This window comes from Elephantulus edwardii, unplaced genomic scaffold, assembly GCF_000299155.1.
Source record: "Elephantulus edwardii isolate Elephantulus edwardi_28Jun2011 unplaced genomic scaffold, EleEdw1.0 scaffold00071, whole genome shotgun sequence".
Taxonomy (NCBI): Eukaryota; Metazoa; Chordata; class Mammalia; order Macroscelidea; family Macroscelididae; genus Elephantulus; species Elephantulus edwardii.
The window spans coordinates 1,565,737-1,637,825 of NW_006399821.1; the positions used below are offsets into that span (position 1 = coordinate 1,565,737).

General features: G+C 41.6%; 1 protein-coding gene and 1 pseudogene across 1 annotated transcript; one reads left to right on the top strand and one right to left on the bottom strand.

Annotated features, from left to right (window-relative positions):
- The first annotated feature begins 15,820 nt into the window (after positions 1-15,820).
- Positions 15,821-33,053, top strand: IRF4 (interferon regulatory factor 4). Its single transcript, XM_006888700.1, has 8 exons — positions 15,821-16,033; positions 17,011-17,197; positions 19,875-19,963; positions 20,824-20,965; positions 22,596-22,703; positions 26,583-26,936; positions 30,088-30,200; positions 32,910-33,053. Exons 1-8 carry the CDS (start codon positions 15,821-15,823, stop codon positions 33,051-33,053), a joined length of 1,350 nt encoding a protein of 449 aa, XP_006888762.1.
- LOC102859702 lies at positions 18,233-19,412 on the bottom strand (annotated as a pseudogene).
- Positions 33,054-72,089: the final 39,036 nt, after the last annotated feature.

Genomic DNA, 72,089 nt, shown 5'->3' on the forward strand with positions numbered 1-72,089 from the left:
TCTCTGCCAATTTGTGTGCCTCTTATTTCATTCTCTTGTCATATAGCCCTAGTAAGCAAGCACTTCCAATGTTGAAGAGGAGTGGTAAAAGCAGGCATCCTTGCCTGGTCTCTGTTCACAAGGTACTTCCATTTTTTCCATAGAGAATGGTATTGGTTCTTGATTTTGTGAATATCTTTTCACTGTGGGTAGGAAACGCCCCTCTATCCCTATTTTGTTGAGTGTTTTAATAAGGAAGGGGTGTTGGACTTCGTCAAAGGCTTTTTTGCATTAATTGATAGGATCATGTGGTTCTTGTTTGTTTTGTTAATGTGATGAATTATATTGTTTTTCTTATGTTTAACCATCCTTGAATACCTTTTATAAATCTCACTTGATCATGATGATTTATTTTTTACTTTGATGTTGTGTTGGATTCCATTAGCTAGAATTTTACTAAGTATATTTGCCTCTGTATTCATGAGAGATATTTGTCTGTAGTTTTCTTTTCTTTTTTTTTTTTTTGGCAGGGGGTGGGGGCAAGTAAAGTCTTTGCCTGGTTTTGGTCTTGCTTCATTGAATGACTCTGGGAGTGTTTATACTTTTTCAGTTTTTTAAAAATAATTTAGGGGTATTTGGTGATACACCTTCTCTGAATGTCTGGTAGAATTCAACTGTCAAGCCATCTGGCTGGATGAGGACTTTTTTGGGGGGAGGATTCTTTTTATGACCTGCTCAATTTCTTCTTCTGTGCTGATTTTGCTGAAGTATTCTACATCTACATCTGTTCATGTCAATCTGGGTAGGGTGTGAGATTCAAGGAACTTGTCCATTTCCTCTAGGTTCTCAAATTTATTGGCACATAGCTTTTCATGATATTATTAATTTGATTTCATCTGGTTCTGTTGTGATGTCACCTCTTTCATTTCCTATTAGAGTTATTTATATCTTCTTTTCCTTTTCTGTTGTTTAGTTTGCCAACGATTTATCTGTTTTATTGAACTTTTAAAGCACCATCTCCTGGACTTATTCGTGGTTTAAACTGCTTTTATGTTTTCTATCTCATTGGTTTCAGTTCTTGTCCTTGTTATTTCCTTTCTTTTTTTTTGGGGGGGGGGGCAAACAACTGTACATGGTTTGTTAGGAACACCCGTACACAGTGGGAAGGAAGGATGCCCTGTACCGCATCATGGCTACCACTGACTGGGAGCTGGGCCAGAGAGCCCTGGCAGAGCTGGGGGCTGAGATTCCCATGGCTCACTGATCATATCAAAAAGTAGGAGGAGCAAGAGAGCCAAGCCCAAGATAAGCCTGGTATCTATCTGGTACCATGCTGCATGTTGAGGATTGATTGGCCCTTGCCTTTCATAAACAGAAGGTTAGAGGAGGGTACAACTAGGAAAAATAGAAATTCCAAGGTTGAAAAAAAAAATGTCCTCCTGTACACAGCAAGACAGCATCTGCTCTCCATTCACCGCAAGACAGCATCTGCTCTCCAGTTATTTCCTTTCATCTAGAGTCCAGGGGGTATTATTGTTCTTTTTCTATTTGATAGAAGTGTTGAGTAAGGTCATTAATGTTGCTTCTTTTTTCCTCTTTTTTTTTAATATTTGCCTATTTCTATGAATTGTCCCCTGATGACTGCCTTAGCTGTATCCCAGAATATGTTGGTATGTTGTATTTTTAGTATTAAAAATGGAACTTTTTAATTTCACTTTTTATTTCTTATAAACCAAAACATGTTTAGTTGTTTTGATGTTGTGTGTACTACTGAGTTGGAACCACCTCATATCTGATCCTCCAGCAGGTTTTCAGAGGCAGTTTATCACATAAAAGGAGACCTGTGGAGCAGCTGGTGAATTTGAATCATGTGCCTTTGGGATTGCAGTGCAATTTCTTACCACTGGTCTACCAGAGCTTCCTAATAGAATTCTTCTTATTGTGTATCATCAAGCTGGAACCAATTCATAGATGACCTTCTGGTGGGTTTTCAGGGGCAGCTAATTGCATGGAAGGAAATTGTCCATCTTTCTTCCACAGAGCAGTGGGTGGATTTGAACCACATGCTTTTGGGATTGCAGTCCAGCTTCTTGTCACTTATTTAACTTTATGTGGATAGTTTTATAAGCTTTACCCTCTTGTCATTAATTTCTAATTTGATGTCATTGTATCCTGAAATACTTTGTATTACTTCAATGTTTGTTGTGGGTGGTTTTTTCCCCCCAATTTGTTGAGACTTGCTTTATGTTTTAATAAATTATAAATAATGAAGTATGTGCCATGTGCACTTGGGAAGAAAGTTGTTGTTGTTGTTATGTACGGTCAAGTCACCTGCTCTATCCTGAGCCACCCTTATTGTCTCCAACACATCTATGCCTATTACCCCAGTTACTGTATCAATCCATTTCATAGAGGGTCTTCCTCTCTTGCACTCTCCCTCCACCCTCCCAAGCATGATGTCCCTCTCCAAGGGCGGATCCTTCTTACAGTATGCCCAAAATACGTCATACAGAGCTTCAGAATCCTTGCCTCCAAGGAGCAGCCTGGTTTCACCCTCTCTAAAACAAACCTGTTTGTTCTCCTAGCAGTCTGTGGTATATTCAATATTCTTCTCCAGCACCACAGCTCAAAGGCATCAATTCTTTCTGTTATCCCTAGTCACTGTCCAGCTATATGATGCCTAGCAGGTAACTGGAAGACTATGGCTTGGATCAGATACACCTTGGTCTCCAGACTGACATCGTTGCTCTTCAGTACTCTGGAAAGGTCCCTGACAGCAGACTTTCCCAATACAATTAATCTTTTGGTTTCTTGGCTGCTGATATCAAGAGTGTTGATTGTGGATCCAAGCAAACTAAAGCTGTTAACAATATCAATCTTTACCGTCTATCATGATGCTGCAAATCGGCCCAGTAGTGAAAATCTGTTTTCTTTCTATTCTTTTTTTATGTATTGCATCACCTATTTTATTTTTTATATTAGTATTTACAAAATTTGAATATGTTATTTTTGAGACCAGATTCTTCCAATTTTCCCTCACCCTACCCCCATCCATCAAATTATACAACTCCATGTTTAATCCCCTCTCCTCCTGCACATCCTCATTCCTCTGCTTCTACCCTCCCCCAACCCCTTTGGATCCTTAAAGTCATTCTACAATCTTGGTTTTATACACTATTTGTTCTTGTGGAACTGAGTTAGTTCACTCAGCATAATGCTCTCCAGTTCCTCCCAAGTTAAGTAATAAATTATAAAATAATTGCTCCTTTTCTTGATGTTGACCTTCAATCAATATTGAAGACTGCAGATCTTGACCTTCTTGCAGCAAGTGCTTCAGATCCTCTTCAGTTTCAGCAAGCAAGGTTGTATCATCTGCACTACCTTTTAGTCGGGTGCAGTACCCTGAATACATTCACAAGGTTGAGTAGGGTTGAGTAGCTGATTGTATAGGTTAGGTCTTCTACATCTTTGTTAAGTTTCTTTCAAGTTGACCTATCCTTTGGTGAGAGTGATGTGTTAAAACTTCCTACTACTATTGTGGTCCACTTTAGATTTTTCTTCTAGTCTGTTAACTATTGTTTTATGTATTTTGCAGGCCTATCATTTGGTGCATAGATGTTGACCAAGGTTATGTCTTCTTGATCTATTATGCATTTAATCATTATATAATGCCCTCCTTATATGGTGGTTTTCATTCTGAAGTAAATTTTATCAGAAGTCAGTTTTTCCACCCTGCTTTTTTTTGGTAAGTGCCATTTGCTTGGTACATAGTCTTCCTCTCCTGCACTGTCTCTCCACTCTCCCAAACAAGATGCCCCTCTCCAAGGACTGATTCCTCCTTGCAACATGCCCAAGTATGTCAGATGAAGCTTCAGAATCCTTGCCTCCAAGGAGCAGCCCAATTTCACTCTCTCCAGTACAAATCTATTTGTTCACCTAGCAGTTCATGGTATATTCAACACTCTTCTCCAGCATCACAACTCAAAGGCATCAATTATCTTTCTATCATCCCTAGTCACTGTTCAGCTCTCCGACTCATAGCATGCATTGAAAGCTGTGGTCCTTGACCTTCTGCAGCAAGTGCTTCAGGTCCTCCTCAGTTTCAGCATACAGGGTTGTGTCATATGCATAACACAGGTTGTTAATGAATCTTCCACCAATCCTGATGCCACATTCCCCTTTGTACAGCCCAGTGTCTGGATGATCTGTTCTGCATACAGACTGAAAAGGTATGGAGACAGAATACATCCCTGGTGGACACCATTCCCAATTTTGAACCATACAGTCTCTCCTTGCTCTGTGCTGACGACTGCCTCTTGGTTCAAGTATAGGTTTCTCATAGGCACAGTCAAATGTTCTGGAATTTCCATTCTTCTCAGAGTCAGCCACAGCTTGTTGTGATCCACACAGTCAAAAGTCTTTGTATAGTCAATGAAGCACAGGTAGACATTCCTCAGGTACTCTCTGCTTTCTGCCAAGACCCATCTAATGTTAGCTATAATATCCCTAGTATCACGGCTTCTTCCAAATGCAGTCTGCACATCTGGCAGTTCTCTGATGCTCCAGTCATTTCTGGATAATTTCCAGCAGAATCTTGCTTGCATGTGATAACAATGATGTTGTTCAATAATTTCCACACTCTGTCAGGTCACCTTTCTTTGGAATGGGAACAAATATTGATCTCTTACAGTCAGTTGGCCAGGTGGTTGTTCTACAAATTTCTTGGCACAACTTAGTGAGCACATCCAGAGCAGTGTCTGTTTGTTGAAACATGTAAGTTGGTATGCCGTCAACTCCTGGAGCCTTGCTTTTCGCCAATGCCTTCAGAGCAATTTGAACTTCCTCCTTCATCACCATAGGCTCTTGCTCTTACGTTATTTTACGAAATTATTCTGTGTCAGCCAATTCTTTCTGGTACAGTGACTCTGTATACTCCTTCCATCTTCTTTTAATGCTTCTTGGATAATTTAACACTCTGCCCAAAGCATCCTTAAGTATTACCACTCATGGCTTGAATTTGTTTTTTTAATTCCTTCAGCTTAAGAAATGCTGAGTGAGTTCAGCCCTTTTGATTTTCTGACTCCAGCTCTTTGCACATTTCATTATAGTATCTTATTTGTCATCCCAATATGCCCTTTGAAATTTTTTGTTCAGCTCTTTAGTTTCTTGATTTCTTTCTTTAGCTTTGGCTTCTTGGTGCTCTAATGCAATATTCAGTCTCATCTGACATCCATCATGGTCATTTGATATCCTCCCACAGCTCATTTGCTCAGTGGTGTTCAAAGTCTCAAACCTGTTCCTGAAATGGTTTTGAAATTTGAGTGGGATAGACTTAAGGTCAAATTTTGGTTTCTGTGGATTTGATTTTATTTTCTTCAACTTCAGCTTGAACTTGCACATAAGTAGTTGGTGGTCTGTTCCACAATCACCACCTGATAGTTATACTTAGAGACTCTTAAATTGAAGAGATACTAGCCATACCATAAGAGACTGGCAGCAACATGAGGTATTCAGAATCACAGAAATCCTGACAGCTTGAGCCTTAAGCCATCATATCAAGGGTTGGTTAAGGGGAGAGAGGTATTGAATGGTGAAGGCAGAATTAGGAAGGGATGGTGGTGGAGTAGGGAAAGGGGTGGGTCAAAATACACATGGTAAAGGTGGGTAACAACATTGAATCTATCGATCATTTTTCTAATTAGGTAAAAGTCTTTCATCTGTTCTGTAAAATCTTGTCTGTCAGATACTATTATAAAAAATATATATATAACAGACTATAAAGAGGAATTGGCCATCCACTTCTGGAATAACAGGCCTTCAAAAACCCTATGTACAATACAGCACACTTAGACTAGCAGACATGGCAATTGATGCTGAGATCTCAGGTATGGAAATACAAAGAAGGAGGAACAGCTGAAAGCAGATACTAGTGATTGGAATGTGGAATGTGAGAAGCATGAATGTAGGAAAATTGGATGTTGTTAAGAAATAAATGGAATGTATAAATATTGACATTCTAGGTTTTGACAAAGTGAGATAGCTTGGCATGGACATTTTGAATCAAATGATCATATGATCCACTATGCCAGGATTAAAAGGTGAGAAAAAAATGGGGTTAAAAAAATTAAAAAATTCATTTCTAGATCCACCATAAAATACAATGTGGTGAGTGACAGGATAATATCCATATGCATACAAGGAAGTCCAGTGAATACCACTGTCATTCAAATGTATTCACCAACAACTAGAGCCAAAGAGGCGGACATAGACTTCTACAAGCTTTTGCAGTCAGAAATTGATAAAACATGCAATCAAGAGGCATTGATAATAATGGGCAACTGGAACACAAAAGTCGGAAACAAGGAAGAAGGATCAGTAGCTGGAAAACACAGACTTGGTAACAAAAAATGAGGCTGGAGATAGAATTCTGCACATTCAATAATTTATTCATTGCAAATACTCCATCTATAGACCTGTGAAATCTGCTTCCAAAGTATAATTGTGGGGAAAGTTAGCCTTTTTCATCACAGCTGAAAGAAATTTGAAGACAAGAAAGAAAAACATGCACCAGGCAAGTCCAAAAACCCAGCAGAAAAGTTTACATTTGCTCTCAAGGTTTGAAATTGATCCACTGCTCTCTGAGATGGTCTGGGCAAGCTCTGCTCCTTGACTTTGAAATGCCTGTAAGATTACAAGAGGCCAGTAGTTCTTTCTCTAGCCCTTCAGTCTAAGCTTAAGACATTTCTGCTGGGGTTGTTAGTGAAGTCTATCAGTCACAGGTTTAATCTTTTTCAATTGTCATGTAAGGATACCTTAGGGAACATTTTAGGATGTTTGCCCTCAGTCTATACAACAGAATTTCCCAAATCTTTGTTTTGTTTTCACTTTTCATGGTTCATTTCTAAGTCCATATGTTTCCTCTCATGTTTTACTATGAGCCACAGGAAACACCGTGCAGTTTCTTTAGGACTTTGCTTAGAAATGTTTTCAGTCAGATATAAATGCATCAGTTACAAGTTTTACTTTCCACTAAACATTTGAGTATAATTCAAAAGTTATTTTAAATAATTTGAAACAAGCATCTGAAATAAAAATTTAGAGAGAAAGTAAACTTCTTAGAGAATTGGCAAGCATTGAGTTCTTTGCCAACTCTTGAAAAGTTTTGTCCTTCCTTCATTATCAACCAAATGTGAAGTGTCTTTTTGTGACTCACCAGAAGCACATTTAATGTTCACCTTTCTAGCAAAATGTTTCTAGTTCTATATATATTCTCTAAGACAACAGATCTTCTGTATAGTTCTCTCACTTCCTTCCATCACATCCATAATTCTACCAACGGACTCCTGCATGCAATGAAGGCTTTTACGATTAGCCTCTACCAATTACCCAATTTCAAAACCACTTTCACATTTTAGGTATCTGTTAGAGTATCACCTTACTCTTCTGATACCAATTTTTCTTCCTTGGTTATTGAGTGCTAATCTACCAGGAATAATACCAGGAGAGGATGTCTTTAACAAACAGAAGTTTATTTTCTCACAGTTTAAGAGGCTGGGTATCTGTATTCAGAGTGCTGGCTCTCGGGGCAGACTTTCTTGCTCTGTCAGACCTGGAAGAAGGTCCTTGTCTCTGAACTTCTGCTCCAGGCTAGGGTGATCTTTACCAAAATGGCCTTTCTTTACCACCCCCACCCCCACCCTCGCCCCATCCTTGCTTCCTTCCATTGCTTGTTTTGTCTCTAAAGAGATCAATTTAAGATCTGGTCTCATTAGTATAACAAAGACAGGCATAGAGATTAGGATTCATAATGTTTTGGGGTTTGTTTTTTTAAAACAATTAACTCTTTATTGATTTAATAACGAAGGAAACATGCAGTAAAATACAAAGTCCAGAAAGGGAAGAGAAAACATTTTCTTCATAATCTATTATATATCTTAAGGGAGACCTTCTATTTATTGATACACCATTATTTTATCCTCCAGATGATTATTAAATAGTATCAGCTGGTTCAAGGATTTGGTTTAGAACTCAAAGCAAATACCGAAACAAATCCACTAGTCATTTAGAAACACCACATATTTCACAAACAGTACTGGCACACTTTACCGTGTGCTTGAGTTAGAATGGATCCTGAGGACTTAGAGACAGAGGTACACACTGGACCTTTACTCCTGGACAGGGTTGGGGATGTTCATCATATATCTCCTGTCCCACCTGGGCAGTTTCTGTTCACTAACTTTCTCAGTACCGTTGCCCAAGCTAGCAAAGGGAGATTACTATGTCATGTAGAAGAGAAAGAACATTGTCCTGGCCTTGCTGTCTCTCCTAATGCTCAGTAAGGCAAAGAAAGAACGGAAAAGAAAAGGCCTACCTCAGTGCAGTTCAAAGATAAAGGCCAGGGCTGAAGAGAATGACAGCGTAGATAGCCTGCTGCTTGTTGCTCAGTCTGGATGCCAGACTACTTCCAAACAGACAGCTAAGCTGGAGCAAGGCTGCCAACAGTTGGTTTCATGCCTAAGCAGATGATACACAAAAATCAGTGAGATTGATTCCCCCGCACACACACACACACACACTTCCTTCACAGTCAGCATTTGGTTATCTACTAATACAAGTTTTGTGTATGAACAGGGTGGGTACTCAATCAGGCCACAAGAAGACACAGATGGCTTTGACCCCATGGGAAAGAAGAGTTGCTCCTGAAGAGTCTCTTGAGCCCTGTGTGGCATTTGTGATCTAATGAACCAAGTTGCTTTAACTAGTTTTACCCTGGAGCATCTCTAAAAGCTTTCAATGTATCTGTCACGCGTTTTGTTTCATTCTGAGCCTGTAGTTTTCACCCTGGACTTGTTCTGTCTGTTCCAGAGCGAAGACATCTTAAGAAGGGGTTGATGTTGGGGAGGAAGACAAGAAATAGATTTGGGATGGATGGTTGGGAGGAGAGTAGATAAGAAGGCCAAACACAAACACCAAGGTCGTCGCAGAATTCTTGAAAGGAGAATCTGCTCACCTGGGAGAGAGATAAGAAGATTCATAATAAGTTGCTGGAAAATACCTTATTTTTATTTTCTTCTGGGAGTGTTGGTGAGAGTACAGGAAAGTGCGGCGGGAAGGACGTGTAGAACAGAGGTGTGTCCTTTTTGGCTTAATCTTGGAATGCGCTTTTTTGGTAATGTATATTTTTGGAGCATATAATTCAATATATAACAGATAACAAGTCTGTTTCCCTATGACCCTAAAAGTGTGTTATCTCCTGGGCCTGAGGTAAAGACATGACTATTATTAGCTCTATGGCCTAAAAGAGTTTGAATACTGGTCCTGAATGGACTGTATTTTGGAAATACTTAATACTCTATGTAAAGTTCCTTAAGAAACTCAACACTTTGCACATTAAATCTTCACAAATTCATTGCTGTCAAGGTGGAATCAACTCATAGCTGACCTGGCAGCAGATTTTCAGAGGCTATAAATTTTCTACCTCAAAGCAGCGGGTGAATTTGAACCTTATACCTTTGGGTGGGCGGCACAAATCTTTACCAATGGGCCATTAGAGCTCCCACAAATTAAATTAGGAAAGTTTGTATACCATCTTAATATTAGCAAAATATTCATCATTTATAATTGCCTATTAACAGAGAAAGTTGAACTGAATTCCTGACAGTGGGTGTTCAGGAGAGCATTTAAAGTATCGTTTCATTTCCAAAGTACTTGATCCCAAGCTCTCCTCTTCTTGTTAAGGAGCTCACAAAGTTAGACAATTTTTGAAGCAATAAAATATTTGAGAAGAGTGAGAAGTAGCAGACAATTTCCTCAAAACGACTATAGCTTTGTGCAAAAGAATGAAGTGAAGATCAGTGGTTAGGTTAATGGTTTTTACAAAAATGTGTCTTTTCTTGCTCTGAATTTATGGTAACCATAAAAGCCACTGAGATGCCATTAAAAATTTCAAGTTAGAGCTGAAAGGAGAAAATATAATTGTTTAGGGTCAGAGGCTCCCAATCTTCACTTGTGCATGAGAAAAATGACATCAGGCAAGATTGAGTCCGATACCAAGTTGACTTCAATGCACCAGATTTGTATCTAAAATGCCATCTCCCAACTGCCAGTCCTGCACAATTCGTTATTAAATGCTCATAGTCAGTGTCTGTATACAAAGACAAGAGAAAGATGGGTAATTTCCTCCTGTGCAATTTACAGCCTCCAAGATGCTGCTAAAGGCTCAATCTAAGCTAGGTTGGACTTGATGGCGATTAATTCAGTTGTTGAGTTTGTATATAAAGAGGGGAAAATATGCATAACCTCCATCAATATTTATGACTTTCCCTCTGTCACTTTATCTGGACAATTGGGCAAGATTTGGTTTGTGACTCAAAAAGAGATTGTGTCTGCTGTTATCACTGAAGTGCAATCTAAGTGACAAGATTCTTGGTTTGAGACACTCTCTGTGTGTGCCTGAGAGCCTAATGGTGAAGTGTGTCATGTGTTGGGTTGGTAATCTAAAGGTCAGAAGTTCAAATCTACTAACTGCAATGAGAAAGAAAGATAAGCAGTCCCCCTCTGTAAAGATTTACAGGCTTGGAAACTGGATGGAGGGAGAGCCAATATGAGGGAGAATTGATTCAAGAGCAGTGAGGTTTGGATTTGCTAGTCATTGCAAGTCATTGAAGTGTCACTTCATTAGCACACCATTAAGGTGAGCAGGGACACATCACCAACCTTTCTGAGCAAAGAAGGTAAAAACCTTGGTTCTATAACTCACTCTGGGTCCCACAAATCTAACCCCAAGCTAATACTAAAATGTTTTATTTTAAGTGTAATTTTAACAAAAGTTTGCCAAAAAAACTGGATTTGCATTCATTCATTGTTGCACATTTTTCCTCCCTCCTCCTCTACTCCCCCTCCCCCAGTCCACTTTCCTTTTCTTTTTTAAAAATATTCATTCAATTTCCTCTCTCTCCATTCTTTCCTACTCCCCCGGTCCTCTTTACGATGTACCTTTTATTCTGGACTCTTGTTTTACATTTAATGACTAATCATATATTCCTTTTAAACAGTTCTTTCCTTCATCTATTCCAATAACTAAGTGTTCATTTTCTATTTGTTCTGCATTTCATTACTAACAAAAGCACTTCCCTGCCATACAAACATGTTCTGATCAATGGTGGTAATTAGCATTGTATACACATATAGCCAGAGTATCAGATTACATATTCACACTATACAAACTACATGATAACAACAAAATGTTAGCATTTTTCTAATGTAAGTGAATAAAACACTTTCATCTTTTTCAACAATATCATTTTAACACTTTTAACAAATTTCAGTTCTTTTCCCTTTTCAAGACTGAATTAATGAGGCATTTTCTTGATGTTAAGATGGAACCCTTGTTGAAGGTTGTAGTCTTTTATCTTCTGCAGTAAGGGTTTCAGGGATTCTTCACTTTCTGCAAACAAGGCTGAGTAATCTACATAACACAGGTTGTTGTTGAGTCTTCTTATCATGCTGCCACATTCTTCTTCATATAGACCTTCAATGAGATGAACTGACATAGTGACTACCAAGCAAGAGCAAAGCAGAACAGAAAAGAGGGTTGCTGAGTACCGATTCCATCAATAGACTTGATGATATCTAACAACAAAAAAGCTGTTCTAGGGAGCTTTAGTGACCTAGTGGTAATAAGCTTCACTGCCTTCACTATGGCAAATGGTTTGAATCCATCAGCTGCTCCACGGGAGAAAGATGCACAATCTACTCACCTGGAATTTACTACCTCTGAATAATTGATGGAGAGCTAGCCATGGGTCACAAAAAGAAAACAATAAGCAACAATAAAGGAAGCTCTGAAGGGTTACTCGTAATGAATTGTGCTGCCAGCACAAAGCTCTAAGGTTCTATTCCACCAACTGTTTCATGGGAGAAAGATGGACAGTCTTCTTCCTTGTGATTAAACTGCCTCTGAAATCCCATTTGAGGGTCAGTTACAACTTGATGATACTCAACAAAAAGTTGAGAAATTAATACTATTTTCATTCATAAGAACGTATGCTGTTGATAGGTGCCACAGAGTTGACCACAACTCATAGTGACCCTGTGAACAACAGATCTGATCTTTGCTCTAACCTGAGCCATCCTCAGGAGACCACTGTCAGAGTTTGAAAACATAGTCTATGTGTTTCCTACTGCCAAAGGGGCCCTTTAGAATAGTGAGAGAAGATCTTCACCCTGAAACCCACAGCGTCCCTTTTCAGCAGGAAGTAGCTAAGAGAATACGCCATCCCCTTTTCCTTATGAATCAGGGTGAAGTCTCTCTCAGGGAGCAGTGATAGGGAATGGCAAAGGACACACCGACAAAGGAGATTAATCAGAACTGACTTTGACAAGCACTGTGGCAATTGGACAATTAAAACAGACATTCAGATGGCGGGGAAGAAGAACAAACTGGGGAGGAGGGTGGAGAGAATGGTGCGGCAATGAAGGAGTGAAAGCCCGGAATCCCTGTGAGTGCTCATTGAAACTAATAAAATTTAGTAGTAATAAAAAAAAAAAGGGGAAAAAAAAGATTGATTTTAGGTCAATTCACCTTTTTTTTTTGGTTGTTAGTCTGTTTATGACAAATGTGAACTGGAAATGGAAATTCTCTGTTCAGATGGGGCTCCACCGCCAGACAGCTGCACTGTCTGGGCGGGTCACTGGAAGATCCTCCTGCTTGTGTTCGGAGGACACACACAATGGGCAGATCTCCCATTTTCACTCTCCAGTAAGTTATACCATATGAAGAGAAATATATGCATAGTCGTTCATTGAGGAATATGTGGACTTTATCAAGTCTGGATGTGTGTCTGAAGGCAGTTGCAGCTTTTCTTTCTCTCTCTCTCTTTAGTTTCTGATTTAAATGTGCTTTGATGAGCAATTGGTATTATCTACCTGATCACTTCTTTCCCGCCCCCTGTCTCCCGCCCCCCACTTCAGGGGTATGAAGCCACCAAAAGGGGTTTTTTAGTGGTTACAGTGTTTTATTGTTTATAGCTCCTAATATAAAAGATTAAAAAAATGATTCCTTCTGAATCCACATGACAAGTGAGTGAACCAGAAGATGGCGTTGAAGATTAGCAATACAACGTAGGCAGACACGTGCAGTCTCCATTCCTTCTGATGACTGGTGGGCTCAGGGGTGTGGATGAGTGGCAAGATGTGAAAGATGACACACTTTGTGTCGAGCACATATATGAGCGAAGGAGGCTCTAATGTGCTGCCTTGTAGCTTAGCAGTTCCCTTCTGTCTGAGATGTTTACAAACGTTTTGTAAAAGAGCAATTCCTTTTTAAGTCAGGAACCTCTCTGCCCCAAGTTCCTAGCACACTTCCTGACCAGTAGTTGAAGGTGCTCAACAAGTGTTGTGGAAGGAATGAATCCTCAGAAGGAAAAGAAAGAAAAACAGGTTGTGGCTACAATTTTCTTTGAACAACACTGTGTTATTTACTGCATAGTCTCTGATAGTGGAAAATTTACTTGGGTGAAATACAAATACAGCATCCTGTTGACTTCTGAGAAAGTCCATTCGTTTTAGGAAAAGCCCTCTTTCTCTGTCTCCTGCCTTTTTTCTTTCATAAACCAGGTTCTTGGGGAAGAAATACAGACTCCACTTTAAAAGATATTAAAAAAAAAAGATAGAAAGAAACATAGGGAAATAAAGGAATTCAAAAGCTTTTCAAAAGTTGTTGACCTGGAGTGCTGGAGGGGTCTAAAATCTTGTGGGAACCCATGATCTGACAAGTTTACTTGAAAATTCTAAGTAAACACACTCAGCTATCCAAGATCTGCTTGCACGACCGACCCTTGAATGAGTAACATAAGGTGAAAGTTCACCTGGCCATGATGGGGAGTTAATTTTTTATTAAGAGTATTTTAGGAAACGAAATATTCGTACTATACTTGACATTTTCCTCCAATAACAAACTGCTTTCTGTCGCGTTAAGGTGAACTGAAGTTGGCGGAGCCCATTGAGCGCATGGATGAACATCTGGGGACTTCTCCCAGCTCTTCCTTGGGTCCATAATTGAATTTTGGGGAAAGGAGGAGCTAAGCTTTGCCAGACTCACTTCAATTGACCAGTTTAAGCTGCAAAAGAAAGTAGAGCATTTCTAAACATGTCTGCACTGCATTTGCGCCACAGTTTACAAGATCAAGGGACTTGGGCCATCTCCTTTTGCTTTTCAAAGAGTGTGATGTGGCTCTGAGGGGACTAGAGTGCGCTAAGTGTCCCCCAGTCTTGCCCACTCACACACCCACACACACACACACACACACACACTCACACACACACACACACGGACACGCGAGCTCTCTCTCTCTCTCTCTCTCCTCTCTCTCTTGCATAGGAGCATTTCTTGTCCCCCCTGACGGTACTCAGCAGAAGCAGTTTGCAAACTCCAGCCCCTGGGAGAAACATTTCCGCTCCTGCACCCCGCCCCCCACTTCCCGCCCTGGGCACGCGGCTCACTACTCTTGGCCTTGATTAAACTTAAGCGCCTTCCGGGTAGTTTCTGGGCAGAGATCAGCTCGCCGCTTGTCCCGTCTCTGTAAAGGCGCCTCGGCCGCCGTCCCCAACGGAAGGAGGGTCCCAGCCGTCTCCAGAGCGGGCGGCTGCGCCTCATCGCTAGCCAGTCCGGCCCCCACTGCGCCTCCGGGCGGAGCCAGGCCGCCCCGCCCCCAGCACCCCCCTCCCCTCCTTCAAACTATAAAGTTCCCCTTTCGAATCCGACCTCGGAATCTCACCACTTGAACTCAGCACCACGCGCCACCCTCAGCGGGGAGTGAGGTAAGGTCCCGCATCTGGGAGGGATGCGAGGCTGGCTCCTGCTGGGTCCGAGAGCAGGCCTCGAACTCCGTTCTGTAGGAAGGGCAAGGACCCCCCCCCGCAGGACCCCAAGTCCTAGACAACGACCCCAACTTCCCCCGCCCTCGGTCTACAGAAGGCCGGAGAGCGTGAGGGGCCCCAACGGCACGTGCGGAGCACCCGACCGGGCCGCCAGCCCCGGCAGTGGAGACGCAGGTGCTGCGCACGGGACACTGGAATCAGGAGCAGCACATGACGGCTGTCAGTGGACCAAGGCGCAGCGGCGCTCTCTCATGGGACCCTGCTAGTCAGCTCCCCCAAGAGGGACCCCAAGTTCACTCTTCTGCGCCCCTCTTTTCCGGGGCTCAGATTCGCCGCCGTAACTGGCGCACGGTCCCGGGGTATGGCAGAGGGGCTGGCTTCTCGGGAGCCCTTGTTTTGCTGCCTGCTTCTTCCCCGGCTCAGATGCTGGCGCAGCGGGGCTCTACTGTCCCTGAAGCCTCTAGATAGGCCTGCTTGGTTCCCCACCCCCTACTCCCCCGGAGCTGGCGAGGGTCTGCGCTCTCTTGGGCCAGAGGTCTGGAGAAGTCTGTGAAGGTCGCGTCCCAGGATATCTAGCTGAGGATAAAGTCCCGCGCACGCCAGATCCCCAAGGAACTGGCAGCGGGCTGGAGTGAGGGGCTGGGACGGAGGGGACTGTGGCTCCCCAGAGCCCTGGGAGAGGGCACAACAAACTGGGACAACGTGTGTGGCGCGGTTGGAGGTCATAGTCTCGGTGTCCACAGCAAGTGGGGGCGCGGTGCCTCTGTGGACCGACGGCACGTCGGAGTGGCCGGCTGCGCTTGGGGTGCGCACTATCCGCTAAGGGACTTTCCTGCCAGTTCTGAGCATAATGGGGTGCGCCGAGCTCCGCTGCGCGGTGGTGGTCGCGGTGGCATCTCTAGGCCGGCGCGGCTGACCTGCGCGCCCCTCTGGCCCACAGCGTCCGGAGCGCGCGCGGGGCATGAACCTGGAGGGCGGCGGCCGCGGGGAGTTCGGCATGAGTTCCGTGAGCTGTGGCAACGGGAAACTCCGCCAGTGGCTAATCGACCAGATCGACAGCGGCAAGTACCCGGGCCTCGTGTGGGAGAACGAGGACAAGAGCATCTTCCGCATCCCCTGGAAGCACGCGGGCAAGCAGGACTACAACCGCGAAGAAGATGCGGCGCTCTTCAAGGTCACGCCGGATGGGGTGGTGTGGGGATACCACTTGGGGTGGGACCGTCCCGCAGGTGTCTGCGCCCACAGGGACCTTGGAGAGGGGAGGAGCGAGGCTGCAAGCTCTCGGGCCAGGGGTCTCCTGGGAGTCAGGGATCTCTGGAGCTTGCCTCGGGGGAATGGTCAGGGAACTGAGCCTGAGGATGCAGAGAGAGTTCTCAGTGCGTCCCCATTTTCCAGCCCCGAGTTTCACTAACTCTCTTCTTTCCACCTAAGACTTTCTGCGTCTTTGAGTGCGCACCGCTCGCCTTTGAGTCTTCATCCCCTTCTCTAGAGCTCTAACGGCTGTGCTCTGCTTTACCCCCTCTCTTCCTAGTTCCTTTTCGCTCTTTTTGTGTCCTTGCGTCTCTTTCTTTCTCCTGGTTTCCTCTTCCGAGTTTTTCTCTGGGTCTACCCACCTCTCTTTCATTTGGGGTCACTCTCTGCATCGTTCCCCCTTTCTGGGAATGTCTTTTTCTCCCCTAGCTATTTGCCTAGTGAAGTGTGCGTTAGGCCCCGCCTCCTGTGGGCTGAATGGGAAAGGGGACTTCCTTTGGGCTTTTGCCTGCAGAGGCCTCAGAACCTCTGACCATCTGCAGTGTAGTGGGGAGTTCCTCCCACCCTCACAACACCCCATCCCTAGTTACAATCACATTTGGAACATTATGTGGGTAGAACGCATCCCAGGGTTCTCAGCAACCGGTCCTGCTTTTTGTCAGATCCCTTTTTCATGCCCAAGGACGTTCAAATCACAAGGGAGTCTTCACTCAACCATGTTAGGCTGCAAATGAAATGCCATAGCTTAGGAGCCACCTGCTGTCTTTCTGTCCCAACTTCTGCATAACTATTATATCTACAGCATGTAAATCTAAGTACTGTTATTAAAGTAGAATTCCCAGATTATTCCTTTAAAGACCTGTGTTTTAACTTTATTCCCTCTACATTATTCCCCACTAGGCTTGGGCACTGTTTAAAGGAAAGTTCAGAGAAGGCATTGATAAACCAGACCCTCCCACCTGGAAGACACGCTTGCGATGTGCTTTGAACAAGAGTAATGATTTTGAGGAATTGGTTGAGAGGAGCCAGCTGGATATCTCAGATCCATACAAAGTGTACAGGATTGTTCCTGAGGGAGCCAAAAAAGGTAGGGCAGCCTGATGGCCTGAATTTGAGTCTCAGCATATGTGACTTGCCCTGTAGAAAAGCTGCGTTTTATCCTGGGCAACACTTCTCTCATTTCCATGTATTTATGTTTTTATTTGGTCTGCTTGCCTCCTGATGCATGGATAGACCTTGCAGGCACATTACCTATTTTCTCTGGTTCATAAGTTAAACTTCTTGTGATATCCATCTGAGATAACTCCTAAGAATCCAGTATCTCTTGGCCTCCGTGTGTGTGTGTGTGTGTGTGTGTGTGTGTGTGTGTGTGTGTGGGGGGCTAAATTACTAAAAAAAAAAAAAAAGGAAAAATGCTTTAGAAGCTCCACTTATCCACTTATCTATCAGTCTTTCGTCATTAATCAATGTGTAGGTTACTATTACAATCCCTATGTTGTTCCTATTTACAGTAATAAAAGATACTTTTTTTCTAAGTGAATATATAATTTATTTAACATTCAAACTTCATTAAGGCATGTGTAATATGGAAATTTTACTGGCGGTTTAACCCTACCTAGGATATAATTGCTTGCTAGGGCTTAGCAACAGGGGCAAGTTCACAGTTAATACTTATTAAATACTTTATTTAATAAATACCGAACAAAATGCACTCAGGTGCTTTCTAAAAAAATGGAAACAACACTGTCTTATGCTAGTTTAACATAATTGGCTGATTTAATACAGTACTTAAACCTTTAGTTCACAAATACATTATTAAATGATAGAGCATATCTAATACAACCATTTCTACATGACTAGGAAATAAGTTTCTAAGAAAGATTTAGCAGACCCCATCTTTTATACCCACCCCAACAGTCTAACTCTAAAGAGGATAAAGCAGGTGACTTTCCTCACAAGAGCTCATGACTAAAGTCATGTTGCTATCAACATCTGTATTTCTGATCCATTATGAACATTGAGGCAAGATTAAAATTTTCCCAAAGAAAGAAGCACAGTGCACTTTGTGATCACCTGTTCAGCAGCAGCAAGCACAACATTCAGAACTATCTCATCCCAGGAATTAAATACGGTCAGCCACATTCACTGGCATTTCTTCCACTGTAGTATTATAGAAAGTCTCAAGGTCACAAAAAATTCTCTTGTCTTCTTCAGTAACAAAGTTTATAGCCACATTTTCCCTCCCAAATCGACCCCCTCTGCCAATTGTGTGCATATAATTTTCATTATTTGGTAACCAAAGATACTTATTGAACATTAATCCCACATGCCAACAAGTCAGTGGTAATCAGAACTCTGCTTGACCCTGATGGAAATGCCTTTATGATCACATCTCTCTCCTTCTGGTCCATGTCACTATGCTGTGCAGAAACTAAAGTCTCTAGCATACATTTCCTCAGTCAGCTAGTCCACTTTGTGCCTTGTGTTGAGAAAGGTATCAGCAACCTGTGTAATCATCTGTGTCTCATACAAGTCACAAAGTGTCTCCAACTTCTTTTCCTCTCTTTCAACATTACTATAAAACGGTTTGATTCCTTCAAGGATCAATTCTTTTTCCTCCAGAATTTTAATTGGATCACTCATGAACTTTTTAGTCACTTCTAACAAATCAGATGACATTGTAGAGAATACTTGGATTCAATTTTTTTTAAATCCCATAGGTTTGATCCTTAAACCCTCCATTCAACATTTCATCTGCTTCATCCAAAACAAACATTTTGATCTATTTGGGAGAAAGATATCTCCCGCTTAACATATCAAATGCTCTCCTTGGAGTACCAACAACAATATGTAGTGCTTCAGTAGTTTTGCATTTCCTGTCAAACATTGGCTCCACCAACACAGGCGTGACAAGTTGCTCCCATATATTCTCCAAATGTCATAATTACCTTTTGGTCTGTTGAGCCAATTCTCTGGTAGAGGCCAATACTAGTGCTTGAGTTTCCTTGAACTCAATCTCCAACTGTTTCAGGATGGAACTATCAAATGTGGCTCTCTTGCCAGTACCTGAATGAGCTTGAGCAAGCACATCATACTCTTTAATGCAAGGAATAATCACTCTCTGCTAAATAGCTGAAGGCTTCTCAAAACCATAACATAGACACCCCAGAAAAAGGATTCCTTTCAATTCATATCATCAAAGTTATCAACAATTTCTTTTCAGTTGCTCTCGATGGCACCATTGGGGTCCATTCCCTCAGTGCCACCATGTTCTCTTTGTAATCAGTGGAGGTACCAGACATGTTCAAACAAACCACTCAGCACTCAACTGAAAAGAAAGGTCCTATTTTAGAGAGGAAAGAATTGCTGAAGGTTCATTAAAACTCCAATTCCTAGATCCTTCAGCTCCAGATCATGACTGTACGTGAGAGTGACGTCCTCACTCCTTGTTCCTAGCACCCTGCACAGATAGCTGTACTCCTCACTCCTCTTGGGAAATCGTTGCTCTGCACTCCCAGGGCTGGTGTCCCACAGGTCACAGAGGGAGTCCACACATTCTGTGTCCACTCTGCTCTATAGAATCATTGCTCAAAGACATAGAGTAATAGCAGAGCAAAGCTTTGCCTGAGTCAACTTCTGAAAATGGTATTTGTCAACAGTTTGTATTCTAGGAATTACATTCTCAGGTTTGTCTTTCTCCAAGACTTGGCGTTTGATTGTTCCTTTTTTCATACTATGTCATCTCCCTTTTTTCAACCTCTTAGGAGCAAAGCAGCTCACCCTGGAGGACCCCCAGATGGCCATGAGCCACCCGTATACCATGGCGACTCCTTACCCTTCACTGCCTTCTCAGGTACAGACAGGGACACAAAGCTTCGGGGGTGGGGGCAGGGGAGAGTGCATGGTGAGGATGAACAAGCGCACAATCCAGTGACACAGTGTTTTTGTTATGACGTAACCTCATTCAACTCATTGGCATAGAGTCAGAACTGACTCATAGCTGACCAGCCCTGCAGTGGGTTTTCACGGGCTGTACATCTCCTAGGAGAATATTGCCTGTCCTCTCCCCTCAGAGCAGCTGGTAGATTTGAACTGCCAGAGAGACTCTGCCTTTGGGTTGGCAGCTCAACTCCCTACTCCTACCTAGGCCGCCAGAGCTGTAGTAAAACAGACAAAAACCTCTCTTGGTCACTGAGCGAATATCTCACTTTCCAAGTAGTTCCACTTAGGGGACAATTGGAGGTGGCTGTCTAATAAACACATTCCTCCTGTCCCCAGAATCTGCTGGGAAACGGACGTTCTGTTAAAGTGAGAAAGTTTGGAAGCAGCGCTGTCATGTGAAACCACAGGGCAGCTGACCTCCTCAGCATGGCCTAAGTGAATTACATCTCTGTCTCATTCACTTTGGTGGGTGAAAGGAGGGCGTTTTTACTGCGTGTTTCTGGTGCCAGATGTAACCATATGACAACGCTTTACATGAATCACTGCTTGGCAACAGTGTGTTGATTGTGTTTTTGATATGCCATGGCTCATTTCCACCTACCGCGATGAGCGGCTCGCTCTAGTGTCTTTTGGGATGATAAATTTCTTTTATTGGCAGCAGAATACCAGACCCCTCGAGGACTCTGGCAGGCTATGAAAGCCTTCCTCCAGTGGCTGTCTGCAGAGTGGGTTGCTCTTCACCTTAGCTCAGGCCTCATGTTCTCTTCACAGGTCCATAACTACATGATGCCGCCCCATGACCGAAGCTGGAGAGACTATGTTCCCGAGCAGCCACACCCAGAAATCCCCTACCAGTGCCCTGTCACTTTTGGGCCCCGAAGCCATCACTGGCAGGGCCCCACTTGTGAAAATGGTAAGGATCTTGGAGGCTTAATCTCTGGGGTTTCTCAGTTACCACCATGAGGCTGTGGTCTGTCCTCATTAGTCTGTATAGTTAAAATCCAGCTCACCCGCCTTTGAAGCAGATGGCAAAGGTTTCCATTTTCCTATGTCCAAAGTCAAATCCTCCACTTTACACCAAAGGCATCAATCTAGTGGTTTATTTTTTTTCCATTATCTGATTAATAAGTTAATTTTTTTTCAGCCTGTGTATGAGTCACAAATTTTGTTTTTCATCTTGGGCACTAAGTGATGGATTTGGGCTGGCTTTCCTCCTGGGTTGTCACTTGATACTGAGGACCACACACTCTTTTTCACTGGTTTCCATTTTGCCATCTGTAAAATGGCCATACCACAGCTATGTCCACACCCCATTTCTGAAGGGATGTTAAGATCATTGAGAATATATTATTCTCTTGAGCAAAGATGGCGTGTCCTTTGTGATTGTTCTTGATATCAGAAAGAAACGATAAACACAAGAGAATATGACTTCTGAAGGTGCCCATGGTGCATACTGTTGAGTCCCAAGGAGACTGGGTCCTTCTGATGAGAAGTGGTGGCATATCCTCTGCCTCAGACATTGTATGATATCTCTCCACAAAAGTATAATTTGTTTACGTGTAGAGCAATTTCACAAGGTGCGTCTCACATAGGATAAGCAAACATTTCAGGACACATCAGCACATTGACCCTTCCAGGAGTTCTAGGTATAGTTGTTCCTTTGATCCAGCCCTCTTACTCTGAATGAAGAATATTGAGCGTATTTTGGACTTATCATTTGATAAGTATCATTCTGTTGTTTTATTGTGATGTGTTTACAAAAAGCTCAAAATCAATTGTATTAGCTTTTCAAGAGTGCTTTGCAAGAAGGGCTAATTTCTATATAATAGTAAAGAAATTAGCAAATAGTTAACTCATTTTGAAATACAGACCTAGATCGCACACCATGTTGTTGACCTGCAATAACTTTCATGAAGATGAACAGTTTAGAATTGTCCAAATGGATGGAATGATTAGAAATATATAGGAACATGGCTAGCACCAAATGAAACAGTAGTAAAGTTAGGTCTACTGCATAATCCTTCTCGATTAATGTTGACATTAATGGCTGTTGTGAGCATTTCCTGAAGGCATACACTATACCAGTTGTGGTGCCAGCAAGAACTTTCGTTTTCTCCTGTGCCTGCAAATGGCAAGCAAAGTATATGTGAACAAAAAGTGTTTTTAAACCAAACTTGGTAGTCTGTACTCTGCTGTGCATGAGCTGGGTGGAGTGAGTCTCTCATTCCTTGGAGCCCATGATTCCTCACTTATTCCCCAAGGAGACAGGCTGTAGTTTCTCCAAAGCAGATGTTCTATGAACAGAACAGCTTGCTTCTGCTTCCACCTGCTCTGGCTTCTCCAAACGTAGATGGCACCTGCCCTTACCTCACCCCAGCGTTCTGTACACCATGAAGCCTGGAGTGCGGTGGGCCTGGGCAGGCAAAGTGGGCACGTACAAGTGGATGTGCATTAGGGGTGCTCCTCCTCAGCACAGGGCAAACACTCCCCAATGGTGTGAGCTCTCTGTTAAGATATTATTTGATTTTCATTTGCAAATGCAGGTTGCCAGGTAACAGGAACCTTTTATGCTTGTGCCCCACCTGAGTCCCAGGCCCCTGGAATCCCGATAGAGCCAAGCATAAGGTCTGCTGAAGCCTTGGCGCTCTCAGGTGAGTGCCGCGTCCCAAGATGCACACCCACACGAGCTCCCTGCCCTCCTCCCTGGATGCATCTGCAGGCAGTTGGGGAGAACGTCCCATGAGCACAAGGACCTTAGGCATTGGACACACTTGGCCTGTGGGGTCTTCAGATGTGTTGGATGGGGTGTCCCTGGGCACAGCGACACTGCCTGCTAGCCTGGAGCAGGTGTCCCCATGTCCTAAAGCTCCACAGTATCCTTATTATACATACCTGTCATAAACAGTCTATGATTCTGATGCATTTCCAAACACTAGTTTGTGCTGAGGAAGTTCTGTCTGCCTAGTGCATAAGGAGTTGCATTGCCAACCCAGAGATGGGAAGTTCAAACCAGCCCGCTGCTCTGTGGGAGAAAGATGAGCAGTCTTCTGTGTGATTCACTGTCTCTGAGAACCTGCTAGAGGGTCAGTTCTGAGTCGGTCCCTCCTCAATGATAATGAGAAAATGAGAGTTTGGTTTGAGTCTCTTTCAATTCTCTGTTGGTATTGCTCTCAATGCCCGGTAACAAATCAATAGTACAGTTACGTTTGCTGAAGTTCTTTGATAGTATGGTCAATGGCAAGTTAAAGTTGCTAACCTGAAGGTCAAGCATTTCTAGTGAGTCGAACCCACCAGCTGCTCCTCAGGATAAAATGGGCATTCTCCTCCCATTGCAACTTAACAGTCTTAGAAATCCAAAAGGGGGCGGGGGGGGGATATGGGTGGGAGTAGACTTGACAGCAAGAGTTGGAGTTTGAATTTTGAGTTTCTTTATGCCCAGAAGGGCCCCGCTTCAGTTAGGACACTAACATGAATTTTAATTTCTTACAAAAGCAACTCATCCAACAAATTGTCATCCTTCTGGGTGTAGCTACACGTCGCTGGCCTCTTTCTATTTGTAGCTTTTAAGTGCCTAATGGTAACAGGCAGCAGTCTTCAGTGAACCCTGAGATGTTGTTCAGACAAATATAAATTCAATTTGACTTCTAGTTCTGAAAGAATCCCTGCACTGCAGAGATTGGAACTATTTTGATGAGGTTAATTTCAGATGCTCTGCCAAGGAGGATGCCTCAAGGTACATTAAGCATATTTGCTGTATGAAGTATATTAAAGCATGAAATAGATTATTTTAAAATAGGATTTGTATTCTGTATTATAAAGGAATAGCTGAAGTTCAGAATTCTCCCCTTACCCTGCCCTCATTAAAACCTAGTGATGCTGTTGTTCATTGCCCTTGTGTCAGAACTAACACATTGCTGCCCAGCCAGCAGGTTTTCAGAGACTCTGAATTACAGAGGAAGAGGCTGCCTATCTCTCCTCTGAACAGCAGCTGGTAGATTCATACCCTCGCCTTTGGGGTGACATTACAACTCCTCACCTACTAGGCCACCAGAATTCCCTTATACATGAAATAATCAGCCTGAAGGTTTTAGAGAGACAAGAGCCGTCAGCATTTTGCCTGCCCACGGAAAACCGGAGTTGTATTCTTTCTGTACCAGAGTTGGCTCTTTCTGATTTCAGAGTCCTGACTACGTGACTCTGCTGTCCATGAAGGACTGAGAATGCTGTTGGGGAGGACCGATTTCACAGCAGTAGGCTGGGGCTTGTTTCTAGAAACTTTCAAACCCTTTTCTTGAACACGTAGGGCTTGTGTGGGTGCCTGAAGAATAGGAAATAAACAGCTGTTTCTGTCACTGTGACCTCATGATTTCTGGTGACATTAAGTGAAATGAAACCTGCCCTGAGAGTCACCTCGAATGGCCAACCCCCACTCCTCACCCACGAAACCACCTCAGCCGAATGGAGGCTTGAGACAATGTGGGCTGTGCAAGGCTCAAAACCTGCCACCGAGTACTAAGAGGATTTCATGGATCGCTCTCTTTCTGGTTTTTTGTTTTGTTTTCACTTTTTTTTTGTTGTTTTTCTCATTTGTAATATGGACTAATTACTGTCTTTGAGCATAGAGTACTAGAAAAGTGAGTTTTCCCTTAGCTATTAATTCCCATGCCATTTTGGAGGGTTGGGAAGGATATTTAAGATGCTGGCCATCACATACAGTTTAGAAGATGCCTGTAGGCTTACCTTTATCCCTGAGGACCACTGATAAACTAAATAAGTTTCTTAAATAAGCACAATTTTTAGCAATTAATGCATCCCTTTTAATAGTTTTTAAAACATCATTCTCAGGTTTATTGTCAAACTTAGACACACACTTTGACAAGATTCAACAGACTTTGTATAAAATGTTGATTCCAAGAATTTTTTTTCTCATTGACTCCTTCCTACCCATAAGAATTCATTTAATGAAACAACTAATTTTAATTTTTAAAAAGTCAATAAAAAGTGTTTTTGTTATACCTGAAAAAAAAAGAATTCATTTAATGATGAAAGTAGTTAATATTCAGGGTAGAAAATGGAATTCAAAATGAGGATAACAAAAAACAGAGATCACCACTGTGAAGGTGGTGGTGGTGTTGTTGATTGCCTTTGGGTCGAGCACGACTCATGGCGACCCCATGAATAAAAGGCCTGAAGCCCCTCTACAACTATCGACATTTATCAAAGTTCATAGAGTTTCCAGAGGCATGTTATTTAGGAAGTGGATGCCACTCCTGCTTCCAAGCGGTGTCTGTCCTTTCTAAATTTCACTGTATACGCACTTACATATATACTATTATTTTTTGTCCTAAATGATATTATTATTTTAGGGTGATTTCAGATATGAGGACACACTTATTTTATGAACACTGTTGTACTCATTTTGTTAATAGAAACTAAACTTAGGGTTTACTTCCTTCAAAACTGAAATGTAGTGTCATGTGTAAAAAAGAATTCTTCAGTGCTGTATGTCTTAGCACTAAAGCATTTTAGAAGACTCATGTTGTCAGTAATTTTTTTAGTAAGTTCTTAAGTGACTAAGTGGGTTTATCAGTGCTTATCTCTAATGTAGTTAAATCTTTTACATAGAATATAGTTTAATAAAAGGTATGCTACCTCCCTGAGAGTTCATGGCCATATAAATTAGGAAAATACTGTGCTAGAAAAAGCTAATGAGGTCTATTTTTTGTGTCGACTGTGGTGGCCAGGGAGCTTCTGATTTCTTCACAGAACATTGTGTAATACTTTTGTTGTTGTTAGGTACTGTTGAGTTGACTATAACTCAAAAGCAACATTTATGATCAAGAAGTCAGAATTTTGTCCTATCCCACGCCATCCTCAGCAAGCCCATTGTTTGAGTTACTATGCCAATCCATTTCTCTTTCCCTGACCTTCCACCTTTCCCAGTATGATGTCCCTCTCCAAGAACTGTCCCCTTCTGACAAGTATGTGATAGGAAATGTCCCCGTCCTTCCCTCTAAGGCGCACCTGGTTGACCTTCCTCCATGTAGACTTGTGTGTTCTGGCTGCCCATGGGATAGTCAGGATCCATTAATATTCCACAAGGTGTACTTTTTCTGGTGGTGATGTGTAGGGTGTTCAATATTCACTAATATTTTACAAGGCGTGTTCTGTCTGATGGTGTTTGTCCACAGGGGGTTTGTTATCCACTAGTGTTCTGTGAGGTTTGTGCTGTCTAGTGGTGATCTGTGGGGTGTTCAGTATTCACTAGTGTTCTACGACGTGTGTTCTGTCTGGTGGTGATCTGTGGGGTGTTCAGTAACCATCAGTGTTCTACGAGGTATGCTCTGTCTGGTGGTAATTTGTGGGGTGTTTGGTGTTCACTAGAGTTCTATAAGGTGTTCTCTGGTGTTGTTCTGTGGGGTGTTGGGTACTCACTAATGCTTTACAAGGTGTGCACTGTCTTGGTGGTGATCATTGAAGGAGATGCAGTCCTCTGTCTTTGTCAGCACTAATGTGAGCTCTCTGTCTAGATTGCCGACTTCACATCTGCTTGTACTACCGGGAGATGTTGGTGAAGGAGTTGACCACTACAAGCCCTGAAGGCTGCAGAATCTCGCATGGGCATCCTTTTGACGTCAGCAACATGGACCAGGTTCTCTTCCCCTACCCGGAGGACAGTGGCCAAAGAAAAAATATTGAGAAATTGCTGAGTCACCTGGAGAGGGGTGTGGTCCTCTGGATGGCCCCTGATGGGCTCTATGCCAAGAGACTGTGCCAGAGCAGGATCTACTGGGATGGGCCCCTGGCCCTGTGCAGTGACCGACCCAACAAGCTGGAGAGAGACCAGACCTGCAAGCTTTTCGATACACAGCAGTTCTTGTCAGGTAGAGCGCCTCCCTGCCCCCTTGCTGAGGACCTCAGTACTTGTCTGTCTTGGTTGCTTTGACTCAAAAGCAGCAGTTTTTCTCACATCTTCTCTGACTGGGGCAACCTTACGGATAACAACATAACGTCAACCAGTTATTGTGCTATATTTATGATTGTTGGTGTAGTTGAGTTCATTGTTGTATCAAGTGTTGTTGTGTGCCGTCGAGTTATAATTGACTCATACGTGACTCTCCAGCAGGTTTTCAGACACTGTGAATCTCACAGGAGGTGGACATTGCCTGTTTTTCTCCTGTTGAGCAGCATAGAGTCGAACTGGCTGTCCTTGGGTTGGCAGTTCAGCTCCTTACAGTACCAGGGCTCCCTACTTGTCACTGAAGCTAACTTTTCCCTGATTCTATGTAAGCATACAGGTTTTTGCCCCACTGGTTGATTTGTACTAATCACATGCCCAGAGTAAGCAGACAAAGTCTTCTGGGGAGCATTGTGGTTGCGTTTCTTCAAGTCTTATTTGTTGTGTTCCTTACAGTCCACAGTCTTGTCAGAGTGCATTTCTCAGTGCCATAGTTCAAATGAAATCATCAACTCTTCTGTCTTCCCTTGTTATGGCTCAGCTTTGGCACCTATGTAGGTAGTTGGAAAGCCCGTGGTTTGTGATCCAAGGGAGAATGGAGGTGGGTAAGGCACGAGCCAGCAATCTTTGGTCTATTCCCTTCTGAGCTCTTGAGTCTTTTCTGGTCCATTCCATTCAGCCACCACCTCCTTCTGCTGCCTTCCTCCTGGGAAGAGATGGAAATAGACATCCAGATGAGATCGCTCAGATGAATAGCTTCCTAGGATAGCTTTGTAAATCCCATTTCTCAGCAAATAGGCATTGATTAATAAAGTTCCCTCTTACCAGCAGTGTGACCTCAGAACGTGTTATCTGTTGATGTTTACAGTATTTTAAGATTCCTAAAGAACTGGTAAAAGTCAAAAGTCTATTATTATTCACGTTCTTAGTTATGAGATCTGTCATCCTTTTGCAAAACACCTTACAGCATGTGGAACCAAAGGTGGAGTGTTCTGAACTGATTTTGCAGAGGGAAAATATGAGAATGCTTGAGGCATCTGAATGATATGAAAGTTTCAAATAATTTTCTCAGTACATTCCCCCACCCCCACCCCAGTGTTTATTTTAAAACTATGGCTTTTAGCCCTGGACTGGCTTTTGTGACGACACTGGATGTGGCCTTGTTTGAAGCTTTTTCTGGAGTATTGATCTTGTTGTCTAGCAATCCAAGACTTCCACCAGCACGTTGCCAGGTCTCCTTCCTATTCCTCTTCCTTCACATCTTCTCCAGTGAGTTCTTCCTTTAGGTACACCCAAGGCTTCTCAGGTGCAGCCTCTTTCCCTGACGATGCTGCTGAATCTGCTTCGGAATAAGAACATCAAGCATCAACATTTGCTTTGCTTATTAGGCTTAAGTGTACATTTTCTAAAGCTCATCCGCGTCCTCTGTTGGTGTGCCGAGCACGTGTCCTCAACTAACTGACTTCCTACTCCTGACGAGCAACAGGAGTGCAGCTTTGAGGGATGGTTCTGAGAGCCGCCAGGCACCAGTCAGCAGTGCCTTCTCTATGAACCTGGTGGTGCTGAGGAAAGGCCTTGGGAGGGCCTGCGGAGCACAGGGCACCCAGTCTGGGTTGCACTGACTGGTGGAGCCTGAGTGGTCTCACATCTTGCAGGATAATCCTACAGAGAACAAGCGTCCCCAGAAAGCAAGTCTCTGTGTCTCAGGTCTTCGGGCTTTTGTGGAGACACCCCAGGAATATGACTCTTACTTTCCTGAGATTCTCTCACTATTCACATTTTTAGAATAGGACCATCCTCCCATTCTAACTGTAGCTATCATTTCGAGTCCTAGCCATGGGGCTCCATGGTGCAGGGGACACAGGTGGTGTGGCAGGGTGTTCTTTTCTTCCTCTATAACCTTTGCCTAAAATGTTCACTGAGATTCAGGGAGGACCCTGTGGACTTGGAAATTGCCCCTGGCAGGCCAGCAGCCGGGTGGTGAAGAATTCTCACTGAATTCCTCATTCTCTTGCTTGCCACTCACCTCAGCGTGGTTGGCATGGCCTCAAACCACTGGGGCTGTGGATGATTTTATACATTCTGAAGAAGTGCGTGGTCTGACTTTAATACTGGAAGAACTTAGCAGGAAGTCAGATACTCAAGTGAGTTAGCTAGAAACTTGACTTCAGTTGGGGAGGATAGTGGAAATCTTTGATATCTACCCATTCAGGATTCGCAGACTGCAGGGGACAGCCCCAAAAGGCTTCCCAAGAGAATATGTATCTGATAAAGATGTGTCACACTGCTGTTTTATAGAAACTTGAGCAGCTACTGTGTAAGCTGTTTCTTTGGGGACGTGGCATTTCCTTCTGCAGAAAGAGCCAGAATTGCTCACCTTATGTCTTCTTGAGTGCGGGTTCAGGGACATTGACGTGACTTAGCACTGATCTCCCAGCAATGTCTCAACCTCTGATGGAGGTCCCTAGGATGGGGTGCTGATGGTGAGATGGTCCCTAGGGTGGGGTTCTGGCCGTGGGATGGCACTTCACTGTCCCCATCTCAAACCATCTTCTGTCCTAGAAGATGGGTGAAGAGCCCTGTCATGTGTGCTGCTGGGAGTAACTAACTGTTCGCGAAGTCACTTCAATGAGAACATTCTCTGTGGTGCCCTGATTCTTGAAGTCATCTGGAATCTGGGTTATGTGGGATCAGTGGTTTGGGATGAGGGTTTAAAAATAATCCTGAAACATTCCAGAAAATTCTGATTTTGTTAAATGGATATTTTCTTTTTCTTTGTATACATTGTGCTTTGGCCTCCACATGGCTTTCCTCTCCCTCCTTCACTCCATTCTGCTCCTCTTTTTCATCCTCATCAGTTCAGTGCTCTAAAGCAGTGTTTGTATTTTCTCAGTTCTGTGCCCCTAAGAATTAAATGGAAGTTGGGAACTTATCTGTGCAATTTTGTACCACAGTTTGAGGGGAACAAGAAGTGAAGACCACACTGCCCTCTGGTCTTCAGAGACTGCCCTGAACGGTAACTGGGGTATTTGGTGATGGGTCTCTGACACTGACTCTCCTTCTGTGGGTTTTCTCAGAACTTCAGGCATTTGCGCATCACGGCCGCTCCCTACCACGGTTCCAGGTGACCCTGTGCTTCGGAGAGGAGTTCCCAGACCCACAGAGGCAGAGGAAGCTCATCACTGCCCACGTGAGTGTCCCTTCCATGCCCATTCTGTCTGATGCTCGACTGGACTGTGGGCAGAGGCCCAGTGAGGAAAGTCCTCCTTCAGGATTGAGTGTCAGGTGCCCAGATCTGGCCTCACCCCTGCAGTGTTCAGCACACAGCTCGCTCCCTCCTCCCTACAGAACCTGCTAGGGCAGGGGTCTGAGAATAACTGCTTCCAGGGTCCATCCTTTTGTCCTTTTGATGGACATTCCCATGTACCCATTTTGTAAAGATTTAAAATCATTGCTGCTAAATATGCTTTTTATCAAATTCCCCACATTGAATATCCCTTTTAAAATGTGACCCAGCTGACCTCAGTTTGATGGGGGAGGATAAAAACATTTCGCATTTAGGAAATTGTGTCTTCATTTGTGTATTTTATATCCTCCCATTTCCCTAGTCTGCTTTTCTTTCTGAATTCTCAAAACTCACCTCATCACAACCCTCCCCTGGACTAATGAGACTGTAAATATTTCTGGGAGGAGATGGCTCATCTCCCTTCCTCAGAGTAGCTGGCAAATTCAAACCGATGGCCTCTTTGTTAGCAGTATAACACGCTCTGCTCAATGCCAGCAGGGCTCTTTGTTTAATTGCTAGAAACCAACAGTTTGTCAGCTAGAAGCAGCTCTATCTGTTTAATAGAACTGATGCTTAACTGTAGCAATCTCTGAGACTGTTTAAGATATATTAAACTATGGCAAATAAACTTTTTTTCATTAAAAAAGAAATACTTATAAATAGTTCACCATAGAACATAGTCATGAATACTAAATAATTTTGGATTTCTAAAGTTTGCCTTAATGTGTAAATAATTAATAGGCAATGGGAGCTCTGGTGGCCTAGTGCCAAGAAGCTGCACTTCAATACCAAATGTGCACAGTTCAAATCCACCAGATGCTCCCCTGGAGAAGGAGGGGCAATTTCCTCCTGTGCCAGTCAGATCCAATTTGACGGTACACAACAAGAAAAAAAAAAGAAGAAAATAGAATTACTGGGCACTTCTCATTTCTCATTGTTGTCATGTCAGAACCAACCCATACTTCCACCATGGCAGTAGATTGTATCGTACGGGAGATTGCCCATCTTTCTCTCTCAGAGCTGATGGATTCGAACCACCTGTCTTTGAGTTGGTATTGCAACTCTCTACTGATTAGGCCTCCAGAGCTCCCAAATAGTCATATCGGTGAGTAGGAATAGATAAGAAATAATTACACCAGATGAAGAAATTCAGCTCTGATTTTAGCTAATGAATTTTCTTATTAAAAACTGAATTTGAAAACAAACTCACAATTTCCTTCACTTCTTCCTTTTTTAGAGACCAACCAACCAACCAACCAACCAACCAACAAAAAAAGTATAATCTCGTAGAGTTTTCTCATAAATGCTGTCCAGTTTACATAGAACTGTTAAGTATCACTTAAGAAGTCAATAATAAATGCCTACGTCAGCCTCATTTTAAGTCTGTTTTTGTAATTAAAAGCTCTCCTCTAACTTATATGAGTTTGGGTTCCTCAGGCAAGGCTTCTCTGAAAACATTCCCAGTGATTCTAATTGATTATCACTCTTAATTGGTTGGATTGAATTCATTTCAGGCATGTGAGAAAGCCTACCTCTGAGGGATGTCTCAATATAAATAGCACAATTGCTGAGGAATACTGGTGTTTTGTTTTCACAGAGATTGTGAATTTAAAAAAAAAAGCTAATTACAGAAAGATGAATGATTTTTTTTTTTTTCTGCAGTGGTCTAATGTATAACCAACCATATCAGATAAATTTGGGATTGGTTAGCTTTTCTCTTTCCACAAAAGCAATTTTGTGGACATGCTTTTTTGTTTCATTCTTGGGTTTAGAAATCATTCCCTTGATCTAGGAATCTTAAACCTTGGCGATAAGTCTCATATCCTTATCTAAGTGCAGTTATGGAAAAAACCCCTATACTTCACACATTAATTTGATAATTTCCCCTACATTTTTTTTCAATCTACCTTAAATGTAAATTTCAACTGATTGCTGATTTAAAAGTTCTTAGGTGCTTTCAAGTGACCAACAGATCTAAACCTAGTCCTACTCTGCACAGTCCTCATTATTTCTGACATACACTGTGGCAGGATTAAGCCATCTTCTTGAGAGTTTTCCTCTCTTTCTTTAACCCTCTACCTTTCCCAGCATGATGTTTTGGTTTGGGTGCTTTATCCCCAAAAGGACTAGCTCCTCCAAACAACATGCCCAAAGTGTGTAAGACCAAATCCCACTATCAGATTTATTTGTTCTTTTGGCAGTCCATGAAATATTTGGTATAATTCTCCAACAGCACAATTGAAAAGCATTGATTTTTCTTTTGTCTTCCTTATTCATTATCTGACTTTCAGATGCATAGGAAGCAATTGAAAAATACCATGACTTGGATAAGGTGCACCATCGTCTTTAAACTGTACTGTCTTTATTTTCATTTCAAGCAAAGCACAAACAAGCAGATTCTGTTTCTAGGTATATATATATATATATATACTAACATAAAATTAGTTCTTCAGGTAGCTCCAGATATAAAATGCTTTGATGTTTTATAACATTTAACTTTGTATTTATTTTTACTGTATTATAAAATATTTAGACTTTTCACATGATAAGTTAACTAACTGCAGAAGGTTCGAAAGAATATCTCGGTAATGTCTTTTCAAATCTCTTGTCAAGGTTGAGCCTCTATTCGCCAGACAGCTGTTCTATTTCGCTCAACAAAACAGTGGACATTTCCTGAGAGGCTATGACTTACCTGAACACATCAGCAGCCCAGAAGACTATCACAGGTCCATACGCCACTCTTCCATTCAAGAATGAACTGTTTCAAGACAAGAAACTTTTGCTTCCTTGTAAATATCTCACTTACACAAAGTATGGCTGGCTGATCCCCACTCTTCCTTTTGATGAATTTGGAAATGGAGCCTCAGGTGAGCAGCTGCTGAGACCTCAACTAGCATATATCTAGAAAAGCTGGAGCGTCTGAACTGCTGAAGAACTCCTTATTGTGACGGAGTGGAGGTCTTCCAACACGGTTGCAGGTTGATGTCAGTCCACTGTAGATTTGCATCATTGATGAGAACAGTGAGTGTCGAGCAGGCACTGTGTTGACTTGCTTGCTGTCTGCTGTTGGCTACTTCTTGCTTGAAGACTGAGAAAACTTGTGCTTCAGTATTGACTTCTAACATTAGTGTTGTACCATTTCTCAGGGAAGTAAATTCTAAATTTGAGGCTTTTGTTCACAGAAGAAATTTACTAATATATGTAGAAGCTGTGTTCCTTTGGGAAAAATATTTGCTAATAGAAGGAACTGAAGCTTTTGACCCAGATAATGTTGAACCAAGAAACTGGTCCATCTTACCCAGCCCACCCCAAGATCTCCCCCAGCGAGAAGCTCTCATCTGGGAGGAAGGCGGGGCCTTTCCCCCCCACCCTGCTCATGGTGTCTCCCACTTGCTTGCTTTCTTTGGGCTCTCCTGGAAACCAGGTGCTAGACTGACTCTATCGCTATTCTCTTAAACCGAAAAGCATTGGAGCTACCGTTTGGTGGGACTCTTTGATTGGTTAGCAGTTTGAAACCACCAGTTTGAAAGATCTCCTAAGGTCACTCTCCTCCCATAGAGATTTATGGCCTCTGAAACCCAATGGAGAATCGTCTTGAGTCAGTTCAACTCAATAGTGGGCTGATTTTTGGTTTGGGGAGGGACATCTTCATTGATCCTGCACTGTAGTGATGGCTTGTCAAGATACTCTTGTTTTTCTTTTAGTCTCTCATTGTTCATAAATTATTGTTAAAATATTTTCCTTGAAGAAAATCAACAGCCCGAGTACTAAAATTCATTTTTTGAAACTCAAGTGATAAATCCCTGCCTGTTTTGTTTGGCTTCAGTTAGCTCTCCATGGCAACACCACAGGGGAGGAGCCAGAGTTTGACAAATTGGTGAACTCTGTGAGGAAAAGTGATGACAGGACTCAAACTTGTTGCATAATTGCAGAATCAGTGGGCTGTTTTTGCTTATGTTTGTATATTATATGCTTCCTCATGCCTCTGATGGTTTGTCAGGACCTTCAAATTCCTGGGCTTTTCCTAAACATGTTGTTGGATTGGTGGGTTGTTTTGTTTTGTTTTGTTTTTAATGGAATCACAAAGATCTCTACTTGCTTAAGTAAATCTGATCACTTTTGTTGTTTGTTTTGAAAAAAGTTCAGATATTCTGACTGTGATGATGGTGTTCTAATAGGTTCTCATGTTGCAAAATAGTTTGCTTGTTTTCTGTCTCAGCCAAACTTGGCAGCTCAGAGATAATTGGTAGTCCTAACTGCCTATGTATTTTCACCCACTCAACAAACGTTTATTAAATGCTTACTGCATTTGTTCTCGTCCCATGCATTGACAGCCTCTCAAAACCTGTAGGAAGGTCAGCTGTGAGTAGATTTCAATTCAATGGTGGTGAATTTTGATTGGTATCTCTTGTTATTGGTTATATGCCATTGAGCTGCTTGTGACTCACAGTGACCCTATGTATACCAGCTCTGAATCCTGCTGTCTTGAGCCAACCAGTCACTGTCTCTGACACATTTACCCCCATTACCCTAGTCACTGAGTCAATCCGTCTCATGTCCCTTACGTTAATTAGACAATTATTAGCCTCATCGGTAGCTTGTAAGTTATCGAGCGGTGAATCTTTTGGACTTCATTTTGTACTTCATTGTTAAAATGAGTTGATAATGCATATTCATTACAGCTAATGTGAACAGTATGCTTCCAAAACTCAATGCATTGCTGTCAAGTCAGAACTGGCTCATGGCTGACCCTCCAATGGGTTTTTAGAGACTATTGGAGGAGATGGCCTGTCTCTCCCAAGAGCAGCTGTTGGATTCAAACCACCAGCCTTTGGGTTGGCAGCTCCTTACCCACGAGGCCACAAGCACTTGCTCTGGTCTGAAGGTGCTCACAGTACATCAGATAGCAGATTCCTCCTGGCTTCTCACTTTTCTAGACACGCTCAGAAACATTGCGGGCACGAACCTGCAGTGCTCTTTTGTTGGGTACCCACCCCCCTTGGTAGGAACACAGCTTACCTCATTCTTTTGACAAGCACTTAGCGTTCCCCAGTAGCAACAAGCAGCTACTCAGTGTAGTTTAAGATAGTTCGTTAGCACCCGGAATGGGTGCGTTCAGTGAACTGCAGTAAGTTACACATCTTATAGATGCACAGTATTTTGGGGTATATTATCCTACAAGGACGTGAAGCAACATTAGGCACTGCTGTGACTCCGGACCCACACACAGATTCTGACGCCACACATCAGAGGTGTTTTAGAGCAGATGGGGGGTTGGATACAGAGGCATCTCTTGATTTCGCTTGCTCTGCGAGTTCTCTTCTTTTAACATTGTCCTGCTTTTCAAGTGGGGCTGCATCCCATGGAGAATGCTGTTTGTTTGGATCGCATCCCCTTTCCTTCTCGTTACACCTGTTTAGTTGACCCTTTTAATGCATTTTAATGTACAAGTGTTTCAAGTCTGTTGCTGTTGTTTTAAATACAAACACTCAGTTCCACACCTCCTCCCCCTTTTCAATCTTCTCTGATCGTGTTCTCCCTATCCCCAGAGGGGACTGGTTTTCTGAAAATGATGAGATTGATGATGGCTTTGTTTTATCCCTTGTCCCCCATAGTCACTTGGCAGGCTGTTGTATCACTTGCCTGGCAGTTTTATCACTCTGCATCTGAGTCTCTCTTGCCTCCTGGTGTGGCCTACCCCATGCTGGGCACCTGGACGTCTGCTCCTCCCTCCAGCTGCGGCTGACACTGTCACCCAGCACCTTGTGTTCAGAGGTCTGGAGGAGGACTAGAGGGGGAGCTGCTGGAGCCTGCAGTGGGGGAGCAAGTGGAATCAAGCATGGGGCGGAGGGGAGGTGCACAGACCAAAGCTCCTCAAGCCTCAGCTCCAGCTGGGCTCTAGACTTGGAGGGGTCAATGGGACCTTGCAGACCCTGGCCACTCGGACATCTGGGCAGCTGCATGGGCAGCTAGTAGAGAGGCAATGTGCCCACTCCAGCAACCTCACAGGTGGGCAGTACTCCCAGAGCCACGTCCTGTGGATGAGCCTTGTATATAATCCAATTGTGCTTTCTGCTGTAAATTTCTTTTCAAAGTATATTGTTAGTTTTGATATTCTAGTGTTTCTAAGTAGTTGAAAAATAAAAACTTTTTTTAAAAAAACATGATTTGTGTGTGTTTGTGTGTGACTGTGATTTTTGTTGTTGTTGCTTGCACTTCATAGTGACCCTGTGTACAACAGCTCTGAACCCTGCTCCATAGTGTGTGTTATTAGACACCCTGAATTCTCATCTTGATGGTTTTTCAATTACTTCCTCCTCTGTGAAACTTGGTTGTCAAGCAGCTTGGTAGCTCACTTCCTTCCTGGTTGCATGTGTCCCTGAAATCAGATCTCAGAGTGTTCAGCTAGTTAAAGCAAAACAAAACAAAAAACTGCAAAAGTGATTTGGTACCACAGTAGAGTATTGAACATTGTGTTCTATGCCAGTTGGCTTAACTGTCCCCTTAGACTATGGTCTTTAGTCTCTAAACCCAAAAGTTCGATGGCTGTCCTTTTCTAGCAGGTGAGAAGTTTACAGAGCTATAGACCAGGCTCTGGCAGACTTTTCCAGTTTGGGTTAGACTTTATATGGTTATGGCTCAATTTAATGGACAAGAAAAACCTTACCATCAAAGTAATATGTCTGTTATTAATTTTATTCTTCAGTATATTGTTTATATCTGAAAGTGACCTAAAGGAATTTTGAGCTGTTGGATATAATGATTTTTTATCTCCTTCTGGTGCCTGTTCTGTCGGAGGAGGTGCAACCAGGGTACTCCTTAGAAGCAAGCCTGATGAAACTATCTGACACACTTTGGACATGTTGTCAGGAAACATTATTTCTTGGGGGGCGGGAAACAGACTAGGAAGGGATTGAGAGCAGGCCTGAAGGGTAACTCCCTGGTCACCTGTGTAGATGAGTAATGAGACTGCTTGGTGCCTGCCCTGTTAGGGTCGCAGAGAAGACACTAAGGGCATTGCTTCCCCTACTTTCCTTCCACCAACCCGCACACACACGCTGGGGGTAGTCCCAAACTCCGGTACTGTGTGCCAGTTAACAGAAAGGGGAGGGACTCATAATGGATTGCAATAGAGTTTCCATCACCTGGTAGAATATGAGGAAGCAAGTCTGTTTTGGAGGAAGTACCACCAAGGTGCACCTTAGAGGCAAGGATAGTGAACATTTTTCTCACACACTTTTGGCACCTTGTCAGGAGAGACCAGTATTTGGAAAGGACATCACACTGGAAAGGGTGGAGGGTCAGCGAAAGAGAGGAAGACCTTCAATAAGATGGACTAATGTGTGTCTTTAACAGTAGGCTGGAGTATGTTCATGTTGGAGATTGTGAGGACAGTGCAATAAAGGAAAGGGTTCGGATCTACTATTCATAGGGTGGCTATAAGTGTAGTCAACTCAGTGGTAACTAATAACTCCAACTAGTGGCCTAGTAGGTAAGGAGTTGAGCTGCCAACTCAAAGGTAGGCGGTTCAAATCCACCAGCAGCTCCACCAGAGAATGATGGGTGACCTCTTCTCATGTCATTTTTCTGCCTCTGAAAACTCACTGGAAGGTCAACTGTGAGTCAGTTCTGACTCCAAGGCAATGAGTTTTGAGTGGAATAAGAGCTTCAAATGAAAACTAGATTGTTGAAGAAAATATGAGTCATATTTCTTTAAAACTTCTTTCTAGCTAGATCATTACATTTGTCTTTCTTTATTGTCATTGACTGTATTCCTTATGATAAAGTCCTTGAAGATAGCAGTTTGGGTTACCTTTGCCTGGAATGACTCACACATGGGGTCAAAAGAATGTGTCTAGGTCCCAGTGTACATGAGATTAGTGACTAATTATACTAGATAAATTAATATGTTTAGGGAGTTCTGGTGGTCTAGTGGATAGGGAGTTGGGATTCCAACCAAAGGGAAGTTCAAATCCATCAGCTTCTCCATAGAAGAAAGATAGACACTGCCCTGTATCATTTACAGCCTTTGAAAACCCACTGAAGGGTCAGCTATGAACCAGTTCTGACTCAATGAGTTGAACTGAGAATTATTTTATGACCTGGGCAGGCAAGTGTATGTTATTTTGTTAAGTGACATTAGAAAGGCTCAACAAGAACAGGCTATCATTGCTGCCAAGGAAGCAAAAAAAGCTAAACAAGCATCTAAAAAGACCGCAATGGCTGCTGCTAAGTAAGACTCAAAAAAATGTGGAGCCTATGTAAGTTTCTGCTCCCCAAGTTGGTGGAAAACATTAAATTGGCAGATGCGACTTAAATAAAGATTAATTTATAACTTAGAAAAAAAGAAAGCAGATAAGAAAACAATGGGGTACATTGGAAAAAGACATGGAATTAATTCATTTAAGTGTTTCAAAGAATTATTACAATGGATTAAGTCCCATAATTTGTTATCATAATAAATTATCACAATAGTGAATTAACGGCTTACATTTTCTTCTGTGCTTTTATCATATGGTCCAAAATTTGCCCAGCACACGCACCTTACTGTGTTAGCAGAAAGAGTAATGGAGAATAAGCTCTTCCATATGTTGGCCAAAGACATTCCTCTAGGTCGTATAGCCCTGGTGTACAAGTTGCCATCCTGCAGTCACTTGTGGTTGCTGTGAGGCTGAACACTGTGACACTGATGTGTCAGATGCATTAATGGTTGGCTACCCAATGTGGACAGGGAAGGAGGAGTGGTATCCACTTCCATAATAGCTTGCCTCTGGAAACCCTATGAACCTGGAGAGAGGATGAAAGGCACCCAAGCATCAAGGACTCTTCTTCATAGGGTCTCTATGAGTCGCCTGCAACTGGACGGCACTTAACAACAACAACATATGTTGGCATCTGCGCTGCTTTCTTGTTTCTTAGGTTGATGTGTGAGCAGCTTCAGTGGATCAGTCCCAGGTTAAGGGCAGGCCTGGTCACCGGGGGTGACAGACAGGGCTGACTTCTGTGCATCTTAACAGTGTGATGACCCTATGGGGCTCAGCTATCCACAGGCGTGTCTGGATGGACCAGTTTCTTTTGCTTGCCTGTCTTCTCTGTCCTCTTCCCTCCAGGTTTCTTTCCTCCAGCTGGAGCTTGCCTTGTGATAATGTCTTCTGTGGCACTTTCTGCCTTCACACCTTGCCTTCATGGGCCTCCATACTCTCTTTCCTAGCAGCTATGCTTCTTGAATTTCTTGGGATTCACTCTTTGTCATTTATTGCCCCATGAACTGCTACCTTCCTAAGGTCAGGGGCTATATCTGCTTTTGTTTATCACCATATACCCAAGGTGAAGGGCAGTGCCTGGGACATTACAAGAATCACAGTGTGACTCAGTGTTTGCTGATCACTTATCACGTGCTCAGTGTACATCCATCAGTCCATCTATCTTTACAACGATGCTCAGATGCCACTGCCAGTGTGGCCCTTTGCCACTGAGAAGGTGCAGATCAGGTGGATGGTTCAGCAGCAAATCAGAGATCCAAACTCAAGTTGTCTTGTCTCGCAGCCACAAGCTCAACTGCAGCAGCACCTTGACTCTCTGTTGAGTATAGAATAAATATGGTGCAGAGTGTAACATTCATTTCATGATGTGCTTAATAACATCATAAGCATTTTCCTAAAATTAAAACTTTTAAAAAACATCATCTTTTAAGGACTCATAAGAACTTGTTCAACCAACTCTTTGTTGTTTGTTGTTGTTATATGCCATCAAGTCTTCTCAAACTCCCTGTCCTATCTTGCGCAGGGGCCATGCTAATCTCTGTATTGTTCCAATTTTAGTATATGTGCTGCCAAAGCGAGCAGTCCCTGCCCTAGCCTGAGCCAGTCTCACTGACTCTGACACACTTAACCCCATGACTACAATTGCTGTGTCAATCTATCTCTTCCAGGGTCTTCCTCTCTTATGCTATCTCTCCACCTTTCCAAGCATGATGACCTTCTCCAAGGACTAGTCTTGCCTGGCCACATGGCTAAAGAATGTGATAGAGCTTCAAAATCCTTGCCTCCAAGGAACAGCTTGGTTGCACCCTCTCTAGGACAGACCTGCTTTTTCTCTTAGCAGTCCATATTATGTTCAAGACTCTTCTCCAGCACCACAACTCAAGGCATCAGTTCTTGGCATCTTTAGTCACTGTCAAGCTTATTAATGCGTACCAAGTAATGGTGCCTGAATCAGACACACCTTAGTTTCTAGACTGACATTGTTGCTCTTAAGTAGCAACAGAGGTCCCTGATAGCATATTTCCCCAGTGCAATTTGTCTTTTGATGTTGACAGTTTAGAGGATTCCCAGCCTCAGTACTATATGTGGCTGTGTGGTGGCCATCTCAGGCCACACTGTGGGGCAGTCAGACACAGCAGGCTGACTTCCTCACTCCTCTGGGACCTTGCAGGCTGGGCTGAGTGCACCTTTTCCCCCTGAAGGTCCCTGGCTCAAGCACAGACCACGTAGGTAGAGATTCAGCAGAAATTTTGCAGAGGAAACAATGTGACCTGGCAGGGAAGAGTATAAAGTTTTTCTGGGCCCTGGAAAGAACAGATGGCAGATGACTCACTGTAGGGGAGTACACAAAGGGAGCATTGCAGACCAAGAAGGACCAGGCTGTGCCCTGGGGCTGAGCCTTCAAGCCTTGGGAGGAATTATTATTATTCCTTAATAATATTATTATTATTAATTTTATATCACATATATGGTGTCCAGTCACAGTTGTGTGATCACACATTAAACTTTTTTTACCTTGAATCAGGCAGGTTGCCCAGCCCTGTCTTGCTATAGACCAGGTTCTCAAGCTAGCCCCTTCCTGGGAGACTGTCCTTTTGGGCCAGAAGAGCAAGCAATAATGGTACAGGAAACAAAGCATCCAGTCAGGAGAAGACAAGCCCTGACTCCTCCCCCTAGAAGCCATAAGACCTGTGGCAGTGGGGAAAGCCAGGAGTCCCAGACAGCAACAAGGACACGGTACATCCACCATCTGTTTCCTCAGGTGTATCTTTGCACTTGTTAAGATAAAGTGGGCTTTCCTGTGAGTCAGAAGCAGTGCCCTCAGTGTGGGAGGTAGCCCTGGTGCTGACCATGCACGCAAGTATGTGTGAGGAGCGTCGGTGTGAGCGGTTAGGAGTAGCTGACCCTGGGAGCTTCCCTGCTTCTTTCTGGGCCAGAGAAGAGGGGAGAGAAGAAGTGAGGGAAGAAGGCATGGTCTTGGCCAAGTGCTCACGTTTCATGTCTTGTCAGAATCATTGCTGCAAATGAATTTATGTAAATCTATAACTAATGAAAAATAAAAGTAAAACCTCAAACTCAATGAGTCCAGTCAAAACTGACTCATAGCTCACCCTCCATCAGGTTTTTGGGAGGCAATAAATCACACACAAGGAGATTGCCCATCTCTTTCCCGAGGAGTAGCTGGTAGATTGGAACCATCCTCCTTGGAAGCACCCTCTTATCTATCAGGCCACCAGAGCTCACTTAAAAACAAAGATAATAAGCAGCATACATTATACTAGAATGCATGAGGGGCAGAAACCAGCCTAAATGAAGAAGTGGGCATTACAGAGATGTGGAAGAAATGTTGAATAAATGGGAAAAGCAGTAGAAAATTAAATGGGGGAAGTGAGTCCAAATAATTTGGCTTTGAATATATAATACCATGGTTTCCTTTTATAAAATATCATTCATTTACTCAAGCCCTTATTACTTAATTGTGTAACAGTGTAGAAGGTTATCAATAAATGGATTTTTGAAAGTGAAGGAAAAAACTGGAAAAAAAAGTAAGAGATACTCAGAATAAAACTCATTGTTGTCTGATTGTCTTACTGAGTTTGCTGCTGTTTCCTGGCTACCTGCTGCATCTCTAGGTGGAGCAAAGATGCCCACAGTGCTCAGTCTCCATCTTCCTCTGCTGACCGATGGTTCCCTCACTGGCAGTGGGGATTGTTGTATCACAACCATAAGAATCAGGAAGCACACGGGATAGCATCGGACATCACCTACACTGACTGCCAGCAGAGGGGTCTGCTCCTTCACCCCTGTGCCTCTCGCTTGGTGTTAGCTGCTTTAGGGCATTAGGGCAGGGAAGGACAGCAGCGATGGAAAGGAGGCAAGGTGTCTTGCTTTGTTGGTGAGAAGTAAGCCCTTTCTCAGTGAAATATGGCTGGCATGAATAAGTCTGCTCTGGATGAGGGGTGAGGTAGCCCCAGGGGCTAAGTGCATGCAGGAGGTACACACCTCTTGAACCAAGCCTGGTCCTCCTCATACAGCCTGCCTGTGTTTGTATGTCAACTTGATATATGGTGACCTTTCTGCTATGGGACTGCACATGTTCCCACAGGTCTCTTTTAGGTTCGTGCCTCCTGGGGTCAGTCACCCACTCCCAGCCCTTTCTCCTGCCCCTAAATTGCAGAAATGAGATGGGTGTGTCCCTTTCCTGCAGGTATCCTCTGTGTGTGTACCTCCCGGAATATCTCTCCTCCTGCCTGGGAGAGATGAGGAGGACCCACAACTTTAGCCCCAGGTTGGAAAAGGCTATCAAATTTCTTTTGAATATTGGTAATCTTCTGCTATGGGCCACATCAAGAAATTTTACAGAAAGCATTTTCATCCACACTTTGTATAGTACATAGAAGTTTGCTAGAGGGCAAGTGGTAACAGTTCAATAACCTGTGGACATCAAGTCAGGTGTAGGTAGGGGTTTCATATGAGTGCAATTAAGTGTTCTGCAATTTCAGTCTTTCTCAGTGTTAACCATGATTGGTTGTGATTTATCCAGTCAAATATAAAATCATGGCAATTTATGACTAGTATTAAGTGTGGCAAACTCCAATAATAAAGTACACAAAATTATGCTCAATAGTAGGGATGGATACAATGAAAACTGAAGTTATTCTACAGCACTTTCTGCCTGTAAATGTATGCATACATTCTCATTCTCTCTCTCTCTCCCCCTCCCCTCTCCCCTCTCCCCCCTCCCCTCCTCTCTTTCCTGAGTCTCTCCCAAAAACCATTTAATTTGATTTCTTAAGAATACTTTTAGAAAAATTTAGAAGCAGGAATGTCATCCACTTCCTAAACCACATGCCTCTGGAAACTCTATGAACTTTGAGAAACAATAGTAGTTATAGAAAGGCTTCATGTCTTTAGTTTATAGGTCTCTATGAGTTGTGCTCGGCTCAATGGTAATCAACAACAACAGCAACTTGGCTCATAGCGTTAACAGTGAGGGTCAGCTGTGCTGAGACCAGCGCTCTGAGCTGTGAACTGATTCTGTTAGCTATGAACAGCCTTCCTGTCTGCGAATGGGACTGAAGGAATGAGTGAAAAAGTGTTCATCTGAGCAGATGGTCAAACGTGTGCACTCACTATCCTACCTTTTACATTGACTGTGAGTACATCATTGGTCAGTTTTCTTTCCTATGCCCAAGTCTCTAAGATTAACTCAGAATCACTGCTGTCCTGTCTGAACTGACTCATAACTGACTCTCCAGCAGGTGTCTGAGGCTGTAAATAGCCCTGAAGAAATCATCCATCTTTCTTCCTTAGAGTGGTTGGTTATTTGAACCACTAGAGGTGTGGCCTTTGTGTCAGCAGCACAAATCCCTGTGGACTCTGCCACTAAGAGCCCATCTAGAGCTTGGGGAAAATCTTGAGCATTATAGTTGTTGTTATATGCCATCGAGTTGCTTATGATTCATAGAGATACAATGTACAAACAGTTCTGAACCCTACTCTATCTGAGCCAAACACCTACCCTCTTAGCCCAGTCACTGAATCAATCCATCTCATCGAGGGTCTTTGTCTCTTGCACTGTCCTTCCACCCTCTCAAGTATGACGTCCCTCTCCAAGGACTGGACCCTCCTTGTAACATGTCCAAAGTATGTCAGAGGGAGCTTCAGAATCCTTGACTCCAAGGAGCAGCCTGGTTCTCACTATCCAGAACGAGCCTTCTTCAGCACCACAGATCAAAGGCATCAATTCTTCTTATATCACCCCTAGTCATTGTTCAGTTTTCTAAACATGCAGCATAGCAAGTAATTGCGAAGACCATGACCTGGATTAGGCACACCTTAGTCTTCAGATTGACATCATTGCTCTTCAGTACTCAGGAGAGGTCCCTGACAGCAGACTTTCCCATTGCAACTTGTCTTTTGACTTCCTGACTGCTGGTACCAAGAGTGTTGATTGTGGAGCCAAGGAAACTAAAGCTGTTAACAATCTCAATCTCTTCTCCATTGTTTATCACAATGCTGCCAATTGGCTTATTTGTGAGAATCATTATTTTCTTAATGATGAGCTTCAATCCATATTGAAGGCTGCAGTCCTTGATCTTCTGCAGCAAGGGCCTCTGGTCTTCCCCAGTTCCAGCAAGCAAGATTGTGTCATCTTCCTAATGCAGGTTGTTGATGAGTCTTCCTCCAATCCTGTTGCCACATTTCTCTTCATAAATCCCAGCCTCCTGGATGATCTGCATCTAAATTGAAAAGGTATGGAGACAGGATGCATTCCTGGCATACACCCGTCACTCACTTGAGTGATATAACTTTCTGGGGAAACAACTATCCCCCATAGGGTCCACAACAACAACTCTTCTAGCAAATCTGTTAAAATAATAAGGTGCTGTGTAACAGAGGGTTCTTGCTTTGGAGGATACGTGACAGGAATCGAATGGGAAGTGTTTCAATGAGTTTATTCCCCTCCTCTTAACGTTAACTAGGGAGCTCTGTGGGCCTAGTAATAAGAACCTGCATTGCTATCCCAAAGACATGCGGTTCAAATCCACCAGCTGTTCCACAGGAGAAGATTGGTCAGTCTCCTTCTACGTGCTTTACTACCTCTAAACACCTGCTGAACGATCAACTATGAGTCAGTTTCATCTCAACAGCACACAGCAACACCAATAAAGTTAACTCCATATTCGTGCCACGACTGTGGCATTGTTGTTCTCTTCCGTCTAGTCAGAACCGACTCATAACTGACCCTCCAGTGGGTTTTCAGAGGCGGTGAATCACACCAAAGGAAATAGCCCATATTTCTTCCTCATGGCGACTGGTGAGCTTAAATTGCATGCTTTGGGTTGACAACACAACCCCCACCACTAGACCACTAGAGCTCCCTATGCCATTATTAGTATTTCTAACTTATTGTTTAATTTCCATATAAGATAGAACTCTCTTGTTTTTTTTTAAAAAAAATCATCATTGATAGAGGCAATATTCTATATTTAGTAAAAGAGATGTTATCTGTAAATTACAGGGAAATGATTACATCAAGGTCCTCTGTTGACAAGCTAAACCACAAGAAAGAAATTAAGAAGAGTTCAAGAGGAAAACATCCTAAAAGTGGTGAAGACTTAAGTGACTTGACTTGCATCTGATTATTACTTTACCCTTCAAGATCTCCCGCGCAATCAAGTAGGAAGGTGTTGAGGCCTTTAGGAGTTAAAGGGCTAGTATTAGTTTATAATAACTTCCTCTACATCCTGAGAAAATCACTGTCTTCTTAATCAGGTTGTCATATATCTAAACCACAAAACCACCAGAGTAATTGGATGTGTTTTTAGGAAGGATAAGAAGCAGCATGAATGTCCATAAAATTTAGAGTTGGGAGGGAACTTACTGCCTACTGCTTTCATAAAGAAAGAAACTGAGCCACAGAAAGGTGAAAGAGCCTGACCAAACACTGGATCAAGCTAATGCTGCACCCTGGGAAGTTTTCTCTTTCCTGTTGTAATCTTCCAAATTGACAGATCCTTTGGTCAGCTTCTCCTAGCAATAAGTATTGTTCAATAGAAAATCAACACCATCATAGCTGTGTAAGTCATGTGTATAATTTTATATTTTCTAGGAGTGCATATAGAAAAAACAGACAGATGGAACTCATTTTAATAATGTCATATATTTAATCCAATGCATCCAATATTATCCTTTGAATATATACAGTACACAACACAAATAGATCATCAGTGAGTTATTTCTCATTCTTTTTTAAAACCACATCTTTGAAATACTGGGTGCATTTTGTACTGATAGAATAACTCAGTTTATACTAGCTTCATATTAAGTGTTTAACAGTCACTTGTAGCCAGTGTATTGAACTGCAAAAATGAAGATAGAGCCTTATATCAGGAATCATGAGCTTTGGGGGTCTAATTCTAGTTAGACACATACACCTTTAGACAATCTTCTAGGCTCCTTGAGTCATTTCCTCAAGTACAAAAGAAAATTAAGAACACCAATTCCATTCATTGCATCATTGGGAGAACATGAAGTTCATAAAATCTAAGATATCTTTAATACACTTTGCTTGGTGCCTGGCACACATTGGCATGCCAAAGTCTATTATTTGTTGTTGTTAGTTGCCAGAATTGCTAGTTGCTGTTGTTATTAGAGTCAGCTCTGTCTCATGGTAATCTCATGTTTAACATAGTGAAACATGATCTTGTCTCAGGTCACCTAGTTCAGAGGCAATTGTGTTGCTAAACAAAACCCCTCACATTTTGATCCATTAGTAGTTTTGATCCAATAGTGACTATGATGGAGAAAGATGCACAGTATTTTCCCAGGCAATCTACAAGTTTTGGAAACCCAATAGAAGGTCAGCTATGAGTCAGTTCCAATTCAATGGCAATGAATTAGAGTTTGAGTTGTGAATGTCATCAATATGGTACGTTTAAATTTATTGTCATAATTCTAATTGACGGTTTTACTAATTTTGGCTGACTCTTTACTTTGTCATTTTCCTTGGATCCACAATCAAGATCCCTGATAGTTGTTGTTATGGGCTTTGTCAACTTTGATGTTCCCTTCCAGTAATTGTTCCTTCCTGGTAGCATGCCCGAAGTAAGTGAGTCTAAGTCTCACCGTCCTCACTTTAAAGAAGAAACCTGGCTACTAATGAATCTTCTTTCAATCCTAATACCTCTTTCTTCTTCATAGAACAGCTTTTTGGGTCATTTGTTCCCAAAAGATTGAATAGATAAGGTGAAAGGATACAATCCTGCTGTATAACTTCTCTAATTTTAAACCAATTCTTGGTAGGAGTGTTTCGTGGGTAAAGTTCTTTCCCAGTGATTCTGGGAAGATGTCTAATGTAAGCCCACACTGTTGAGACTCTTAGTGAGTAACTCTCATGAGTTTCACATAACATGTACTGAAAACCTCCTAAGTTTCATACTTGGGTGTTATAGGAGCTCGAGAGTTGGGAAGACACAAATCTTGGCTTCTGGTTGATAGCACCACTCTCAGCCTGAATTGAACATTTGTGCAACTCTTTCTTAAAGCGCTGTTAAAATCTGCTATAAAGAGAGAGTAATAAATGCTTAGATATTTCTCTCTCTCTCTCTCTTTCTCACACATACACACACACACATGCACACACAATGGCTATGATATGAATGGTGCTCCAACACTGAGAAACTTGTGAAACAGTGTGTAGCAGCCCTGCCCACTGACAGATATACTTGAGATACCAGCTCCTCCTTCCCCTTGCCCACCATGACTCTTTCATGATCGTGTTATTACTAAATTGAGAGTCTGTTCACACTGTTTGTGCTTGTCTCTAAGGTCTGGGGCTGTCCCACTGATGCTATGCAGGTCATGTGCAGATGAGACACTGAATAAGACATTTTAACTTTCCTGGAGCAATGCTCATACCAGGAAACGATTCTTCTCTTCAGTATACTGTCAAAGCCATTTTAAAGAGCTGAGACATCTTCTTGCCTACCACAAAAAGATGTACCATTGAACTACCAGAAGCAGGGGTGGAACAAATATTTTCCTAGATGTAGGAATACCTTATTTGTTTAGATCCTCATGGAAAAATGCATGTTTAAGATAGCTGCCTCTCGGGTTTTTTTCAAAGCCATTTGAAAGCACGTTCACTAGATAAATTATCTAAAGCAGTCTTGAGTGTACTTGTGGAAGTGTCACTACTGTCCATGAGTTACAGAATGTCACCATCCAAGCAGTCAGAGGAAATGTAGAAGCATCAGTATAGAAATTTGACATTTCTGTGTTGCCTGCGGGCAGCTTGCTGGGAGAAAGGGAAGTTTCAGAGCATTCCTCTGTCTTCAGCATTCATGTGCTCATGGTTCAATCCAGCAGCTACTTGAAACCACACCCTCACAGAAACAGTCATACCTTTGTAGAGAACTGAGAAGAGACAGTTTGGTGTGACCACATCCACCACAGGTTATACTCACATCCCAGCCAACCCTGTAGATAAAGAAAGACCACAGGAGCAAGGTCAGAGCTACCAAACCACAGAGGCTACCCAGCTGTGCCAGGCTTATGGAGGCTATTGAAATATATAGCCTTGCTGAGAAAGCCAAGGAAAGCCCATATTTGAGAACTGCAAAGCGTCCCAAGACCTACACAGACCTTCTAACTCTCTCCTTCATCTCGTTATGTGGAACAGCTGGTAGACTTGATTGTATCTATTTTTGCATGTTTATTTATTTTCATCTTATTGTGGTAAAAAAAATATGACAAAGCTACCTCGATTATTTCTATGATGTTAAACACTGTGATACTGATGTGACAAATGTGGTAATTGTTACCCATGGTGGACAGTATTTAGTGGAGCTTCCCGATTTAAACAAGCTTGGAAACAGGAGTGGCATCCACTTCCGAAATGGATTACCTCCAGAAACACTATGAACAGTGCTCAGGTCTTTCATTTGTAGGGTCACTGTGAGTTGTCTACGACTTAACGGCACCTAAGAACAAACAGCAACATGGTGAGTTGGGATTATCTCTTCTCTGTATGTTGTATGAGTTACATTTTCCTAGATTTTATTAGGGTTGAAATGGCAACACTTAATCTTTTAGATTGGAAGCAGGAGTGGCATCCACTTCCTAAACAACATGCCTCCGGAAACTCTATGAACTTTGATAAATGTCTACAGTTACAGAAAGGCTTCAGGCCTTTTGTTCATAGAGTTGCTATGAGTAGTGTTCGACTCGAAGGGACTCCACAACATAAAGCAATAGCATTATTACATCCATCAGGCCGTGCAGTCATTCTCACTATCCTTTTTCTCCTCTTTCCCTTTCCTTTACATCCCTTTTGTTGTTGTTGTTCGTGGTGGTGGTGGTTGCTGAGTCAACTACAACTCTCAGTGACCCTATGAACAACAGGCCCAAGCCTTGACTTATCCTGCACCATTCTCATGGTTTTGGATATGTTCCAGTCTATTGTCATAGTCACTGTGTCTCATCCCTAGTAACTACTAATGATCTTTGGTTTTTATATATTTTCTTATTTCAAAAAGAGGGATCATATATTTTGTAGCTAAGGTATTTTGCTCAGAGCGATTCATCAATGCTGTGGAACACATCAAAACTTAATTTCTCTTTATGGTTGAGTGGCTATTCCATGGTATATGCTTTGTGTGTTCATTCAGTTGTTGGTAGATATTTCAGAAGCTATCTTTTAACTACTGTAAAAAAGTACTACAACGAATATTGGTGTACAGATTTCTATTTGTATTTCTGCCTTCATTTTTATGGGTATTCATCTCCAGGTGTAATTATTGGATCATATGGTAGCTGTGTTTGATGTATGTTACTGGGGTTCCCTCCCCCCAGAAAAAGCAGGTGTTAGTTGAACTTTTTTTAAAAAAATTATTAAATTTTTTTAGTTTTAATGAACATTTACAGGGATTTGGGGTTTTCATTCCTTCATTGCTGCACCATTCTCTCTACCCTCCTCCCCAGTTTGTTCTTCTTCCCCCGCCATCCGAATGTATGTTTTAATTGTCCAATTGCCACAGTGCTTGTCAAAGTCAGTTCTGATTAATCTCCTTTGTCAGTGTGTCCTTTGCCATTCCCTATCACTCCTCCCTGAGAGAGACTTCACCCTAATTCATAAGGAAAAGGGGATGGCGTATTCTCTTAGCTACTTCCTGCTGAAAAGGGACGCTGTGGGTTTCAGGATGAAGATCTTCTCTCACTACTCTAAAGGGCCCCTTTGGCAGTAGGAAACACATAGACTATTATGGAGATTGATTTTGGAATTTAGATGCACTGTTATTAATTGTGCTTAGCCGTACATGTTCATATCCTTGAAGACGTATCATGGGGGTGTTGCAACCTAGAAGGCACAAATTTAACTAACAAGTTATAAGTACATGAGTCAAAAATTATGGAAAAGTAAAAGAAAAAAATTCTTTCATTGTTTTACAAACCCTCCCCCCAGTCCCCTCCACCATGTAGCCATCGCTCTAGACTCCTGTGATGACAGAAAGGGTGGAGGTCTGCTCTAAGGGTGTGTCTTTAAAATCCTGTAGTGAGGGATTGAGTCTGTGGGCCAGCCTGGAGCCTCTATTCTAGTTGACAAAAATGTATTGATTTTAGAATTAATATAATGAATTTTAGAATGAATATTAATTTTAGGATGAATACAACAATCGTTTGTCTATTTCCTGTTCTGAATAACTTGGAGTTGCTGTGGTATTGAACATTGTGCCATAGTCATGTCAGATACCATAATACTTACCCATTATGTACAATATTTGGAGGAGCTTTCAGATTGATTCAGGTTGGGAAGCAGGAGTTGCATCAACTTCCTAAACTAGGTGCCTCTGGAAACTCTATAAACTCTATGATCATACAGAAGTATGTTAGTTACAGAGTTCGGGTCTTTTGTGCATGGGTCGCTATGAGTCTTATTCAACTTGACATCATTTAACCGTTGTTAAATGAGACTAGTGTTGTTATATCTGGAAAAATATTCTTCCACTTTGCACATCACTCTTTGTCAATGTGTAGTATGAAGTAACCTGGGTTTGCTGTGATGCTGAACCCTGTGCCATTAGGGTATCAAATGCCATAATGGTTTCCCAATGTTGACAGTGTTTGGTGGAGCTCCCAGTTGTAAAACAGGTTTGGAAACAAGAGTGGCATCCACTTCCTAAACCACATGCCTCTTGAAACTCTGTGAACTTGGAGCAACAATGATAGTTATGGTCTTTTGTTCATAGAGTCACTATGAGTTATGCTCAACTCGACGACAATCAACAGCAACAATAACATGGTAGTTCTATATGAAAATTAAAATAAAGTTTTGATGAATTGTTGAGATGTTTTCTGTAGTTGTTGTGTTAGTCTATATTCCCATAAGCAATGTATGAGAGTTCTTATTTCTCCACAACACTTATTTTTCATTTAATGTTTAAAAAGGAATGTTTAAAAATGTGACAGCTGAAGATTTTTCAAACTGATGATAGCACTGCATGGACCCATGAATTGAGTGTCCAACAAACACAAGCAAGGGGGGAAAAAAGGAAGCTACATTAAGCAGAGTTCTATTCATGAAACTACAGAAAATAATCCCTTCAAGGTTTAACAGTTAAACAGTTTAACAGTTAAAAATGTTTGTTTAACAGTTAAAAATGCATGTGCAGTCACTTGAATGTTGACTTCAATGTGTTGGGAAACAAACACAATTTTTGTAACAAGAGAAAAATAAGAAACCCAACTAAAAATGGGCAGAAAATTTGAAGACATTTCACTAGAGATCATATTCAAGTGACCAAAAAGCATATGAAAAGATACACAATTCTTTAGCCATTCACTCACACTCACTCATTTGCTGTCAAGTTGGAGCAGACCTATATATAGCTGACCCTCCATTGAGTTTCTGAGGATATAAAGTGCATGGGAGGAGAATGCTTATCTTTCTCCCTTGGAGTGGCTGGTGGATTTGAACTACCAGAAAGACAACAGTTTGAACTAGCAGTGTCTCTATCGACTAGGACACAAGAACTCCTCTCGTTATCCATGAATTCAACAAGTTGCCATCGAGTCAAAACTGACTGAGATCTGACCCTCTAGTGGGTTTTAAGAGGCTGAAACTTCATGAGAGGAGATTGCCCATCTTTCTTCCATGGAGCAGCTTGCAAGTTTGAACTGCCTGCTTTTGAGTTGACAGTGAAATTCTCTACCAACAGACCATGAGAACCCCTTAATTAGCCACTGCTTTTGGATTTAGGTGCTATCCAGGCCACTGTAACTCATAGTGACCCTATGAACAAGAGATGTGAACCTTACCTTATCCTGCACCATCCTTAAGATCTCCACTATGGGGAAAATCATTGTAACAGTCATTGTGGAAACCTTTATTGGGGGTCTTCTCTTTCTCTGACTCTCCACCTTTCCTAGCATGATGTCTTTTTCCAAGGACTGACCTCTCCTGACAACATGCCCAAAGTATATGAGACAAAATTTCACCATCATTGCCTCTAAAAAGCATCCTACTTGCATGTTTGTGGGGTTTTTTTGGGTTTTGGTTTGTTGGGGTTTTTTTCCAGTTCATGACATATTCAGTTCTCCTTGCTAACACCACAATTCAAAGGCATCAATCTTTCTGACATCCTTGTTCCTTCTCCAAACTTCATACACATAGGAAGCAATTGAAAATAGCATGACTTTCATCAGGCACACTTTAGTCTTTAAACTAACATCTTTTCTCTTTTACACTTTGGATGGGTCTTTAACAGTAGAGTTTCCCAGTGCAGCACATTTTTTTTTAATTTCTTGATGGTTGCTACTATGGATGTTTATTGTGGATTCAAGTACAATGACATTCTTGACAACTACAATCTTTTCTCCATCTATCATGTTACTATTGGCCCAATGAGGACTTTTTTTAACCATTGTTGTTGTTGTTAAGTGTTGTCAAACCCAGCACAACTCATAGCCATCCTATAAACATTCATCCTGAACCCTGCCTTTTCCTGTGCCATCTTCACCATCTCTGAAACACTCGAGTCAATTGCTGAAGCCACCATGTCAATCCGTCTTACTGGGGGTCTTCCTCTTCTTCTCTGATCCCCCATATTTCCAAGTCCTTATCCAATGAATGGCCTTGTCTACCTACATATCCAAAGTATGAAAGGAAAAGCTTCGCTATCTTTGCCTCCAAGGAACACTCCAGCTGTACCCTCTACAAGACATATCTGTTTGTTCTCTTGGTAGTCCATGGGATATTCAGTACTCTTCTTTTAGCCCCATTGTTACTGTTGTTATGTGTCATCAAGTGACCTGCTACTTATAGCAAGCACCCTATGTACAACAGCTCTGAGCCCTGCTCTATATTGAGCCAATTTTGTTGTCCGACATACCTATGCCCATTACTCCAGTCATTCAGTCAATTCATATCATCCAGGGTCTCCCTTCTCTCCAGGGATTGGTCCCTCCAGAAAACATACCTAAAGTATGTCAGATGGAGCTTCAATATACTTGCCTTTAAGGAGCAGCCTGGTTTCACACTCTCCAAGATGACCTGTTCTAGCACCACAGTTCAAAGGCACCAATTCTTCTTCTATCATCTTTAATCATTGTCCAGCTCTCTGATGTTTCCCATGTAATTGCTAAGACCATGGCCTGGATCAGGTACACCTTAATCTCCAGACTGACATAATTTTTCTTCAGTAATCTGGAGAGGTCCCTGACAGAACGTTTCCCCAATGCAATTCGTCTTTTGACTTCCTGGCTTATGGTATCAGGAATGTTAATTGTGGGGCCAAGCTAGTTTAAGCTTTAACAATCTCAATCTCTTCACTGTCTATTATGATGCTGCCAATTGACTCAGTGATGAGAATATTTGTTTTCTGGATGTTGAGCTTCAATCCATATTGAAGGCTGTAGTCCTTGACCTGCAGCAAATGTCTCAGGTCCTCCTCAGTTTCAGCAAGCAAGGTTGTGTATCATTTCCGTAATGCAGGTCATTGATGAGTCTTCCTCCAAATCTGATGCCACTTTTCTCCTCATAGATCCTAGCCTCATGGATGATCTGTTCTGCATATAGATTGAAAAGGAATGGAGATAGGATGCATCTCCGGCATATACTTTTCCTGATTTTAAAACATGTAGTATTTCCTTGCTCTGTTCTAATAACTGCCTCCTGGTCCATGTGTAGGTTTCATATAATCACAAGCAAGTGTTCTGGGATCCCCATTCTTAAAGTCAGCCACAGTTTTTTGTAATTAGGGAGATGCAAATCAAAACTTCAGTGGACTCTAACCAGACCCCTATTGTAATGACAATGATCTTTTAAAAACACTCCACTGATTTTATTTTATTCATTCTATATCCCCAGACACCATTAAGGAGTTTGTGATACATCATTGATATTTCATGTAGTGAGGAGAGACCGGTCCTTGGAGAGGGACATCATGCTTGGGAGGGTGGAGGGACGGCGCAGGAGAGGAAGGCCCTCTATGAGGTGGATTGATTCAGTGACTGGGATAATTGGGATGGGAGTGTTAGAGACAGTGCGATTGGCACAGAACAGAACGGAGTTTAGGACTGGTGTACATAGGGTCGCTATGAGTTGCAGGCGACTCGACGGCACATAACAACAACATAGTCTTAAAAAACCTAAGAACAGGTAACTCTTTCCCTTTTCATTTTGAAGAAAGAGTCCTAAAAGTCCAGAGACATAAATGATGGCATCTTTAAGGACTCTGAACCACTAATAGTCCAATACATAGCTCACTATGCCACCAGAACATTTATTTTATTTTTATTGTTGGGAAAATACACAGATGAAGTATACCAAGTTAATAATTTCTACAAGTAGAATTCGGGGAATCAGATTCTATTTTTCAAATTGTGCAACTCCTCTGACTCTCCTTTTTGAGTCATTCTTCTGCATTAATATAAACTCACTGCCTTCTAAAGTTTTCAACCTATCTAATCTTTCAAATTTTTGTTAGCAGTTTGATTCCATAGAGACCCGATGAATGAAAGACCTGGACACTTGTATAACTTTCATCCTTTCTCAAGGTTCATAGGGTTCCCAAAGGCAAGCTCTTTTGGAAGTGTCCACCATGGGTAACCATTATTGCATTTGACACATCAGTGTCACAGTTTTCAGCTTCACAGCAACCATGAATTACCCCTGTACAGACCAGGGCTATACAACCTAGAAGAACGTCTGACCAAAAACAATTAAAAACAGGCCGGAGGTCCGTGGATGAGAGTCACCCACCTCTGGCTTGGGAGCATCACTTTCTGTCCACTAAGGCAAACTGATCTCTCTCTATATATAGATAGATCTTAAAGAACGTAATGCTCAGATTTTTTTTTTCTAATGAATCTAAATCTATTGCTTACTTGGGTTTTCAGGGGATAGTTTTAATTTTTTAGTTGCAGGTATTATTCCAGCCTCTGTGACTTTTTAAAGACTGGATTTCATGAGAATGTGAAGTTCTGTTCTGCATTTTCTACATTTTGATGAGAATTCTTTTATAGAATGCTATCCAGGTACCATCTAGTTCTGGTTTTGTGCAAAGAGACAATTGTCCATGAAAGCCACACATTCCACTTCTTCCTCCTAATCCTGAGTCTCCTTGTGTTGTTGTAAGTGTCCAATTGTTATAGCATGGACAGAGATCAATAAAGATCAATTTCTATGTCTTTAGTGATTGCTTGCAATCTTTCAAAACACCAAATATAAACCAGGACAGAAACACAAAACACAATATTGGGCCAAGTAACTGGGATATCTCATGAAGCCACTTAAACCTCACAAAGAAGAAACCAAAACTCATGAGGTATATGGTTGTATATAAGACAAATGTGTGAAGATCACAGTCTATTAGTGGTTACTAGGGGTAAGAGGAGTTAGGAAAAAAGAGATTAATTGCTTCTAGAGCACAGTTTACAAATTCTGTTTACAGTGATAGGAAAATGGCACTAATCAAGAGTAGAATTACACAGTAAATTAATGTCATTTCTTTTAATAAGTTGTATACCATCAGGTGTCTTAAGGAGGATAAGTTAGGTTCCAGCAAGAACACACTGGCTATTTTGAGTATGGAGCACTGTGTATTCTTTATGCAGTGGTGATGACAGAACACAAGTCTGGGGCCCTCGAGTGCTGTGGGCTGTGCTGGGAGGTGAGGGCAGATGCCTCAGTTAGTCCAGGTCAGAGCAGCAGGCTATACAAAGGAGTGGCAGGATGACTGGACACAGCTGAGTGACTCATCTCGGCGCTGGCCCTCATGTTTCATCTTTGCAGGCTAGATAAACTGTCAGCATTCATAGGGAAACGCCCAGGTCAAACACAGTTCTTCAGTTATTAGAAACTGTATTTCCCCCAAATACGAAGCCCTCATCACTCGGAGAAATGGAGAAACTGAAATACAAAAGGTGCAAGTTAGCCATAATTTATGTTTTTATTAGGAAGATTTTCCTTTGCATTAGAAAGGAGAAGTTCAAGAAGTCTTTATCAGTCCAAGGTACTGAGGACATATGTTTATTGTCTGCAGTTCTAAAGAGGCAGGATTTCTGGTCCAGAGGCTCAAAATACACTGTGAGCAGCAGTGGGGACACCAACAGTGGCCAGCTCCAGTGCTTTTCAGGGTGCTGGAGAGCCCAGGAGAGAGAAAGAAGCAAAATGACAGGTAAAAGAGAATGTGCAGCCTTCACTGAGGAGCTGAATTGTCAGTGTTTCTGGTCTGTGTAGAGCTCTGAGTTGCAGAGTGAATGGAAAGACTGTTCCACAGAGATGGAAGGTACAGACTCAGACATACTAACATCACGTCTCAGGGCACAGAGGTGTGAGTAGTTGCCAAGGCCAAGACTGTGGACTGTCTCCTGGACAGCAGCCAAGGTCAGGACCATGGATTGGTTCCTGTCTGCATTTCTAGGATGAAGGATGTGACATCAAGATTGGAAGAAGACTCATCAACAACCTTCATTATGGTACTGGCACAATCTAGTTTGTAGACTGTGAAGAAGAGTTGAAGCACTTAGCTTTGATCAAAGATTAAGGCCTTCAATATGGATTACATCACATCAAGAAAATAGAAATCCTCAATACTAGATCAAAAGGCAACATCATGATAGATGGAGAAAAGAGTGAAGTTGTCAAAACTTCATTTTACCTAGATCCACAATCATCACCCTTGGTAGCAACAGTCAAGAAATCAAGACATGTTGTATCTCTACTGTCAAGGATTTCTCCAGAATCTATGGATGTTAGGGACTTTTCAAAAGTTCTGAAAGAAAAGGGTGTCAGTTTAAAGGTTAAAATATGCCAGATGCAAGCCATTGTATTATCAATTGCTTCCTATGCATCTGAAAGTTGGGCAATTAATATAGAAGATCAAAGAAGAATGAATGTCTTTGGCTTGTGGTGTTGAAGAGGAGTGCTGAATATCCAATGGACTGCCAAGAGAACAAACAAATCTGTCTTGGAGGAAGTGCAAAAAAGGTGCTACTTCAGAGCAAAGAAGGAGAAACTGTCTCACAAACATTGGCTGTGTTGTCAAGAGAGGACTTTCCTTGGGAAAAGACATGCTAGGAAACGTGGAGGGTCAGAGAAAGAGAGGGAGACCCCTCAACAAGATGGATTGACACAGTGACTATAGCAATGGACTCAAGCATGACAGAGATCATGCAGATGGTGTAGGATAGAGTGAGGTTGAGATCTGTCATTCACCGGGTCTCTTTGAGTGGTAGTCAACATGACAGCACCTAACAATAATAACGTCTTCTGAGAAACAGACCTATGGTTAGACTTTGAGGGGAAGAGGCAGTGGTAGAAAAGATTCTAGTGTGTTGGGGAGCTCCTCATGGGTTGGGGGACAGTGAGAGGTCTCTTCTAGGGTGCTGGCCTTGCCCTTATTCTGTTCAACAGACAAAATTGCAGCAGTTTCAGCCTTGAAGCATTGGATGATCCCTTTTTAGAATGGATGGTCTTGTTTTCTTTGAGAGAAGGAGTTGTTGTTGTTGTTGGTAGGTGCTCTCCAGTTGACTACAACTCCTAACAACCCTATGAACAACAGATCTGAGGCTTGCCCTATCCTGCACCAATCCCGTGATGTCTATTGTACTCACGTCCAATGTTACAGTCACTGTGTCAATCTATCTCATTGAGGGTCTTCCTTTCTTTCTCTGACCCTCCACCTTCTCAGCTCGGTGTTTGAGAGTCAGTAAGTCTAGGAAATCAGCCAAGGGATTTTGAGTTAGATTGATTGAAAGCAAGGGGATCCTGCTGATAGGAATTCAGGGTGCTTTTAGGATGATAGCAATAGCTGGCACTTAAGTAACTCTGATATTCAGGGGTTACTTAGGGGTGGTGGTAGAAAGCTCCCGGAGGAAGGCTCCATTATAGCACACTTTACAGACTCGTGACACTAGCCATGCAGCCTGTTAGTGGAGAGGCTGGGGTTCAAGCTTAGCAGTCAGCCAGTCCCTGGTTTTTGTCCTTTGCACCTCCCTCCCTCTACCAAGTTCTACCATTTTAGGAGAAGGGAATAATGGACAGCATAATATTTGCTCTTGAGGTTCTTACAACATAACTGGGGTCACAGGAAAGGAATCAGTAAGTGTATACGTGACCGCATGCCCTGCCTTTAAGTCGATCCTAACCCTCAGCAGCCATATAATGAAGCACACAGATTTCGTAGCGTTCAACTCAGCCCACTGCCATTAATCAGAACCCGCTCATAGCTGACCCCCCAGTAGGATTTTGAGAGGCTGTAAATAAAAGGTGAGGAAATTGACCATTTTCTTCCCGCGGAGCCACCTGAGCATGTTGGAGATCATTAGGAAGCATATGATAAAAATAGGGTAAAGTTCAGATTTGTTATTCATAAGACCTATTGTTGTGTTGTATTGTAGTTGACTTGACAGTACCTAACAACAGCTGCATTGAAAAATCTGATTTCTCAGTGCATGACCATGCAGCCGGAATGCTCTTTGGAGGCAAAGCCGATGAGACTTCGCCTCACATACTTCATACTTTGGACATGTTGTTAGGAGGGGCTATTCTTTGGAGAAGGACATGGTGCTTGGGAAGGTGGAGGGTTGGTGAAGGAGAGGAGACCTTCAGCCAGGTGGACTGACACAGTTACTGCTGCAATGGGCTCGAGTGTGTCAGAAGATGTGAGGACACCACAGGATAGGACAGAGTTCAGATCTGTTATTCATAGAGTCACTATAGGTCGTACTTGACTTGATGGCACCTAACAACAACAACAACAACCATACTTTAAAAAAAAAAGCCAACAAGAATATGGTGCAAATTACAAAATCTTGCTGGAAATTTTAATTTCTCAGGTACCCTCCCTGATGTTTTGCCTCAGTAGTTGCTCCCCCAGCGCTGGCTCTGGAGCATCTGTCTGTACCAATGGAATGGTGTCGTAGCGACACTCATGAAAAGGCAGTTGTCACAATATGGGCTAAGTGTCTAATCGAGTTTCTGTAATGATTGCTGGTGACCTGAGTAATAACGAAACCCCAAACATTCCTCCAGCACTTTTAGTCAGCAGACACTCTCACTCACCTTGGCTCTCTGTGTGTTGCTCTTTCATCGTCATTTCCTTCTCTTGCTGTTCACAAGGCCAATCTTTCACTCAAACTACTCTACTACCAAACTGACCTGTGCAAAGGCAAACAAGGGATTACCCCAATGCAGAGAACAGCTTGGACTACACACAAGCCTTTACATATCTCACTGCTTACTTGGACTAGCCTTCCTTGTCATAGATACACTAACTAGCCAGAAGGTGACCTTTGTCATCATGAGGGTGAGTCTGGTCAGTGTGCTATGGTCTGCGAGAAGAAAGGTTACCTTTGAGAAGTCACCTGGGCTACCTCACCTGGGGAGAGTGGGTACACCTGCAGCTGCAGCCTCGAGAAACTGGCTGCCCTCAGGTCTGTGGGTAGCACACTTTTTAAGCTAAGGGGCTGTCTTTGCCCTTTAGAAGCCTCCATACCACCACACAACAAGCCCCTCTTGTTACTAAAGACAACATGAATTTTGTTTTCTGGAAATCACTAAAGACTGCTCAGAAACATTCTGGTTCTTCTCCCTTTAACAGCACAAGGCGAGTGTGTTCCTCCTTACCTTCATTGCAGTCCAGCATGGCCAGGCTACTCATGTTTGTGGAGAAAATCTGAGAGGAAGGAACAGAGTTCAACTCTGTCAGACACCTTAAGAGCTCAGATACACTGTTGTGCTCTTTTTCCATGTTGATGATCCTGAAGTACCTGAATAACTGAACTAAGCTGGGCTCTATGAAGAACGTGGCATCAACTCGGAGGAATCTAGGAGACAATATTGGGGTGTTATGTGTGTTGATTTCTGCTGAGGTTGCTGAGAAGAAAGATGTTTATTGTCTCTTTCTTAGCTTTTTTTTCCCTTAGCTTCTTAAGACTGCTGGTGATCTTTGATGTTTCTTGCCTTGTAGATCACTTTACACAGCCACTTTCCTTCTTTGAGCCACTCTAGGTCTTTTCTATTTGTCTTACAAGGATACTAATCAGATAGGATTAGGATTCATTTGAATAATGATATTCAAATCATCATTTCCAAACAAGGTCATATTCACAACTACCGGGACTCAAATTTCACGGGGGGGTACAATTCGATTCCCAGCACACTGACTTCTTGCAAGAAAACCCGAGAATGTACTCTGCTGTGCCCATTCTCCCTCTTTCTCTCTGTAGCCACAGCACTGCTTTAATTCTTTATCTGGTTGCTTCTATAATTTAAGAAATATATTTTTATTCTCCTTTTCATCAAAGGAATGTTTTAGTCTTATCTTTGTGACACAGATAGTATCTTTCTTTCCTTTCTCAACTTATACAGTCAGCTTAGCGGTTTGGTTTTTGTTTGTTGTGTGATTTTTTTCATTTTACATTGTTAAGACTGAAAACAATTATAATCTGTTGTGAAACCAAACCACAGCTGATAGCATGGACATTCCATTCCATTTCTATGCTTAGTCCATAGTTGATTCTTAAAACTGAAAGACAACAAAAAGCAAGAGTATCTCTTCCCGTGATTTGTGAATATTGTTCATAGCAGGGCCAAGTAGAGTGTTTCAACCACATTTCCTTTCTAGTACAGCTCTTTGCTTTTCTTATTGTTTCTGAAGGATTAACTAGAAACCAGAGCTAAGGAAAGTGAATATAGGGATAAAGACATTTAAAATTCTGTTCTTTGATTTCATTTCTCCAGCATCATTAGAGAAAAGCAATTCAGCAACTGTCTACTTACAGAGAGCCTTTGCTGAAAACTTCATTCTTTATGGAAGGGCAGGTTCCTGCCCTCCTACCTGTCCTGGAAGCACCCGAGGCAATATCTAAAGCCCATATTGTGCCTGCATCTCTGCATTATGAAAGCCACAGGGCCCCTGAAAACCAATATTTTCATAGTGATGGCTGCTGAACAAAAGCTGCACCAGAGAGAAGCATCCTTACAAGTGAAATGACATGTTTTCCCCCAACAATAACAATAAAAATAATAGTTGAAAAAGGAGTTGGAAAATAGGACAGTCTGGGAAAATAACTTGATGCTTATAAAAATGTGAAGAAATGACTGATAATCCAATTACAAAATGGACAGAAGACAAGTGAAGACTTTTCACAGAGGAAGACATTCAGATGGCAAACAGACACATTAAAACATGTTCAAAATCACTGGCAATAAGAAAGATGTAAATCAGAACCACAATGAGATACCATCTTTCCCCAGTAGCAGTGGAAAAGTTTAGTAGGGTAGCAAGTAATAAATTTTGGAGAGGATGTGGAGAGGGGAAACCTCTCATACACTGTTGGTGGGGAATGTAAAATGGTACAAGCACTCTGGAAGGTAGTTTGGCATTTTCTAAAAAAAGCTGAATATAGAAACTCCATATGACCCAGCTATTCCATTACTAGGAATATACCTTAAGGAAATTAGACCTGAGACACAAATGGATATTGTACACCAATGTTCATAGCGGCATTATTTACCATCTCAAAAACATGGAAACAGCCCAAATGTTCAACCACAACTGAATGAGTTAAGAAATCATGATACATTCATACAACATAATACTATGCAGCACTCAGGAGCAACAACTTAAAAAAATACTACATAACTTGGGAGAGACTAGAGAGCATTATGTTGAATGAACTCAGTACCATAAGGATAAATACTGCATAAAACCATTACTGTAAAAATAGAAGGATAACTAGTAAAACATGTATGAAGATCCAAGGAGGGAAGGGGTAGGAGCAAAGAGATGAGGATGGGTAGGGATAAAACCTCAGGATTTCACAGTTTGGTGGATGGAGGGAATGAGGGAAGAAAATGGGAATGATCTGGGTGAAACGACAGGGTAATAATAAGCATATTTCAAAGGTGATTAATTTTATAAAGCATAATACATGAGAATGATTGAAACACAATACAAATGAGGAATAATGTGAAATGCAATGTGTGAGAACTTTGTAAGCAAACCAATAAAAATTAAAAGATAAAAAAGAGTAAGAATAAAAAAAGTGTAAATATTAGCAAAGTATCAGGATACAAGAAGATCAGCACACAAAACTCAGTCAGATTCCTTTATTGTAATAAACTGAACTCCGAAAAAGAAATGAGAACAGCACTATTTACAGTTGTTGTGAGGTGTCATTAAGTTGAGCATGACTCATAGTGACCCTATGAATAGGACTGAATCCTATCCTGGATGTGCCATCCTCTGAGCCAGCTCGGATACACTTGAGTCCATTGTGTCATCTCATCAAGGGCCTTTTCCCTTTGGCTGACCTTTCTGCCTTTCTAAGCATGATGGTCCTTTCCAAGGAACAGTCATTCCTAACAACATGCCCAAAGTAAGTGAGGTAAAGCTTTGCCATCCTTGCCTCCAAGGAACATTTTGGCTGCCCTTTTCCCAAGACATCATTTGGTTCTATCATCCTTATTCATTGTTCAGCTCTCAGATGCATAGGATGTGATTGAAAGGTCATGGCCTGAGTCAGGCACACCTTAGTCTTCAAAGGGACATCATTGCTTCTCAAGTACTTTAGAGAGGTCCTTACAGGGATTGTGACCAATGCAATACATCTCTCATTCTCCTGACTGCTGATGTCAAGGATGTTAATTGTGAATCAGAGTAAGATAAAAATGTTAACAATTTCATTTTTTTCTCCATGTATCATGATGTTGTTTATGGGCCCAGTCTTGAGAATTTTTATCTTTTTGATGTTGAGATGAAATCTATATTGAAAGTTGTGACCTTTGATCTTTTGCAGTAATGTTTCAAATTCTCCTCACTTTCAGCAAGCAAGGTTGTGTCAACTGCATATCACAGGTTATTTACAATATGTTGTTGTTGTTGCCATGTGCCATCAAGTCGCTTAAGACTCATAGCGACTCTATGTACAAAAGCCCTAAACTCTGTTCTGTCCTGTGCCAATCACACTGTCTCTGACACTCCCATCCCGATTACCCCAGTCACTGAATCAATACACCTCATAGAGGGCCTTCCCCTCCTGTGCTGTCCCTCAACCCTACCAAGCATGATGTCCCTCTCCGAAGACTGGTCCCTCCTTACAACATGTCCAAAGTATGTTCGACGGAGCCTCAGAATCCTTGCCGCCAAGGAGATGCCCAGTTTAGCCCTTTCCAGGATGAATCTGTTTTCCTAGCAGTCCATGGTACCCTCAATACTCTTCTCCAGCACCACAGCACAAAGGCATCAATTCTCCTTCTATCCTCCTTAGTCTTTTTCCAACTCTCTGATGCATAACAAGTGACAGCAAAGACCATGGACTGTATCAGGCACACCTTAGTCTCCAGAGAGACACCATTGTTCTTCAGTACTTTGGAGAGGTCCCTAACTGCAGACTTTCCTATGGCAAATACATCTTTTCATTTCCTGGCTACTGGTGCCAAGAGTGTTGACTATGGAGCCAAGCAGACCAAAGCTGTGAACAATCTCAATCTCTTCACCATCCATCCTGATGCTGCCAATTGGTACTGTGGCGAGAATCTTTGTCTTCTTGACATTGAGCCTCAATCCATATCGAAGGCTACAATATAGCATCTATTATACAAAGTACTTGGGAAAAATAGTAACCAGAGACACAAAATATATCTATACAGAAAATTACAAAATAATGCTACAGGAAAAAAACAAACAAAAGGCATACATACATGGAAGAATACATCATGCTCATGGATATAAAAACTTAATATGGTGAATATGTCCATAGAACCCAAAGAAATTTACAGATATAATGCAATCCCAGATTCAATTAACTAATAAACTAATTACCAACTTTATATGGGAGAAAAGATAGTAAAGCACTACTAAAGAAAAAGAAGAAAGTTGAAGACCTCACATTTGCTGATCTCAAATTTTACTCTACAGCTATGGTGATCAAAATGACATAGCTAGGGGGTTCTGATGGTCTGGTGGAAAGAAAGTCGCATTGCCAACCCAGAAGCATATGGTTAGAATCTACTAGCTGCTCCAAAGGAGAAAGATGGGCAATCCCCTCCCGTGCTATTTACAGCCTCTGAAAACCCACTGAAGGGTCAGCTATGAGTTGGTTCTGACTCAATGTTAATGAGCTTGAGTTGAATGGATAACTGATCTTTGACAAAAGGCCAAAAATCTATAGAATGAGGAAGAGATAGTCTTTTATAAATCATGCTAATCAGTCTAAATACTCATTAACAAAAATGTTAAGTAGAATCCTTATCTCTCATCATATAAAGAAACTAACACAAAATAGATCACAAACCTAATTGTGAAACCCAAACCAATAAAGATCATTAAAGGAAAAATAGGACCAAACCCATAGATCCTAATACATGCCATAATCATACTAAAAATGCAGAAATAGCCGAAGATAAGCTAGGCAACTGGGACCTATAAAAGATTAAGGGTTTGTGTACAACAAAGACTTCACCAAAAGAAAACTTGAAGACCGGGGACAAATTGTGCCACAACATACTAAATAAAAGAATAATCTCTACATTTTATAGAAAATGGCAGCATCTCAACAATAAAAATACAAGCAACTCAACTAAAAAAGGACAGAGGATAAGAAAAGACCAAAGATGACTCTCAGGCAGCCAATAAACAAATGAAATGCTCTCAATCACTAGTCATGAAAACCAAGATATAAATAAGAAAAAGAACTACCATCTCACCCCAATACTGATAACAAAGCTAAAAAAAAAGAAAGAAAAAAATACTGACAACAGTGTATGGAGACTAAAATCTTCAAATCTATTGCCAGAAGGAATATAATATAGTGCAATTAACATGGAAACTGGCATTGCATTTCTTTAATAATGTAGAAATAGAAATCTCAATACTAGTTATATATTCCAGATAAATAACAGCTGTGGCACAGATAAATATTCCTATCAGAATGGAAAACTTATGGAAACTACCTGTTGTCTGTAATTGAATAAAAGGATAAACAAACCATGTTACATATTTATTATTGTTATATGCCTTCAAGTCAGAACCAACTCAAAGCTGACAGAATCAGGCTTTAAATCACACAAGAGGAGATTGCCTGTTTTTTATCCTCAGAGCATCTGTTGGATTTGAACAATGTGTCTTTGGAATGGACGTTCAATTCCTTATCACTAGGCCATGTTACTCAATGTTAAAGAATAATGAAAAATTTGTGAAATACCTCATAATCTAAGGAGATTGTGCTGAGTGAAATTGTTGTTGTTGTTAAGTGCCATCAAGTTGATACAACTCATAGAGAACCTATGAACAACAGATCTCAAATTCTCACTATCCATATCACCTCTATCCTGCTAAATCCCATTGTAGTAATCACTTTCTACCACTTCTAGGGTTTTTCTTTCTTTCACTGACCCTCTACCTTTTCCAGGATGATGTCTCTCTCCAAGAAAAAGATTTCTCCTGAAAACATAACAAAAGTAAGTGAGATAGTTTCACTATCCTTGCATGTAAGTAGCACTCTGGTTATACTTCCTCAAGACAGATTTGTTTTTTTCTTTTGGTAGTCCATGGACTATTTCGTATTCTTCACCAACATCACAATTCAGAAGTATCTGTTCTTCTGTCTTCTTTATTATGGTCAATTGTTCAACTTTCACATGCATAGGAAGTAATTGAAAATATCATGACTTGGATCAGGTACATCTTGACTTCAAATAGACATCTTTATTATTTAGCACTTTGGATAGGTCCTTGATAGCCGATTTCCTCAATGCAACACATCTTTTGATTTCTTGACTGTTGCTACCATGGATGTTGATTGTGAATTCAAGTAAAATTAAATCATTGATAACTTTAATCTTTTTTCCATCTATCATAATTTTTCCTATTGGTCCAGTAGTGAGGATTTGTTTTCTTAATTCTAAAGAAATACCCATATTGAAGTTTGGAGTCTTTGATCTTCTACCCTAACTGCTTCACATCTTCTTCACTCTCTGTCAGCAAGGTTCTGTCAGCTGCATAATGCATGTTATTAACGAGTCTTCCTCCAATCCTGATGCCACATTCTTCTTCACAGAATCCAGTTTCTTAAATTATTTGTTCTGAAAACAATTGAATAGGTGTGGACAAAGGATACAATGTAAAACACAAATTTCCTGATTTTAAACCATGCAGTGTTCCCTTGTTCTGTTCAGAAAACAACTTTTTGGTCTATGTGTAAGTTTTAGCATGAACAAAATATAATGTACTGATTTTAGTCATCATTTGTTATGATTCTCCACACAGTCAATTATAAAAAGTCTAATATTGTATCAGAACAATACTATAAAAACTCAAGAGAGTATTTACTCAAAGAAAGGACTATTCTTTGAATGTTGGTAAAGGTTAAATAAGAATGGAGGTTAAATCACTAACTACAGGGTAGACTTTTATTAACTTGAGTGAAGAAAAAGCCAATATAAAATACAGTGAGATTAGTATAAAATGACCAAGGTAAATAAGACACTTGGAAAGCACAAGAATTGAAGGCAATAAAGGTAAATGCTATTAAATATACAGTCCTGGTATAACATCAATATCAATAATCTATGAACACATGTATAGATACAAAAAAGCTGAGTAGAAATAGGAAAGAGAATAGTGGTACATCTATGAAAAGATATAGATTTGTCTATCTAGAGCATATTTGTTGTCTGATAAGGCTATTTCTACATATATATTTATATCCACTGCAAATATATCATTAATACAGTAAAGCTGATTATCCCTTATCCCCTGAAGGGGATAAGTGATAAGGTCATAAAATGTCTTTGTGATGACCTTAATCTTAGGAAATTAATTACTGGCCCTAGGAATTCAGGATCATTGTCTGGGAACATTAACATCAATTAGCATAACATAATCTGCAATGATAATGTTCTACATTCTACTCTGGAGATTAGATTAGTGACTATGGATTGTAAGTGACCATCCAAGGTGCACCAGCTATTACTCTTTCCCAGACCATGGAAAAAAAAAGTGAAGAAAACCAAAGATGCATGGAAATTATTAGTCCAATGCTGCCTATGAATGACAGGATAGAAAGACTGCTCTTAGAGGAAGGATTTTAGCAAATACCTTAGTGATACTTCATCCAAGCAGATTGTAACACTTAGAATTTGCAACTCTATCAACAATATCATAAATATAAGAAACAAGTATCTAGTTACACAGACACAATAGAAGCTATACTGCACATACCTAGAAGAACCCCACACAATGTCAAGGAAGCAGCAGTCAGTTTAAAACATATGGAACCCCCCCCCCAAACAACACCCTTCCCTTATAGAAATAAACCATATGAACCCATGGAACCAGTGAATACCACAGATTCAGGAACTCGGGGAAAAAAATACACCAGCATGGAATTTCAAATAATTGCACATGATGAAAGAAACAATTGAAACCATAAGTAAAGAGTAAAAGAATTTAAAACATCATCACAAGAAAAGTAGGTTACAACTAACACAAAAGTAGAAATAATAGAAAAATATGAAAATGCAATCCAGAAAAATATGAAAATGTAATCCAGAATTAGGACTTTTTAACATATGAGAGAGACAAAAGAAAATGATGGAAGACACTGAACAAAGAGTTAGTGAAATAGAATTTCACTGTCCATTCACCGACAACAAACAGCAACACCCTGATGGGAGTAAGCACAATGGAGATACACCACTCCAGGAACCATTCAGAGAGTCAATCCAGCTCAACTTTTTTTTTATTATTATTAATTAATTTATTTTTCATTTCAATGAACATCTACAGAGATTTTGGAATTCCGTTCATTCATTGTTGCACCCTTCTCCCTGCCCCCCCACCTCCCCACCCCAGTCCAGCTCAACTTTATTGGGGACTGCAGCCCACTTATATATGAGCAAATAAACAGGAAGACAGGATAGGGTGGTCTTGCAGATGTGGGACATGTGGATTGGACAGGAAAACCTCAGCCTCATGTGGCCTACTCCCAGCTCAACAGAGATGGCAGTCATCTTCCCAGGTGGTGAGGTTTCTCAAGCTGGTGCGGCCAAACACAGGAGAGCTTTCTCTATCTCATATTAAGGGCCATTGGGTGGCTTGCACTTATCTGGAGCTAGGAGATCTATCCTGGCCAGAGGCCCTTCCTTCCTCCCCAACATTTCCCAACAATAGAAGATATAACTCTTAATGAGAACATAATAACTTTGTAAGTAATTTAGTATAAAATAAAAATTTTCTTTTGCTTTTCAAGGAGAGGAGCAAATGGGGGGAGGGGGGAGGGGTTTGTGCGGGGAGAAGGGTGCAACAATGAATGAATGGAATTCCAAAATCTCTGTAGATGTCCATTGAAATGAAAAATAAACAACCTAAATTTAAAAAAAAAAAGGAAAGAAAAGAACACACTCAAGTATAAAATACTAAAAGCAGCATGAGAAAAATAAAGTCACCTACAAAGGAGAACCAATTAGATTAAGCTCTGACTTCTTAGCAAAAACTACATGAGCAAGAATAGAATAGAATGGCATTTATAAAAGGATAAAAGGAAATAAATTGCCAATGGATAATCCTGTATCTAGTGAAACTGTCCATCAATGAAAGAGAAATCAAACATTTCACAGAAAAGCTAGAATTTAATAATTCATGAAAACAAATCTTTTATACAAGAAATACTAAAGGAAGTCCTTCACATAGAGACAGCAAAGAAAAGAAAATAACCACCAACAACAGAAAATGGAATGTAGCAAAATGGCAATGATAAAATTTGGTCTGTTATTTATCACAATGAATGTGAACAGTTTATTAAATGCATCAATTAAGAGAAAAGGAGTGGCAGACACAGGCCTACAGGAGACACATGTAAGAAATGAGGAGAAAGATGGACTGAAAAATCAAAGGGTGGGGGGCAACTTTACCAACCAAATGGCATACATGAAAAACTAGGAGTGGCAATATTAATATCTGATGAAATAGACTTCAGGATGAAAACCAGTGTAAGAGATAAGGAAAGACAGAATGATCTTCCTTGGGGAATAACGCTATAAGACATAATAGAGTAAGAGGTCATTATCTTAATTAATATCTATGTACCAAATGATAGGCCTGTAAAAGATATACAACAAGCATTAATAGTCTTGAAGAAAGAATTAGACATAGTAGTAGTCGGAGACTTCAAAACTCCACTCTTGGTGGAAGACAGGTCAACTAGAAAGACACTTAACAAAGATGAAGAACTAAATTATACAATTAGCCAACTCACTCTCATAGACTTATTCAGAATGTTCCACTCAGGAAAAGCTCTATTCACTTTCTTCTCAAATGCACATGGTATGTTCTCCAGAACTGACTATATATTAGGAAACAAAGCAAATGTCAATAAATCCAAAAGCATTGAAATGGTTCAGAGTCTCTTCTCAGATCACAATGACATTAAAACTAGAAATTAGCAATATGAGGATAAGGAATAAGGAAACCACACACATAAAAGCTAAATAACGACTTCATGGATCACTACTGGTTTATAAAAGCACTGAACATTAAATTTAAAAGTACTTTAAATAAATGAAAACAACAACAACAACAAAACAATCAACCACAAAAACCAATATACCAACTTCCCTGGGTTAGAGCAAAGGGTTTTCTTAGAGGTCAGTTCATAGTGATAAGCACACACATGGGGGAAAAAAAGAGGAAAGGAGTAAAGCAAATTATTTAATCTAGCATCTCCAACAAATCAACATGACAGCCTCTGGATGAAAAGAAATTAAAAAAATAAGGACTAAAATAAATGGGATATAGAACATAAAAGCAATTGAAAAATCAACAAGACCAGGAGCTGATTCTTGTAAAGTCAGGTGTTAGCCTAAAAGTTGGCTTTTTTAAAAAAAAAAAACCAGCATTATTAGCTGCCTCTGGTATCCAGGTACCTTAACTGCAGGCCTGCAGGCATATAGTCTTGCAAATCACCATCAGCTGTGGGACTAAGATAAGAGAAAGATTGCTTCCCCTACTGAGTAGCAAGATTTAAGGGAGAAAGACTTGAGGCAAGCAAGACATGAAATAAGACTTGAGGTGAGCAAGGTTTGTGGTAGAAAGCCCTAGTGAGAGCAAAGCCCTGGTGGTGGAGAGACTGGCATTACTGTGGACAAAGGTGTGACCTGGGGCTTCTTTATTTGTGCTGGCCACACAGTTAAAGGATATTGCTGTTCTGGCCTTTAATGGTGGAAGGAAAAGCTGCTTGCTGAATTGAAACTGGAACCTCGATTAACTGAGGAGCTGTGCCTTGGAATTGTTGGACTAAAGCCTGGAATTGCATTGTGAGTTATTCTTTGCCTCCCTCACTTTCCAACTTCTTTCTCTAATAAACCCCCCTGTTGGTATAATAACTGTGAGTCTGTGAGTCAGCAATGAATCTGTTGGTAGTACTCTACAGGCACCATGGGGCTGGGCGATGGGCTCCTGATCTGATTTCTGCTCTAGCGTGGTGAGAGGCTGTGTTATTTTTACTCTCTCTGGTTGGTATAACAGCATTAGTGAGACTGGATTATGATAGGGAAGGGTTCAGAGCTGCTGTACATAGGTTCGCTATATATCGCAGCTGACTCAATAGCACCTAACAACAACATACTATATTGGTTGTTTTTTTATTTAAGCCTCTTGTTTAGAGCCAACAATACCTCGAAGAGGGCCTTTGTATTAAAGTTGGTTGTTACTATATTTTGGAGGAGCATTCTTCTAAGTGGTACAGCACTCTTCTGTCAATATGCTGTATGTTCTCTCAGTAGAGAACCTGGGGTTGCTGTGATCCTGAACCTTGTGTCATTGGGGTGTCAAATTCCATAAAAATGAAGCTCCCAGTTTATGACAGGTTTGGAAGCAGAAGTGGCATCCACTTCCTAAACAACATGCCTCTGAAAATGCTGTGAACTTTAATAAATGCCAATAGTTATAGAAAGGCTTCAGGACTTTTGTTCATAGGGTCGTTATGAGTTGTGCTCAACTTAATATCAATCAACAACTGACCCTTTCAGAGAGACACTTATGGCCTTGTTCCTCTATGTCCCGTTTTTCTCCTTATTACACAGAAAGAGTTAATAAAATAGACAAACAATTGACAAACTTAATGAAAGAAAAGGCACAAATAAACATGAATACGAAAGGAAAGAGGTGATATCCCAATAAAGACATATGAAATTAAAACAGTAATTGAGGAACATGACTGTGTCATTTGCAGACCTAAGAGGCCAGTAGGCTTCAGGAGAGGGGGGCTTCAGTCAGGTGAGAGTCTCAATCCCAGAGCCAGCACATTGAGATACTGGGGAGAAAGAGGCCTGCAACTGTACAGAAGGGAAACTGCTCCAGTCAGGATACCTGATCGCTGCAGGGTCAGCTCACAGACCCAAGAAGACAATTAGAAATTACAGTATAGCAAAAGACTCACTACCAGAGACAGCAAATTGAAGTTCTAGGGAGGGAGCTGCCTGTCACATCCCTGGAAATAAACTGCTCCAGGGCAGGAA

What these genes read in the sequence shown, in the direction of transcription:
- IRF4 (XM_006888700.1), top strand. Translation starts at nt 15,821, where the DNA reads ATGAACCTGGAGGGCGGCGGCCGCGGGGAGTTCGGCATGAGTTCCGTG. An exon ending in AAGATGCGGCGCTCTTCAAG is followed by an intron (nt 16,034 to 17,010) that starts GTCACGCCGGAT and finishes ATTCCCCACTAG; the next exon opens with GCTTGGGCACTGTTTAAAGG. An exon ending in TCCTGAGGGAGCCAAAAAAG is followed by an intron (nt 17,198 to 19,874) that starts GTAGGGCAGCCT and finishes TCAACCTCTTAG; the next exon opens with GAGCAAAGCAGCTCACCCTG.